This window comes from Poecile atricapillus, chromosome 34 (genome assembly GCF_030490865.1).
Source record: "Poecile atricapillus isolate bPoeAtr1 chromosome 34, bPoeAtr1.hap1, whole genome shotgun sequence".
Lineage (NCBI taxonomy): Eukaryota > Metazoa > Chordata > Aves > Passeriformes > Paridae > Poecile > Poecile atricapillus.
In genome coordinates, this window is record NC_081282.1 from 2,049,941 (window position 1) to 2,110,888 (window position 60,948).

The 60,948-nt window shown below is 51.8% G+C and overlaps 2 protein-coding genes across 2 annotated transcripts; both read left to right on the forward strand.

Moving 5' to 3' along the window:
* The first annotated feature begins 28,969 nt into the window (after positions 1-28,969).
* On the forward strand, positions 28,970-31,457 carry LOC131590705 (uncharacterized). Its single transcript, XM_058860970.1, has 2 exons — positions 28,970-29,536; positions 30,294-31,457. Exons 1-2 carry the CDS (start codon positions 29,215-29,217, stop codon positions 31,253-31,255), a joined length of 1,284 nt encoding a protein of 427 aa, XP_058716953.1. The 5' UTR covers positions 28,970-29,214; the 3' UTR covers positions 31,256-31,457.
* A 3,723-nt stretch (positions 31,458-35,180) lies between these two features.
* Positions 35,181-39,122, forward strand: LOC131590680 (olfactory receptor 14A16-like). Its single transcript, XM_058860943.1, has 3 exons — positions 35,181-35,201; positions 37,411-38,187; positions 39,087-39,122. The coding sequence occupies exons 1-3, from the start codon at positions 35,181-35,183 to the stop codon at positions 39,120-39,122; spliced, it is 834 nt and encodes a 277-aa protein (XP_058716926.1).
* The last annotated feature ends 21,826 nt before the right edge of the window (positions 39,123-60,948 follow it).

Genomic DNA, 60,948 nt, shown 5'->3' on the forward strand with positions numbered 1-60,948 from the left:
CTGAAAACATTGTTCCCAAAACAATCCACAACTTTGCAAATGTGCCCGAAGAAAATGCAAAGAGAACTGGGGTGTGCAAAACAAAGAATGTTTATTTGTAGAAGAAAAGGAACAAGAATGAACTACACAACATATTTACATTGTAAGAATATTGGTAACAACAACAACAAACTATAGAACCTATTGACCTAAGAACATATCTAACAAAACTACATGGAACGTATTTACAGAAGACTTAAGCAAACTCTAAAACGTGGATCTGAACACAACTGTAAAACGTATATACAGCAGGGTGGCATCTCTGTCCGGGATGTGCCTCGGTCCTGGAAGAAAACCAAGTAGCACGGTCAGTGCAGACAGGCATGGAGGGGTGTTCCATGTGCTCCCGGGCTGGGACACTGGCACAGTGGGACTCTGCTGCCAGAAGTGAGCCTGGCTGGGGCTGGGGGCTGTGGCCCAGGCACTGGAACAGGGCTTGTGTGGCCCAAAGCAAGGCCAGGCCAGGCCAGGGATGGCCACCAGAATCCAGTGCATGGGCTAGCGTGTCCCTGAGCAGGGAGTGCCCAGCCCAGCCCCAGCCTGGCAGCAGGGGACCCACTCTGCCTGTGGGGAGCACCTGCCTGTTCTGCTGCTGGCATCGGTCTTCATCCCAACACCATGTCCTCCTCCTCGTCTCCCATATCAATCTCCATCTCCTCAATATTGTCCTTCATGTCCACCTCCATTTCCTCCTCTGTCTCATCCACATCCACTTCCATCTCTTCCTCTCTGGTGTTCTCTCCATCCACCTCCATTTTCTCTTCACTATTAATCTGTGAATCGACCTCCATCTCCTCCTCTGTGTCTGGGACAGCCTGCAGAGGTAGCAAAATCTCTGAGTGGGGTCCCTTTCCCACACTATCCCACACAGCTCCAGCCCACCCAGGCAGCTGCGGGGTGTCCACCTCCGTGGAATAGTACCATACCTTCTTTGGAGCAAATGCAGACATCCTGCAGGGATGGAGAGCAAAATGCACACACTGGGGAGCTTTAGGGACTGCTGGGGGTATGAGGGAGCAGGTGACAACAAGGTGACAGGGGTAGGCTTGGAGCAGGGTGAAGAGCGTGCTGACACAAGGAGCCAAGGGTTGTGTTGTGGCCGTTGCTGGATGCTGGAAGTTCTAGCTGGAGCGTGCACTGTGACATCACTGCCAGGAGCCCAGGCCCAGGCTGAAGTGGACAAGGGAGATCCTAGAATGATGGAATCCCTGGCTGCTTGGGCTTGGAAGGGACCCTAAAGACCATCTTGTTCCAAGCGGAGCAATCTTCCCCCAGAACAGGTTGCTCAGAGCCCTGCTCCCAGCTGGCCTTGGATGTTGCCAAGGATGGAGCATCCCCAGCCTGTGTGCACAGCCTGGGCCAGTGCCCCAGCAGCCTGAGTGGAAAAGAGCAGCTTCATTAGATGCAACTTCAATCTCACTCCTGCAGTTGAAAACCTTCTCCTCTCGGTGCCCATCTTTCCTAGAGCTGCAGGGAGGCCTCCCCAGCACCTTCTCTTTCCAGGCTGAGCATCCCCAGCCCCACATGGACAGCACTCAGATCCGTGGGGGTCAAGGCTAAAGGGTAGCAAAGAGCATCAGGAAGGGAGAGATGGAAGCTTTGTCTCTCTGAAAACTCAGCCTCTGAGCTTGCTAACATAGTTTTCTAAAGACTTTCCCAGGACAGTAACTGTAAACATAGATATGTGTGCATTCTTTCTGTTACACGTCTTGTGATGGGCATCTCTCATGGCCAGTGCAGTGAGAAAGTGTTATCCTGACCATCCAATCCCTGGCCGTGGTCAAAAGCCTATAAATCCTGGGAGGGAAAATAAACTCGGCTCTTCTTTTCACCACACCTCGACCTGTGTCCGTGTGATCTATTCATCTTCAGCGGTAACAAAGCTTTGCCTCTAAATGTAGAAAATCAAGAAAAGTGGAGGGGAAAATGGTGGGACTCTGGCTCTGTTCTAACTGGCGAAGATTTTCTTTTTCTTCTTTTCTGTCGTGCTGCCACAAGTTTGGTTGTTTGAAAGGAGGTTCGGCAAAATATCCATTGTCTTCTCCATTGGTGAAACACTGAGCAATGTCTGGGCAAGCTGAAGATGCAGAGCAAAACCTGCAAATATCTCCTGGGGATTCTGATCCTGGGGAATGCAGCTAAAGCCAGCCAAAAGTCATTTCTGGAAAGTCAAGCCTGGTTTACATTTTCTGGAGTTTGGCTGTGCCAACTTCACCAGTGTCATGGGTTAGCTTCACCTTTAAGACCGAGTAAAAAAAAGAGGAAGTTGAAGCTACTGATGACTGATGGGAGTTTTTCTTCCTGACCAATTATCAGTCATTTTCAAGAATTGACAGCAGATCTGACCATTAAAAGTGAATTCAACTTGTAAACACCCCCTTAAGAAGTACACTCAGAGCTGTCTCGTTCTCTTTCTGGTTTCCGGCGTTTGAGAGGTAACAAGCTCTGTGTTAGTTTCCCCCCCCCTTCCCAGGCCCGGGACAAGGCCGCAGGGATGGGGGGGGAGGAGGAGAGAAAAAGCCGAGCTTAACACTTTTGTTTAGTTTTCAAGGTCTGCTGTTAGACTGAAACCTGACACTATGAACTTTTGCAGCTTTCTTAAAACTTTTAATTCTTTTACTACCTGAATAAACAAACAGATTACTCCTTTTTCTTAGAAAAGACAGAGAGAGACCATTAACATGTAAGACATCATAAAACCACCAAAAACAGTGAAGAAAAGAGTTAAGTTTAAATAAGAAAGAGAGAAAAGGAGATGCTTGTTGCTGAAAAGTCTTTCTGTTACAGCTATGGAGATGGACAGTAGTTTAAAGACTCCTTTAATTCATGACTAGAGTATGGGAGGAATAGAGTATTCAAAGTGTGGACTTTAGAGAAAAGTGGTTGTGATAACTGTGAGTTGCTGGAACTTAGGAGTGAAGTGAAGATTTTGAAGCTTTAAAAGAGCCAAAGAGATGGCTGTTTTTCCAGGAGGGCTCACAGAGAGAAATGAAGAAGATTTCTACCTTTGAATTACTTATCCTTAAAAATAGCATCCCAGGACTTAAAATGACCCCTGCACACCTCGGAAGAGTGTACAATGGGAGGAGTAGACTCTAAAAACTCCATAGATTAGCAGAAAGAGACTTCTGTTTCTCTGCAGAGACTGATGAAAAGACTCGAAAATTGAGACTGTTTTTGACCACCAAGATTCTAAATTTTTTGTCTCTATGTTGTTATGTGTACAAAGAAATGATCAAGTAGTGAAAAGTAAAAGGGTTCTCTGAAAGTTTGTTAATAAACTGTCTCTATTCCTTTTAAGTTTTAAGCCTGTTTTGCTCTTATTTTAATCCATATCTCTAGCAAGAAATAAGTAGTTTTTTGTTACTAGCTTAAAACCACGACACCGCTGAAGATGAATAGATCACACGGACACAGGTCGAGGTGTGGTGAAAAGAAGAGCCGAGTTTATTTTCCCTCCAGGATTTATAGGCTTTTGACCACGGCCAGGGATTGGATGGTCAGGATAACACTTTCTCACTGCACTGGCCATGAGAGATGCCCATCACAAGACGTGTACCAGAAAGAATGTACACATATCTATGTTTACAGTTACTGTCCTGGGAAAGTCTATAGAAAACTATGTTAGCAAGCTCAGAGGCTGAGTTTTCAGGGTGACAGGGATGGCCTGGGTGATGACCTGCCCCTTGGCCAAGTAGAACAGTGGGTGGATGCATCGCACCAAGAGAATGGGTCCATCCAGATCACCCTGAGGGTGACCAGAGAGACTTCAGTCTCTGTGGGTGTGTGCTTGGTGTCCCCAGTAACAAAATACTTACAGCCTGGGTCAGGGAAAGTCAATCTTCTGCCCAGTAGGTCCACGGCAATCACAGTCCAATGGCAGGACCTAAAAAGATGGTCTTCTGCTGCTGCTAAATGGAGTGGCTATTGAGGTGGCCATACTTTATTGAAGGTATTATCTGTCCTTTGGTGAAAGTCAGTCCAGTTAGAAATGGCTTATCTGAGCCGCCCTCCCCCTGCAAAGCCTGCTCTGTTTCTATCCACACGTAGAGGAGGTTCATGCTGCCCTTCTGGTTTTTTTTGTAAGTTCCCCTCCCCTCCAGTTCCTTTGTCCTGGCCCGCAGGGGCTGGGCACTGGACAGAAATGGGTGATGTGCCCTCGCTGCCCACAGCGATGGCACCGTGGTTCCCATGGTGTTACAGGTGGTGGTGGGACCGCCACCGCTGCTGGAGCCACCGTCCTTCCTGGCTGTCTATGATGGTCAGCCCCTAAGCTGGCAGCCTTCTGGATCACACCTCGATGATGGTGGTGAGGGTGGGTAGAGGATCCAAGGGCATTCCCATAATGATTTACTTGCATGTATCACTGGCATTTGCCTTTGCTAATTCCAACAGCAAGGCAGAATGCAGCCCTGGCTCTTCCCCCTGTTTCTCCATGTGAACCTACCACCTATCAATAAAATCTAGGAAAACCTCATTAGGTTGCTGCAGAATGATTGTATAACTAGCTTGGGGTTCTCTGGATGGTAACGTGAGGAACGCTTTCTCTGCAGCTGTTTTGATCTTTTCAAGGACCGGCCTTGGCAAAACCCGGGCCTGGTCCTTCCCCTGTGCCCATTCCGCATCGCCGCTCAAGTGGTCGGTTGTTATTTTATTCCCAGTGGCATCAAGGGCGCTGTCAGAACTTTGCAATAGCTCAGAACATACGGCCTGTAATGACCTCTTCCATGCCCCCTCCCATACAAGATATTCTGATGGGGTAAGGAGGCACGAAAATAAATCATGGAGGTCATACGGGACCAAGAGATTGGAGGAGAGGGTGGCCTTTAAAAGGCCCTTAAAATATTTGCTTCTCTTTCCAAACTCTTTCTGGGCTTTGCAAAGTTCTCTCTTGTTTTGAAATGAGAATGGCTCCCATTCTGGAAGCGCACTCCCACAACCACTGAACATAACTGGAGTGGCAAGAGGAAGGGTCTCCAGTTCTGGGTTCTGGTTCCTGGGCTCGTCACTTGTGGCTCACGGGGTGTGGGAAGCAGAAGGAGGGGCATGGGAACTGCAAGTCAGAAGAAGGTTGGCGGTGCTGCAGGGGAGAGAGGAGGGGTCAGAGGAGGGGATATTATGAAAGGAAGGGGTGGGGACCTTTTCAGGAGGAGGAGCCCAAGTGGAGAAGGAGGGGTCTGAGGGGACAGGAAGGGGAGGGACAACTGGAGGAGGAGAGATAACAGGGGGAGGAGCATCAGGGAAGAAGGGGTTGGAGGTAGGAAGAAGGAAAGGATTTTGGGGAGGAGAAGTACAAGGGAGGGGCCTGGCCATGTGGTCCCCACCATCTTGTGCTCTCCAGGAGCCATTTTGGGTACACCAGGGAGGAGAGGGTGAACGGAGTAACTGGAGACTGGGGAGAACTGGGGGGAACCTCAAAATGTACTAACTTGGGGGTTTGAACTGGGGTAGTGGGGTTTAAGGAAAGATCTCTGGCACCATGGCTAACAGTTAACATTTTATTAGCAACTGGTTATTAACAGTTAACTGAAACTTAAGTTATTTAACAAATTAACAAACTATTTAATTAACAAAGTTAATTAAAAGATGATGTTTACTGGAGCTGGGAAGGGGAGCTGCAGAGGTGTCACGTAAAGGGTGGGAGACCATCAGCAGTAGGAAACAAGATGTTGCCAGCTCCTGCTGGATGCTCCAGATGACACAGATGCTGTCACTCTGGTGTTGGTTGCCAGTGCAGCTGCTTCTTGTGTCTCTGGCCTTCATCTGTCTGCTGTAAGGCAGAGCATTTTGGTTTTCCAAAACGCTTCCACTCCCAGGCTCTGCCTTTCAGAACCACCTGCACCATCCTGTGAGTCTGCTCCAGGTTAGGAATGCTGGGGAGAAAGGGACTGGTATTATTAGCCAGACAAACATTTCCAGCCAGACGCTTTTCTGTCTCCTTGCAGAGCACCCAGCGTTGCATCCTCCCTCTGTGCAAGCAGTGAGCAGCTCTGTGCAAGAAGCAGAGCTGGGGACTGGCTGGTCCCTGGGTCTCTCGTTCTACATCTTGCAACCCTTCAGGAGCTTAATGTTTCATGCAGTGTCTTTTGCCAGTGTCTCCCTCCCAAGGCCAGATGATCTTTCTGCGCTCCTGTGGGAGCTGCTGCCTCTCTGGGGCTGCTTGTCTCCAGGCCCACCTCCCCATCCCAGTCAGAGGGACTGAAGGGAGGGTGTTAGGGGATGAACCAGGCTGTGCTTGGTGATGCCCAGCAATAGCACAAGAGGCAATGGGCAGAACCTGAACAGGAAATTCCACCTGAACCTGAGGAAGAACTCCTTCCCTTTGCGGGTGACAGGCTGCCCAGAGAGGGTGTGGAGTGTCCCTCACTGGAATTATTGCAGAGCCCTCTGGACACAGCTCTGTGCCACGTGCTCTGAGATGACCCCGCTTGAGTAGGGAAGTGGGACCAGATGACCTCCTGTGGTCCCTTCCACCCTGTCCCAGCCTGTGATTCAGTGATAGCCATCAAAAGTGTGAGTTGGCAAGTGTGTCAATGTTTCCCACCTGCACTGCATGGTGGTCTCAAAGTTCCCCACATCCTTTGGGGAGAACAGCACATGAAAGGTCTTCTTCTGGCCAGGAGTGATGGTGCCGAAGTTGGGGTTGATGGAGAACAGTGACTGGTCATGGGTGACATCTGGGAGGACTTCCAGGGAGGAAGTGGCACGCTGCGGGGAGAGACTCCGTTCCTTGGAGCGGCACCGCTTCTTGGAACGCTGCTTCTGCTTGGCATCCAGCTGCTCTTCCTCAGAAAGCTGCTCCTGGTCAGAATCTGGCTGTTCCTGCTCGGAATCCTGCAGCTGTTCCTGCTCGGAATCTTGCTGCTCCTTGGCAAGCCACTGTAGGCGCCGCAGCTCAGAAGGATGCGTCTCAAAAGGATGGTCCTGCTCCCTCCGGAAACAAAGCACCAGCTTTCTGCGCTGCCTTACAACAGGAGCAGAGCTGAGCCGACCTGCAGAGAGGAAGAGGACACCATTCAAAGACAAAATCTGTGTTCCCAGCAACGCTGCCTCCTGCAGCACATAGGTGGAAGAGAGCTGGGATGCACTCGGAGCATCTCTGGCCAAGTTCCAAGCAGGGAACAGAGCTTCTGGGAGCAGGGTCTCTGCCTGCAGCACACACTCCTGTGCCAAAGCAGGAGTTGGTTTTAGACAGTGACTTTGCAGCTGCCCTGGAGTGGGGGACTGCACACAGACAGTGGCTGCAGGGCAGCTCACTCGTTACACCATTGCTCTGCCCAGTCTCAGACTTCTCAAAGCAATGACCTGATGTCCCCTTTCCCAGTCCTGACCCAGCACGTGGCTCTCCCCAGAGCCTGGCTCAGCTCCTTTGCAGAGCAGAAGTGGCAGAGCAAGAACAAAAGGGGCGGAAAGGCAGAGGGGGAAAGGATAAAACTCTCCAGCTGCAGCTGGGAAGATGCTGATGAAAGTGGACATGTGGACAAGAAGGAAAAAGCAATTCAAGTCTTGGGGTGAAGGGGCAGGGTCTTCTCCCCAGGCCCTCAGCTACCAAATGAAATGCCCTTACTAATCAGAGTGGTTGAATATGGCATCCTCACTGCTTCACTATCTGCAGGTGCAGCTTCCTCCCAGAAGTATTCCAGGGCCACCTTCCCTGTGTTGTGCATCCTGAAACTGAAAAGCAAGAAGGAGGAATTTAAAAAAAATGTCCAATAAATAGAAAGCAAATAGTACAGTAACATTGTCTGAGGGGCTCCTGCTACCACTTTCTGCTGAGGAGCATCTTCTTCCCCAGGCAACCCTGCCATGCTCAGACTGCTGTCCTGGGTGGCCCAGAAAAGTATTTCAAAGTCTGGAAGTTTAAGGGGAAAGGGCCAACATGGTGCCCAGGACATTGAAGCTAAGGGGCTTACTTTGGACTTTCTTTAGGTCTTGCTTTGACTGCAAACTTATTCTTGAGCAGATGAGGACAGGTGACACGCAGCGAAAGCAAACCCATGGCTGTTCTCAGCAGAAAATGGCAGCATTGAGCCTCTCCTGACCAGCCTCTCCTGCTTGGCTTGGCATGCATGTGAACAAGCCTGTGCTGGTTTTGGCTAGGGTGGAGTTCTGGGAAGCAGGCACTGGGTCAGCCCTGGGCAAAGGTGTCACAGCATTGTCACAGTACAGCTGGTCTGGACTGGACACAGTGAATCTGGCCATAACACAAATCCAATTCAGCTGGCCTAGCTCATGCCTGAACGTGTTCCCAGATAAGTTACAGGGGACCCTTGGCCAGCCCCATCCAAGCTGAGAAGTGAGCACACCCCTGGCCAGGAAGTTGGGCAGGGAGAGAGATCTCAGCCAATGGCTGTCTAGCCCGGGAGATTTGCACTGGGTATTTCAGTGAGCTCTGAATAATAAACGAGGCTGTTTTGTCTCCTGAGCACCTGGAGCACCTGGAGTCCTGAGTTTTGTCTCCCCACCCACGGCCAGCACAAAGTTACACAAAGGCAGCTCCCGCTGGCAGGGCCCTGCCTGGCCTCAGCACTCACGTGGCTGTCCTTGTCTGGAAGGGCAAGGTGTCCTTGAGCTGAACCACGACTGTGTCCAGTTTGAACTGGGCGTAGGCAACCAAGGCACTGAGGTACAGCTCGGCCTCCTGGCCGCTCTTCTTCAGCACAGTGTGAGCCGGTTCCGGGACTGTCTCCACTGTCTGCAAACAGAGGAGAAAAGAATCACTGAGCAGAGCCCAGAAAGTCAGGCTGAGAAGGGAATCTCTTGGCCTCCAAGATCAGCCTCATAGAGGGACTAGAAAGGACCATTCACTTTTAGTTCCCTGGAAAGATGACAGAATTGGGACTGTTGTGCTGCAGTGGTTGTTTCTGCCCACTGATCAAAGCAGTCCTACCACAGCTGTTAATGTACTCATGGAAACTACAGCGGTATTCCAATCCCTGTACTTCAACCTTGGCGAGGGACTGACTTTTTCCCTGGTCCCCTAGAAATCCAGCAGGTCTCAAAATTAGGGTTAAGTTCCCCTGCTGGAGCTCTGTGGGTGGAGAACCCCATGACTGAAGACTTCTAGGAAGCATCTTCTTGTCTTAGGAGAAAGTGCTCTCCAGATGTCACCTGTGGAGCAACAGCCACACTGCTGGCAGCTGGGGATGGCATTTTGGGACATGAAAGATCTCACTGGGAAAGTCTCCAACTGCAGATGTTCTGATAGAAAAGAGGATGGTTTAGAGGCCTTCAAATGGTCCAGAAACTTGGAAAGAACCTTCACCCAAGCTGAGTGTGTTTGGCAATAATGACAATAAAAGCAAGAGTCTTCACACATGATCCTTCTCCAGACTCCTCCATACTGTCATACAGTGCCTGGGCTACTCCATGAGATAACCCTCCCAATACAGAGACCACAACCAAAATCTCTGGTATCCATGGAGACAAAACTTGGAGTTCACCAGCAGGTGCAGCAGAAGTGTATTTGTCTCCACTTCAAAAGAAGAGACAGAGTGCAGCAGACTTAACTCCTTGTTGGTGAAAGGGCACCACATCATATGGAGAGATTTCAAACACCATAAAATGAGATAATCATAAAACACTGTCTCCCATTCAACATGGGCTGCAGCACTTGTGTTTGTGGCACAGACTGATAGTGTGTGGCTAATGGTCTCTTGTCTAAAGGCTTCCCCTCTTGTGTGAGGGTCGTGTGCATCCACCTCTCCCCTAGAATGCACTGCTGGTGAAGCTCAGGGCTGTCCAATGTCCAGAGGAAGCAGGAGCTGCTCAGCCAGCAGCGATGGTGTTATGGTGGTTCTTTTTGGAAAAGCTGTGGTGGCTTTTTTTGCCATTTTGCTTCTTACCTTCTCTTTTTCAGGCCATTGGGCTGCTGGGTCCTTCCCGGTGATGTCCTTCCACACGACAATGCACATTTCGTCGTCCCAGTCTGGAACCTTCCATGGTGGCAACTCAAACTTGATCTTGGTCACCTTACATTTCACAAGGTGCCTCCTGAAGGTGGCTGGGACATCTGATTTCAAGGTCACTGTGATGGCCTTGGTGCAGCCAGGGTGGAGATGTCCCACCTAGGGAGAATCAGGGAGTCAAGACCAAACTGGAAGCACTGCCAAGGGCAGAACTGATAGCAAAAGGGACTGATGTGGTGAGCAGCTGTGCCAGGAACCTGCACCTCAGTGTGGATTTATGTGAAGTTGGACAGACAAAAGTATGAAGAGAAGGTACCACCTCCCATAACGTGAAGCCTTTTCTGCAAGGCTGGCAGCCTTGGCCCAGCCAAGCCAGGGACTGCATCTCCCATGTGGCACTGGAATGGGCTAGCACTGGCATGGGAGGTCTCCCTGCCAGCTCCCAGGAACGCCAGGGCAGGGCCTGAGCAATGGGGAAAGGCAGAGCAGCCCCCACTCACCCTGGGGCAGAACTGGAATGGGACGTCTGCCTCCCACTCGAAGCGCATGAACGTCATGCCGGTGTGGTTGGTGATGGTGAAGGTCCTGTGGCAGGGCTTCCCAACAGGACAGTCCCCAAACTGGATGTGGTTCAGTCTGACAGCTGTTAAGGAGGAAAGCAAGGGATCTCAGCATGCAGGGAGTTCCACCCCGCCCCCCTCACATGCACAGACTCCTGTATGTTCAATGCTTCCTTGCTCCAAGCCTTCCTCCCTCTGGCAGGGAGCTCCCCAGGCAGTTCCCCATCCCACCACTGTCAGGGAAACACCCTGGCACACCCCTGAGCCAGCGCCATGCAGCACAGCACACACTGCTCTGCATGCATGGCTGCCACACCCACGGGCCTCCATGTCCAGGGGTGACAGCCCAGGCCTGGCTAGAGAGAGGACACACATGATCAGATATTTTCTTCTTCCTTGTTCCCCCTTGGCAGCCTCTCCTCTCTTACCATCAATGATGTCTTTGTTCCAGCTGCTCTTATCATTCCTCAACTGTGGGTCTTCCTCTAGACAGTTGAGGGTGAATTCATCCTTGTGGCCTTCACCCACCAGCTCTATCAGGGTCTTGTCAGAGTAGGTGTCCCCCACTAAAACACGGATCTTCCCTTCCACACGTCGAGCCAGGGTGGGATTGAAAATGACATCAAACTCTGCCGATTGCCCACGATGCAGAAGCAGGAGAGGCTTCTTTGGGGGCTTGCTCTCTGCACAGCAATGGAAATCAGAATTAAGTGATACAGTTGTACAGAGGAAATATTTCCATATCTGAGGAGCAGAAGGTTGAAACCAGCTGCCTTCTGAGCACAGGTTCTACCCGCAGTGGTTCCAGACCCTCTTCTTATGTTCACCAGGCTGCCATCTCCAGACACATCACCACTTCAGCAGCTTAACCTCAGGTTGATGCCCAGCCCTCATTCCATCGCTTCCAGCCAGCTCCAGCCACATGGAAAGCTGAGCCAAAGAGCACTTTTGGCTTCTGCTGGCTGCCTGTGTGCTCAAGGGCTGTGTCCGTTCAGGCTGGGACCTTGCCACATGCTGCAAATACCTCAGAGGCTCCCCTGAGGCAGTGACAGTCCCCCAGAACCCAGCCCACCACGTCTAGAAGAACACAAGAACTTCCTACAACTTGCTAGGAGGAAACCCTGCAAAAAGTCCCCATGAAAAGCTCGGGGGACAGAGAGCCCAAGGAAACAAAGTGTGTCTAACATCTGGCTGCAGCTCAGAGAAGCCAAGAGCAGGGCACACGTTTTCCCTCTGGGCACGATCGAACTTCATGGTTAACAAATTTACCGTTTCCAACAGAGTCCTCTCCCACATCTTCAGTGTGGAATCTCTCCAGTGTGGAGCGCCTGCCTTTCAAGAAGAATGCTCCATGCTCATCCTCCAAGTGTAACATAAACTGAGAAAAGGGAACACAGAGCACAATGATACTGGTGTGAGTACAGGATGGCACAGGGACTGACACCACAGTGCTGCTGGTCCTGCATAGGAACCCAGCACCTCTCCCACTGCAAACAGCACTGAGCACAAAAGTTAAGTCAAACCAGCTGGGAAAAAGGGGTGTTTCGAGGCATTTGGATTGAACCAACACTGAACCAAACAGGACAGAAAGCAATAAGCAGAATATAATTAAACCACAACTAAGTTTGCTTAAAATAGTAAACTGGGGAATATAACCTAATGGAACTGGAAAATCACACATGTCCATGAGAACAAACCTGAAAGACAGGGAAAAATACTCCACCACCTTTCTTGTGTTCAACTTAAAGAAGAAAGACTGGATGGAAAATTTTCAAGAATTCCCTTCTTGGAGAACAGATGTCAGTCACTTGCTTAAAAAGAATTTGTGACACCTCTTGCCAGGTCAGCCATGGTTTTTGGGACCCTTCCCCTGTGCCACAAGCACTTATTCCCAAACCAGACCATTCCTTGAGCAGGTGCTCACCTTGACAGGTACGATGCCGTTGTTACGGACGACCAGGGGGAGCATCTCTAAATCCCCCAGCTGGAGCCTCTGGAAGCGCAGCACGGCATTTCCTCTCTTGCTGCGAGCTCTTGGGCACACGACTGTCACCTGCGGCTCGTGCCCCCTCCCACTGATGGTGAAGCTCAGGGTTTGGGGCTTGATTTTCACAGAGCTGCAGGAGAGGCACAGAAACAATTCCAGCTGGCACTAACCCATTTCTCACTGGGCAAGCCAAGCAGCAAGGGCAATCCACACAGTTTTCCCTGCCTGCTGCTCCTGTACCCCACAACACAGCCCCCCACCAGCCTCTTCCCAGTCCCCTCAGGGCCATTCACAAGAGGAATCTGCTCCAAAGAGCCAGAGCCTTCCACAGTAACAGTTAAAAGTAATTTCACTTCATTGAATCATGCAGTACAGCAGATACATAATGAGGCACCAGATGAGATATGGCAAATCCCCTGGCTGCAGTGAGATGAGACATAGGCAACAAGCAAAAAAAAGCACAGCATGAAAGCAGAACAAAAGCAAGAAGGCAAAAAGAAATCATTGTCACTATCCACCAAGATCACTTCCAAGAACAATATAAAAGCAATTGCTTATTAGCAATTAGACTTCTCTTGCTCCAATTCAGCCACTAAAGGCTTGAGGAAGGGCAGGTCCAAGCCCCTGTACACAGGTCCCAGTGCAGAGGAACAGGGCTCCTCTTTCATACCAGCTCCCATCACTCACATGAAATAGCTTCATGAATGCAGGGAATCACAGAGGAATCACTTAATTTCACAGAAACAAAGAGGAAATTGTGACTGCTGACTTGCTGCCACAGAAACTGATCCATCTAAGCTTCTGTCCTTGGAAATGCCCAGCTCAGCTGTAGCACATCTCAGTAACTTCCAGTTGGCTACCGAATATTTCCCTGTCTTCCTATTTCCTCATCCAGGCTAAACCTGTATGACAAATCAGCCTCATTTTTCTGCTCTATCTAACAGTTACTGCCTCCCAAATCATCTCATGCCAAGTACTCTGCCTAAGGCTCCTGAGAGCATTAGAGCTAACAAGAGGTCTGTGCCTTCCCAGTGGAGAGGCAGCTGTCAGTGAGGCCTCCCCCAATATTTCTCAGGGTCAATTACCGTTTGGGGATGACAAGGGAAGCCTTAAAAGTGCAGTCGTAGTTCTGCTCGTCTGGTGGGGTGAAGGTCACTGTAGCAACAGCGTGGGATGAGCCAGGAATGGACATCTGGACAGGATGCAACTTGAAAACGGTGATAGGGCCTTTTTCCTTGGGGGAAGCCAGAGAGCAGTGTTAGGAGAAAACACCTTCCAACACGACCCAGTTTTATTCATAAATACATTACTGAAAACAGCATGTCTGTAGTGGTTTAGATTTGCTAATTGGAGTTTCTCAGTCAATGCACTAAATAACGTGGTGGGGTTTAGCACTGGCTAAAATCACCAGGGCACTTACTCATTTTTTGTTGTGAAATACGGATAAGGAGAAGGGTAAAACAGGTTTAAAACTTAAAAGGAATAAAGAAACTTTACTAACAGGACTACAGGAATAAGAAACATCAAAATAAAACCTCCAGAACACTTTTTCTCCCCCTACCCAACTTTTTCTTTTCCCAGCTGACCACTGGGAGACAAAACCTGGGACGGTAAAGCAGCATCAACTATACAATAGTCTTTGATCAGTTCTTGTAAGGAGAAGAGTTTTTTCTTGTCATGTTATGGAGACTTTTCTACAAGAAGCAGTTTTCTCCTGGCTTCTCTTTTCTATGAATAGCAGCCAGCCAGGCAAAAATCTTGCATTGTGACAGCTCTTCCCATTTTCACAGCCCTCCTAGAGGTGTGTTTATGGGCTGTGAACTCAGGGGGTATTGTTTTAAGGATGAGTTGTTCAAGCAGGGAACGCTGACCTTGTGCTAAAGCATTGTGTGTTCTGAGTGCTGGCAGCTGCCCTGCCATATGTGGGAGGTGGTCACTGCATGGAAAACCCTGCAAATAACCTAGAACTGGCCTTCAAAGAGAGGAAAAGCCAGGGAGCCTGAGGAAATGCTCTGCTTTGAGCCCTGGCATGTAAGTTCATAACAGCCCCTCTCTGAGTGTGCTTCCAAGAGAGGTTCAGAAGGATTCACTTCTCCCACCAAAGACCCAGAGGTGTGAGCCAAAAGCTTGCCCAAGACATGAGAATTGAACACAACTGTTCCCTGGCTCTGCTGCTCTGCCCTGAAGTTTGACCTACACTGAGCTAGTGTGGGCCACAGGAAGCAATGCATCTGGAGAACAAAACAGCTTTCACACGGCCCTTAGAGGGCAACCATCTCCTTGGCCTCCTGTTCTTACCTGTCCAGGCAGGGGGTTGATGGAGAGGACCACGTCACACGGCAGAGCAGTTGTGTTGTAGATGTTGAAATGGGCTTCAGCCTCTTGCCCAACCAGAATCTTGTTGAAGATGAACTTGTTCTCATCTCTCACAAACAGGCCCACACCGTGCACAGAGAGCAGCTTGTGGCTGAGGTCAGTGCTGCTGCAGATCGGGTACTCGTCGAAGATTAACATGGCATCCTCAGCAAATGCTGTGGAGAGACCAGAGGGATGAGCATGCAGAAGCCTTCCTGATGAATTCATCTGGGCCTTGCTGGCCTCTGAGAAGGCTTGGTAAGCTCTTTCTGCCCAGGTAACTGCTAAACCCAGCTTTGGGTGGGAGAGCTGGCTATGAAGATGGAGCTCAGTCCACCTCAGTCTTAAAGAGCATTGCTTTCCCTCTATCCTTCCATGCATCCCTCTCAGCCCGGGAGGGATGAATCCACCAGTGGACTTAAGAGGGCTGGAAACTCTGAGGATTTCAAGGGGGGACACCAGGGCTAGCATGCCTCCCTATCCAAGCAGCAAGTTTAGGTGCTGATCAGCAGCAGGTCTGACCAGGGGAACCTGTGGACAGTACGTACCTGGCAGGCAGGACTCGGCAGTCAGGGTAAAGGGAATGCCGAGGGGATTGTCCCTGGGCTCTCTGCCCACGATGTCAATGTAGAGCTGCTCCTCACAAGTCCCCTCCTGCCCTGCGAGGCACTCCACCGTGATCTGCTGCTGGCCCCACGGAGCGATGGAGCCGGAGCACGGGGACACCGTGAACATGCCCACATTGAGCTGACCCTGCAGAAGAAGTTCCAGGAGAGGCTGAAGGGTAATAGCTGTGCCTTGAGCACCCCAGCAAAGAGGATGTCCTGCCTTGGCCTCCAGCTGGGCCCAAGCAGCCAGTCCCAGGGCAGGGAAGGATGACTCCATGGCCCAAAGGCAGCTCCAGGTTGAGCCCAACAAGCCAAGAGGAGCTGCAAGCCTGTCTCAAGTGGCAGAGAGAAAGGAGATGGAGCGTAAAGAATGAAGGTGGTAGCTGTGATCCTCAGCCTCCAGAGGTAACAGGAGAGCAGAAACAGCTGTGAGAAATGATGGGACAGAGGTAGGGGACTGGGAAGAAGAAAAAGAAGAAAAAAAAAAGTTGTCTGAGCTCTGTGGACTGGGAGTTCGGGGGGGGGATGTTTTTGCTTCTGTGGTGTTCACAGACCTATGCTGGCCAGCAGCTACCACACACAGGACCTGCTCCCCTCTGCTGACCCCACAACTGCAGGTCAGAGCCAGAGTACAGGACTGTCAGTGGGACTGAGCAGATCCTGGACTCCATCCTGCAGACCACGTCCCACCCAGTGGAGATGAGCCCCCAGCCTGGGCACAGCAGCATCTTCTCACATCCCCTGCAGCAGCATTGTTGGGGAGCAGGAGTCACCTACCTGTGTCAAGCTTGATTTCCTTCCCGCTGAGCGCTTTCTAGGTGATGGAACAGACTCCCCTTGCTTTGAACTGAGAGGAGAAAGCAGAGGTATCTGTCATGCTGAGCTCCCCTGCCTTTCTCTGAGGCCAAAGCTGGCCTTCCTCCTCACAGAGGAAAGCCTTCCTGCTCCACATGGTTCCCAGAGAGCAGCCTGCAGCACCCATTGCTGGACAGAGCAGCTCTAGCACCAGCTTCCTACTACACATGGGGACACTGAGGCGTGTTTTGCTCCCTCTCCCCAAGGCAGGGATGCAAATGGGCGCTAGCCCAGGTCTCCTGGCTGCCTGCCACATGCCAGCCGTGGGGTGGTGCCTCCTCAGGCAGGAAGGGTGGTGCAGGGCTTCTTGTACCTTTTGCTTTCCAAAGGAGATTCATCCTCGGTTGCTCGGTGGATGTGGAATTTGAAGCTGATCATGCCTGTGTTCTCCAGCACGACAGTCTGGCTCTTCTTGCTGCCCTTCATCATGGCACCGAAACTGATGGGTGAGGCAGGCTCAATACTGAACTTGCTGTAGGCAGCTCTTGCTGACACCCTCACTGGGATGCTGGCGACAGTCTGGCCTCCTTCCCCTGAGATGGCATCTATCACCTGTGTCCACAGGAAGGGGTGGTAAACAAAGCAAAGAGGGCCAGCCAGTCCTCTACCCCAGTCCCCAGCCTCCACCCCAGGCCTCCATCAGTTCACCCATCCCTGTTAAAGCACCTCCTCCAGAGTCAGATTCTCAGCTCCCTTAGGAAGCCTCCCAAATGGTTTTGAAGACTTTGTTTGTGTACGTAGGAGAGAGGATTCTCCAGTTAAAGCCCTCCTTCCATTAGACACCTCTCCTGTTTATGCTCCCAAAACACCGTGTGGTAACACAGCCTGGCCCAGGCAGCTCACCTGGCAGTACAGGATGGGGCTGTTCTTGAGGAGGATTTCCCTTGTGGGGTGGAAGAATATCTCAATATTCACACCAGGCTGGGAGGCGATCAGCTTGCCCGACTGAGGCTTGACAGTGAAGTGGGACGCCAAGTCTCGCATCCTGGGACCTGCACCCTTCAGCATCAATCTGTGCAGAAAGGGAAGGAATGGAGATCTCTGCAGTTACAAGTAGAGGTGCTGCCAGCACAGCCAGGACTTTGCATAGGACCAGAAAAAGAAGAAAAGGGAGGGTGCAGCTCTGCTCAGGGAATCCTGGATCCTGACAGTGAGCACAGACGGTCACGAGGTTATTGCAAGAAACCTTGACACTGAAATTTTTCATTCACTCTTTTACAGAGTCTCAGAAGGAGAAAGGAGGTGACCATCAAAGAAAGGCAATGAATCTCAGCATTTCAGTGCCTGAAATTCTTGGGGCTCTCCTTTGGGTTCCCTGCTGAACTGGGGAGAACTGCTGGTTTGTGGCTGGATTCTCTGGTAAAATAGCTGAGATTAGAGAGCCCAGGTTTTGTGTTTATCGTGAGGTAGCCTGCATGGAAACAGGTTCTAACCTTTGACAGAGGGAGAGTGCAGGCCTGGGAACCCAGGGAAATGCTCACCACCAGGCAGCTGGACTCACCTGTACTCGATGTTGTACATCCCTTTGTTTGTTAGAGTCAGGATGTTCTTCACATTATCCTGGACATTGATGGTTCCAAAATCCAAGGTTCCATCTGCAGACAATGTGCAGAGCGAGATTAGACGTGGTATTTGTGAGCTGCTGCAGAATACACCAGGTCCCAAGCTACATGGAGGTCCCAGCACAAAACCCTTTTCAGCAAGTTGCTGTTCTTGGAAGGGTTTTCCAGCTACTTGTCTGCCCTTTCTCTTCTTACTCAAGGTATCTGCAGGCTCAGTAGCTAAGGAGCTCGGCTTCCATTTCCTCACTTCCAAGCACAAATCCAATCACTTTACATGCTGTGCTGAGCCTGTGGGAATTGCCAACTGCCTGTTCACGTCACTGTTGTTTCAAAGCCCCCAAATCCAACCTGCACGTGAAGCTGCACACTTCAAAGTTCAGAGGGGAGAGACTTAAGGCTGCCAGTGGCCTGGCAATGCTTTATTCCATGCGGCTTGCAGGGTATGTGCTTTATGTATCCATGCCATCCTTGCATCCCATCCCATCCCAAGTGCTTTGGTCACCCACCACCCAAGGTAAGGCAGTGCACCTGGATTGCTTTGTTTGGGAGACATCCACTGACCTTCAGGCAGGACCATGCTCAGGAGAACATCATACACCTCTGCAGACAGTTTGATGTTTTCAACCTGAACAATCCCCAGGATGTTTTCTGTATCTGAAACCTGAGGCAGCAAGAAACAAACACTGTTCAGATTATTCTTTTGCTAGACAGCCTCTAAGTCCTTGTCTCTGCTGGCTGCTTCCCCTATGGCCTCCCTGGCTTCACAAGTGTTGGTGGATACCCAAGCTTTCCTAACCCGTTCATCTCGTGGGCTGTCCCAGTGGGATTCTGCTGCAGTATAAACCCCATCAGCCCAACTCTGCATTCCTACAGGAGGGAATGCTGCTGCTAAAGCATCCTTGAGAGGCACAGGGATGTAAGAACAACCACAGGAAGTGTGAGGTGTCTCAGAGCAGGTGGCATTGACAACCCTTTCCAATCACCTAGCACCCTCTCTGAAATGCAGCCCCTAAACCATGGGGAACAAAATGCCAGGGGCAGAGTTTGTTGCACAATGCCAGAGGTTTGGACAAGCTCCAGGAGAAATGTAGAGATCACGCTGCAGTCTGTATAACCAAACAACAACCTTCAACCATTCACAGGGCCAAGGTGGTTGTGCTACAGGCTCAGGGTGCAGTGTCTGGTTATCTGGGGGGATGTGGATGCACTGCACATTCTGGCAAACGCTGTGTAGAGGCAGAAGTTGGGGTCACAGCACCCTTGTGTCTGTCAGGAGCAGCTCTTCCTGACTCTGTCCCTAAGAGCACGTGGCTGCTCACTGTGCCAGGCAGGGCACAGTCCCTCTCACCTCGAGTCGAAGGCTCTTCTCAATGGTGCCAATCTGCTGGGCCTTGAAATTCACTGTCACTTCAATCTCTGAGCGGGGATCAATGGTGCCGTTATCTTGTGACAGTGAGAAGTCCTCAACAAGGTCATCCAGCCCACTGAGCTGCCAGGCCATGGGCAGTAGGGTGTTGTTTTTCAGGACCAAGGTCCTGCTGTCAGTCCTGCAGAGACAGGAGGCACTTGGCATCAGCTGCTGGCTGGTCACACCAGCCTCGCCACTGAATGCAACTTGGAGCAGCTCCATCCCAGCCCTGGAAAGCAGAGCCAAACGTTCTGTCTTTGTCACAAGTCTTGGAGTGCGTGTGGGATGACTGACCTGTGCAGAAGCAGCTTGCCAAAAGACAGCTCCAGGGGGCTGACCTCCAGCTTCATGTGCACCCCATGGCAGCACAGGCTGAAGACCACTGGCTCTGGATTCTTGTTAATGCAGCAGATGAGTTTGTCTTCCAGGAAGCCAGGGGAAGTGGGGTATGCCCAAATGGTCAGCTCCTGGACCCGGCCCCATGGAAAGAAACAGAAAGAGCACTGTGTGTGAGCAGGAGCAGCAGCTCCTGGGCACTTCTACGGTGCCTGCTCTACCTGCCCTTCTCCTACCTGCTTCTTCTTTGGTTTCAGGGTCATGCTGGGAGGGTCCAGAAGGAAGGTCTCTGCTTTCTCATCATCCTCAAAGGAGAACTGGACCTCTACGTCCATGGGGGAGTTGTTGAGGATGGTTATATTCTCCGAATTGCTAGGACAGTTCTGGGCCTTGTACCTGTCCACAAAAGGGGAAAAGGCTGCAGAGGAGACTGTTGCCTTTGCCACGCATCGAGGAAAGCACCGTGTGCAGCCGAGGAAGCGGTGCTGGAAGAGCCTGCTCTAACAAACAAGTGAGGGAAGTGGATCCCAGCCAGGGGCGTGGGCGTGTGCTCATCCTTGCCTGACTTTGATGCCTTCCCCTGTACTTGGTGCCTCCACCCCAGAAGCCTGGTGATGCTCAGGCCACTTCAAGTGGTTTTAATACAATGTAAATTCAAAGGTGCTTAGAAAAATAACAGTACACCAGGCACATGGGTGCTTTCCCCTTCTTTCTTGGGGTGCCTTCCCTGCAGGGTGTAAAGAAAAGCTTTTGGAAAAAGAGTTTAGCTGATCTCTTTCCAAAAAGTCATGAAACTGCTTTGGATTTCATGGGTTAGCTCAAAGTCTAAGAAAGACATATAAAGCATAATTTCCCAAGAGGAATGCAAAAAGATAACAAATGACCCTTCTCTCAGGTGTGGAAATGACTTTGGAGTGGAAGGGTTAAAGAGGCAAACAAAAATCCCAGACCATCCCATAAAGCTGGCTAAAGATTGTCTGTTTTTTGAAACTATGTTGTCAAAATAGCTTTAGCCCTCCAGAGCTCCCATGGAGACAAGAACTTAATGTTAAATACTGTTTTTTAAAAAGTGACAGTAAAAGTAGAAATGCACAATAGCTTCAATGACAACGTTTTCAGGCAGACTTTATCCAGCAGTGATGATGCAATGTCATTACAGGCAAATGTAGTTCCTGCTGTACATAGCCCCTGACACCCACTGGCAGGTCAACCATAAAATCTTATTAATAATTACAGATCAATGACAGGTTTACAAAACCATCTACAGAATAATTGCTCAATCAGGCTAACTGCAGAGCTCAAAGCACTTCAAAAACCACCATACATTTCTTAAGGGGTGAAGCTGAGATGTGGAGGCAGACAAAAGTTGCCCCAAGTGCCCTTTGGACTGGCAGCAGCCTGGGGCTCTGGCCAAGGCAGCCAGCAGGCAGGCAGAGCGGCTCCCCCAAGGCTCATTTGCCTCTTGTATGCTCAGGTTCACACATCTGTGCTCCTTCAAACCCAGGTGTGTGCCAGGACTCTGCCAGGGACTGCCCTGGATTGTGCCACCAGCACAGCACGTCTCCAAGCGTGTCCAGAAAAGTACAACAGCCAGCAGGGAGCACATACCACTCTCTTGATTTCCCACACAGCAGCGGTCCAAAGTGGAATTGCTTGGTGCTCTCAACATATTCCTTGAAGATGATTTCACCTTCCTTCATGGTCTTCCTCCACTGTGGAAACACCAGCCTGGGCAGAGAAAGCAGGGAAGGAGGAGCTATGAGATGCTCCAGGTAGGAAATGCAGTCAGAAAGCCATAGCCCATCCTGGTGGCTCAGGGACCATCTGCCTTCCCAGCTCCCAGCACAGAAAGAGATGCTGGGTGACGTCAGGCAGCACCATGTGGCCAGGCCAGAATGCCCAAGGAGCAGCCCTGGCTGTGAGCTCGGGGGCAGCAGTGTGGGAGGCTGCCAGGGGCCAGCCTTACCGTGGGTTCTGGCTGATGCTGGGGTACAGGCCGGTGCCACTGCAGGGCAGCTCGTACTGCCGCTTTGTCCCCACCAGCTCAAACCTCAGCGTCTGCTCAAACTTCCCTGGCTTTTTGGTGGAGAAGTGGACCTTCAGTTCCACCTCACCGAGGGCAGGCACTGTCCACCGGTACCGTTTCAGCCTGGCAATTAAAGAGGAGGCTTCAGACATTGCTGAGGAGCAAATGAAACAAGGAGGGTGCACTGGCCATCCCATGGAGGCACTGGCACAGGGTCCGTGTGCAGCTGGGGACGATGGACCTTGCTTGGCAAGAGGACCAAGAAGCAGAGGCATCACCTCCTCCTGTGCAGCTCACCTGAGGAATTCTGTGGGGATGGAGGCACCTTCCAGTGTACTTTTGGATCTTGTGCTGGAGGATTCCCAGGGGGAAATTTTTCCTGGGAAAAAAGAGGGACTTTCTGTTCTCTCTGTAGATATTTGGTTCCCCTTTGGAGACTTGTCTCTGCTCACTGCTTTACCTGTCTTTGGCTGGCCCTCAGCAGAACTGCCCTTCTCATCTGGGGTCCTGGCCTAAAGGGAGAGAGAAAAGGGAGAGAGGGGTGAGCCCTGAGACATTCCCATCCTGGAAAGAAAAATGGGCCTTCATCAACCAGTGGAAGAGAGAATAAATCAGTGCACCTGCCCAGGAACTTGGTTTTCCTTACTGGTGTTTGTTTTGTCTAGGACACCCCTTCTAACTCAGGATCTTCTCCTCAAAGGAAATTAATGTTTTTAAGTGATTTTTCCCCTCTTACAGAACTGCTCTGTCTCCAGCAAAGCTGTCTCTTTTGCCCCATCCCTGACAGAAAGGAGACCTGCAGATGTGGGGCCCCATCACATCTTCACTACCTCTCCACAATGATCCTTTTCCATCCAACCTGTCCCCCATGCCCCCATCTAGCCTGGTCCCTGCCCTGGCACCTTCAGTGCCAGCACCACTGCAGTACCCACCAGATTGTCTTCATGTGTAACAATGGTGAAGGGCTTCACATGCTCTGCAGAGCCCAGCTGCTCCTCTGGGCAGTCAACTCTGGAGAGGACAGCAGCAGGGGGAAGGGGAGGCCCTTGGGGATGCAGTCCCAGATGCCTCAGCATCTGAAAGAGAAGAGAAAATCCTGTTTATACTTCTGTCACCTTCATCCTCACAACTCCTTCTTTGAAGGCACTGAGCTTTTGGAAATGGGCTTTTTGATTTCCATCAAGTACAAGTATTTTGTTATGCCCAGTGGGGTGAGCAGGCTCCAGAGCAGAGGCAAGAGCTACAAGCAGGACTGGGAGAGAAACCCCTCCCAAGTGACTCATCTGAAGCAAACAATGACCATGAGCTGCTCACTGCCTGCAGCCACACTAGCCACACTAGCCAGGACTGCACTCTGCCAGCAAAGCCCTGAGAACCAGTGGAGTTTTCTGCCAGAGCACATTCCCAGCCCAAGTCATGCCCAGCCTGCCAGCTGGGCTTGGCACCATGGACCCACATACCAGGCCCTGGCTGGGACAGAGCCTCCACTGTAAGCAGCCCCTGCCCATCTCAAGGACAATGCAAAGGTCCCAGGCATCAACCAGGGCAGATCATGTTTACCTCAGGTTTGCTGTCTCCTCCCTTCCTCCCAACAACACAAACTCTTTAAATCCTCCCACAGCACATCAGCAGAGCTGGCTTTGCCCTGGGCATTGCCTCCATCTCCCTGACACAAGCCTGGCAATATTGGAGTGCTGTGAAGCTTGGGCAGCATGTACACGGGGACCAGACCTGCCTTCTCACCTTCTCCTCCTCAAGGTACTGCTCATCCAAATCCAGGCAGTAAAACTCGATGGGGAATTCGCATGGGTTCTTCACCACCACTGTGGCCTCCACCCCATCGCTGTCCACCAGCACCCATCCCATCTTTAGTGCTGGGGGACTGAACTCCAGCCGTGGCTCCAGACCTTGCCCCAAGAGGTGCAGCCTTAAGTGATTGCTGCTCCCATGAATGTTAAGCTTCAGCTCATACTTGTAAGACCTCTGAAAAGAGAAAAGTGCAGAAAACTTGTCCATGAAGCACCAGGTGACAGGACCCCAAATTCGACCTGTTGCCGCCTGTTCGTTTGATGTTTGTTTGATGTTGTTAAGTTCAAGTTGGTTCGCCCCAGTTGCTCCCCTGTTTTCCCTGAATGGTTTGTCCCCGGTTCTCAATCATTGTAAGCCCCTCCCCTTTTTCCAGAGTGTTCCCCATCCATCACCTTTATCCTACCCCCAAGCCCTATCAGTCAATGTAAACCCCACCTTTTGTTCTAGTCCTTTCCCTGCTCATCACCCTTTCCTCGATGCCCCATTGCTTGTACAATTGCCGCCCCTCCCCTGTGTCCTTACCATTGGTCCTTAATATTGTATCCCACTCCCCCAACTTCTCCCTCGCGATCTTCCCATTGGTTGATGTTCTGACCGCCCACTGTCCTTATAACCTGACGCACAGAGGTGCTCGAGGAGTCTCGGCTCAGACCTCTTCCCTGCAGTCCCAGCCCTGTCCCTTGTCATCGCTCCCTTGCCCTTATAATAAACTTGTTCCTGGGAATTTGGAAGAAACTGAGTCCTCTCAGATCCTTTCGCCACGACCGCTGACACCCTGAGAGCTACAGAGCCCGGTGTATGTACAGCTCTGGAGGTTCCACGCTGGGAAACATAGTCCCCACGTGGTTCCCCACTCCTGGCACTGCCATCGGCCAACAGCTAGCCAGAACACCAGTGGCCTGAGAGCGAGCGGTGTCAGCTGGCGCCCAAACGTGGGGCCTCTCCGCCGTGAGGAGACCCCCGGAGTGGTCGTGCAAACCTTTCCTGTGGATTTACAAAAGACTGTGGGCGGCAGCTACCCCAGTGCAGAGCAGACCCACTTTTGTCGGGTGGCGCTCCTGGGGATCAAGGCGGCAGTCTTCGACGCGCCGAAGATCGCCTTGGTGGTCGTGGACATCTCCTGCAGCTCCTGTCAGGACTGGGTGAGTATTCCCCAGTGGGGGAAAGGGGGGAGTGTGTGGTGGACCCCCTGTGTGGTTGTGGCTCCCTCGGGGGGGGAGAGTGTGTTGTAACCCAGTCCTGACCCTTATTTTTAGTTCTTTAAGTTTGCATTTGCTGCTAGGGGGTGGTAGGATTGTTGAGCCGGGGGCAGAATGGGGGCGCATATGTCGGCTCAGCAAATGAGAGTTTATTTCCAAGTTGCGGGCATCCTTGAGGGGGGGAACAAAAAGTTTTCAAAAGGGAGGGTTAGACGATTAGTGAGATAGTTGTTCTTGCACTTCCCACATGTAACCCTTGACCAGGTGAATTCGGTGGAGTTTTGGAATTCTGTTGGAATTAAATTAACCAAGCTAGTGAATGAGGGGGACAAATCGGCCTCTAAATTAGTTACCCTTTTTATTCTAATTCGGACCGCATTAATAGCAGAAAAGAAAGTGCAAGAGCAGCCGCCCCAATCGTCCCCAGTTTCCCCAGTTTCTCCTCCCCTGTGTTCCTCTCCCCCTGATCCTGAGTTGCGAGAGACCTGCAGAGCGACCTGCAGAGCAAGCTGCCCTGCACAGGGCTCCCCTAAGGGTACTAGGATCCCTGGCTCCCCACGTCTCCTGCAGAACCCTTGCCCTGACAGCCCTGGCCATTCTGTCAGAGCACCTACCCATTCCCCTGCTTCCCCAGTTGTGAAACCCCTGTTAAATACTTCCCAGGTTCAAAATTCCCCATTGTATGATGTTGTAAATCCCCAGCTTTTACCCCCAGACCCCTGTGCCTCAGTTTCCCCTTCTTCCCATTACTCCCCTATGTTCCCCTATCCTACCTGTGATCCACAAAATGGCTCCCGAAGGGCACAAGATGGCGGGGACCACATGGCTGGGACCTTCTCTTGTGCTCCTTCTTCCCATAATCCCTTCCGTCCTTCCAAGTTCAACCCCTTCCTCCCTAACTCCTCCCCTTCCCCCTACCATAGTTCCTCCCACTACCCCTCGAGAAGTTCCTCCTCCTCAGGGGTGGGTCCTGACAACACCACTCCCCCAAGCCACTCCCTTTCCGGTTACCGCTCCGCCCCTTTACCCCCCTACTCAGTTGGTCCTCCAGTCCCGCCCCTTCCGGCTCCTGGTTCCCACGCTCCCCCTTCCGGTTCCCACGCTCCAACATCCGGTTCCCACGCTTTGGGAATCGGGGGAGCTGGGCCTGAGAACCAGAACCCGGAACTGGTAAATATCCCCCTTGCTGCACCAGTGACTTTTCGTGGGAGGGGAGGGCGATCCTGAGAATGGGAAGCCTTCTCATTCCAAACAAAGAGGGAGCTGTGCAAGGCACAGAAGGAGTTTGGGAGGAGTAGCGAGTATTTTAAAGGGTTATTAAAGGCTACCTTCTCAGCAAACGAAATGGTTCCCCATGATCTAAAGGAGTTGTTTTCCTGTCTCCTTTCCTCAGCCGATTTCAGGCTGTGGAAACAGGGATGGAAGAGATCATTGGAAACCATCCTTCCAGAGCTTTTGCACAGTAATGAAACTGCGGATGACGCAGATGGAGTCCCTCTAACTTTGGAACACTTGTGCGGTGAAGGGGATTGGGATAAACCGGAAGAGCAGGCCAAGGTGTTGCCCCGGACTGTGATAAAAAAAATCATGGAAACTGCTGAGAAGGTATTTTATACCTTGCCTGAGGAGGGACCCCAAGTTAATTTTGATGAGTATTTACCAGCTCCCAGATGAGCCCTTCAATAAATTTGTTGATAGATTACAGAAGCAGGTAGAAAGACAAGTTGAAAAGGCGGAGCTCCAGGAACAGCTGGTGTTAGAAGTGGCAAAGGCGAACACCAACGAGCTTTGCCGTCAAATCATCTTCAGCCTGCCGCTCTATCCTACCCTGACGCTGGACACCCTGATTGAAGCATGCACCAAGAAAGCTCCAATGACAGGGATGTCCAGGGCCATACCACCGCCGACATCGAGGAGGATACCAACCGCAGCCGTGACGCAGTCAATGCCAGTAACACCAGCGCGTCCACCACTGCATTGTTATCGCTGCGGACAACCAGGGCACATGGCTAGGGATTGCCCAGCAGCACACCCTAGCCAAGGGAGCAACTTGGGGGCGAGGGCAAAAGAAGGTTCAATAAAAAAAAACTAGGGGAGCGGCGCGAACCTGCCCCGCGCGATGCTACAAATGGGGCAGGTCTCGCGGAGGAGGGGGGCTCACATTCCCAGGCTTGGACAATCTACCGGACACGACATTTGATAACCGTGAGAGACATCCTTTTTCGGTCCCAGCACTGGACAGTAGTTGCTGTGGACCCACTGGAGGGAAACCGGATGGACAACAGACACGTGTGTAAGTACATCGCCATCGGGGACACAAAGCATACACCCCCAGAAATCGAGATCTCCCCGATCACCTTCCCGGGTGGTCCAGAGGATCTCATTCTTTTGGTGCGTTGCAATCACCCACCATACTTCCTTCCCAAAGGCCACATCATCGCCCAGTACATCCCTATCCCTGAAGGAATCCCAGTAGATGACCATGCACCAGGCATCTACTGGGCAGAGGTGGTGGGAGAAAACAAACCTATAGTTGACTGCAGTGTCAAGCAAGGTGCCGAGTTAATCAACATGAAAGGTCTGCTTGACACGGGGGCAGATGTGACGATCATCCCCGAAAGGAGATGGCCGTCACATTGGGAGTTGCAACCCGTGGCTGGCAAAATACAGGGTATAGGGGGTACCCAATTGGCACAAATCTCAAAGAGCGTAGTGCAAATTATGGGGCCGGATGGGCAATTGGCAAATTTACGCCCATTCGTTGTGGATTTCCAGGTTCCCTTGTGGGGGAGGGACCTTATGTCACAATGGGGGGTAAAAATAGAAATCCCAAAAACCCCTCGGGATTTTTGATAGCGGCCACTGTAGAGCGCCCTTTCCAAAAGTTAGATTGGACCACTGATGAAGCTATTTGGATTGATCAGTGGCCGCTTCGAAAAGACAAATTAAAGGCGCTCAACGAACTCGTGGAGGAGCAACTAGCGAAAGGAAATATAGTTGAGACCACGAGCCCTTGGAATTCCCCGGTCTTTGTCATCCGAAAGCCGGGGAAAGACAAGTGGCGACTCCTCCATGACCTTCGGGCTATTAATAAAGTCATTGTTGACATGGGGCCCCTCCAACCAGGGATGCCTACCCCGACTATGCTCCCCCGAAATTGGAATTTGGCCGTTATTGATATTAAAGATTGCTTTTTCCAGATTCCCCTACACCCTGAAGATGCCCCGCGGTTTGCCTTCTCGGTTCCAACCCTTAACCGAGAAGCCCCAATGAGGAGATTCCACTGGCGGGTATTGCCCCAGGGCATGAAGAACTCACCCACTATCTGCCAGTGGTATGTCGCCTCATTGCTGTCCCCTTTGCGCGCCGAAATGGGGGAGGTCATCATCCATCATTACATGGATGATGTCCTGGTATGCGCCCCCCATGACTATCTATTTACGCAATCGCTTGACCGAGTGGTTAACATTCTAACATCTGCAGGTTTTCAGCTCCAGGAGGACAAGGTTCAGAGGATGCCGCCCTGGAAGTATCTGGGTCTGCGGAATGCTGAGCGGACCATTGTGCCGCAGAAATTGGCTATTAACAGCAATCCGAAAACCTTGGCAGACCTCCATTCACTGTGTGGGACCTTGAACTGGGTCAGGCCTTGGCTGGGCCTCACTACTGAAGACCTAGCCCCCCTCTTTGTGCTTTTGAAGGGGGAGAAGGAGCTTAGTTCTCCCAGGACCCTGACCCCAGAAGCGAAGAAAGCCCTGGAGAAGGTAGAAGATGCCCTGGCGGAGAGACAGGCGCATCGGTATGAACCGACCCTACCATTCGAGTTTATAGTGTTAGGAAAGATGCCACATCTACATGGGATGATTTTCCAATGGGACCAAGGCTCTAAGGATCCCCTCTTGATAATAGAGTGGGTGTTCTTGAGTCATCAGAGGTCCAAAAGTGTCACCCGGCCACAGGAACTGATGGCTCAGCTCATCGGGAGAGCTCGGGCTAGGCTTAGGGAGATGGCCGGGTGTGATTTTGCATGCATTCGATTACCAGTCAGCTTGTCTCGAGACAAAGTGTCCCCAGATAAGCTGACCAAAGAAATGTTCAATCAATTGCTTCGGGAAAATGAGATCCTCCAAATTGCATTTGACAGCTATGAAGGACAAGTCTCCGTCCATGCCCCTGCCCACAAATTTTTCAATTCCAAATTCAATGCAATTCCAAAAGCAGTGCGGAGCAGGAAGCCCCTCAAAGCCTTGACTGTGTTCACTGACGCATCCGGGGCATCTCACAGGTCTGTAGTGCCTTGGTGAGATCCCGAGACTCAGCAATGGGAAACAGATGTTAAGTATGTGGAGGGATCTCCACAGGTTGCTGAGTTAGATGCAGTTGTCAGGGCCTTTGAGAGGTTTTCTGAACCTTTCAATCTAATAACAGATTCGGCTTATGTAGCAGGGGTGGTCGCAAGGGCTGAGCATGCAGCCCTGAAGGAGGTCTCAAACCCAAAGCTGTTTGAGTTGCTTTCTGCATTGATTTACACTGTTTCCCACAGAAAGCAACCTTTTTTTGTAATGCATGTGAGGTCACACACGGACCTCCCTGGCCCGGTGGCCGAAGGGAATCGGATAGCCGATTCCCTCGCCACCCCTGTTTCAATGGCTCAACTCCCCGATCTGTTCCAACAAGCCAAGCTGAGTCACCAAATGTTCCATCAAAATGTGCCTGGTCTGGTCCGCCAATTCCACCTGCGGCGGGATCAGGCCAGAGCCATTGTGGCCACATGCCCACACTGCCAGACCACCGCCATGCCCTCCCTGGGATCGGGAGTCAACCCTCGAGGCCTGGGGAGCTGTGAAGTGTGGCAAATGGATGTGACGCACATCCCCGAGTTTGGTAGGCTTCGGTTTGTACATGTCTCCATCGATACTTTCTCAGGCGCGGTCTTTGCTTCTGCCCACACAGGGGAGAAAGCCGAGCATGTCTGCAAACATCTCATGTAGGCTTTCTCTGTGCTGGGGGTCCCCAAAGAACTCAAAACAGACAACGGCCCAGCATATGCCTCCAGGAAACTGGAGGAATTCCTGCAAGAGTGGGGAGTAGAACACAAAAGAGGCATCCCACACTCCCCCACCGGCCAAGCGGTTGTTGAGCGAGCCCACCAATCGCTCAAACGTGTCTTAGCTCATCAGAAAGGGACGATGAGAGGCTGCACGCCTCATGAGAGATTATGTAAAGCGTTGTTTACCATCAACTTTTTGAATTGCAGTGACCAGGATCCCAACCCTCCAGTGGCCCGGCACTTCCAGTCCACCAGCAACTACAGGCTACAACATTGCCCTCCAGTGCTGGTCCGAGACCCAGAGACCCAAAAGGTCCTGGGTCCGTTCGATCTGGTGACCTGGGGGCGAGGCTACGCTTGCGTTTCCTCGCCCCAGGGACTAAGGTGGATCCCACAAAAGTGGGTGAAGCCTTATGTCCCAAAACATCCTACCAGGCCACCAGACGAAAAAGAAAAAGAGCGTCGTGTCCATGCAAGCCACCCCGATGACCCCTGAAAGCGATGAGGAGGAGGAAGATCTCGAATTCCCTTTTCCTTTTAATGAACTGCTCCCCTATTATGTTAAATAAAAGCGTTCATTTTTCGTTTCAGAGAGCCATCCGAAAATGACGGCAGCGAGTCTTACCCTGAACATCGCACTCCTGGTTCTACTGGTGGCCCAGGCAGCCGCGTGGATTGTGCCCCAACCCAAACAAAATGTTTGGGTAATGTTGGTGAAGTCTCTGCAGAGGGATGAGTTATGTTTGTCCACCGGAGCAGCGGGAAATCCAATGACCACCTGCCTGGTGGGGATCCCATTAAAGCCAGAGGAGTACCCAGAATCCCTGATGGAATTAGTGAAAGAGGCCAACAAAGGTAGGCCAGCTCAGCGAGTGGTCCGCTCCCTTCCATCTTATAAGGTAAAGAAACCCGTCCAGAATCCCCTCCTCCTTTGGAGGGACTGGCAGGCTTACCTAGAGCGGGCCGTCGCTGAGCCTCAAGAATTTGATTTATTAAACTCTTCTCTGGCACCCTTTTGCGTTCAGTTCCGTTACTACCCAGATAATCCTTCCCTATATCCAAAAATGATCCAGGATAACAAAAAATTCCAGGCAGCTGCGTGGTGCAAGAACATCGCACACGTGAAAATGCCTTCCACACTAGATTCTCGCCCTCTTAAGCTGCCGAAAGGAATGTTCCTGATATGTGGAGACCGGGCATGGGCTGGCATCCCCTCTCGCCTTCTCGGAGGGCCATGTACCTTAGGCCAGTTGTCCCTGTTTTCCCCCAATGCAACCCAAATTGAAAATTGGACACCAAAAAATAATTCGGCTATCAAGAAGCGCAGTCTGGAAAACCTAGACCCGGACTGTGATTCCGAAATCTTTCATTGGAGCAAGCCAAAACGGGTGGCAGTGTCCGTGTTTTTACCATGGTTGGCCGCTGCTCAAGCCCTGGGTGAATTAGGCCAGTTCGAGTGTTGGGTAGTTAAACAGGCCAATTTAACGTCAACTGCGCTAGGCGACCTCCTCGAAGACGAGGAAATAACCAGGCGGGCCACTCTACAAAACTGAGCAGCCATCGATTTCCTACTGCTCCTCCATAACCATGATTGCAGAGACTTCGAGGGGCTCTGCTGCTTGAACCTTACCAGCCGGAGCCCCGACATTCGAAAGACCATCTCCGAGATGAAGGGCATGATCCACCAGATTCATCAGGAAACCGGCGACTGGGTCACCAACTTGTTCTCAGGATTGGGTGTGTCCGGATGGCTCTCCTCCATTATTTGAACTGTGTTATGGGTTGTTTTTGTCATTTTTATAGTTTTGGCTGCTTTCACAGTGTTAAAAAGATGTTTAGTTCAGTCCATCTTACATCTTGTATCCCCCCCACCTCAAGTCAATTATGTTACTTCACATCCTCCTCCTCCACCCTCTCCCTCCGCAAAATGGTTCACTGTACCCTCTACTCCCCCAGACCTTGCATCCCCCTCTTCTTGAAAAAGAAAGGGGGAGATGTTGCCGCCTGTTCGTTTGATGTTTGTTTGATGTTGTTAAGTTCAAGTTGGTTCGCCCCAGTTGCTCCCCTGTTTTCCCTGAATGGTTTGTCCCCGGTTCTCAATCATTGTAAGCCCCTCCCCTTTTTCCAGAGTGTTCCCCATCCATCACCTTTATCCTACCCCCAAGCCCTATCAGTCAATGTAAACCCCACCTTTTGTTCTAGTCCTTTCCCTGCTCATCACCCTTTCCTCGATGCCCCATTGCTTGTACAATTGCCGCCCCTCCCCTGCGTCCTTACCATTGGTCCTTAATATTGTATTCCACTCCCCCAACTTCTCCCTCACGATCTTCCCATTGGTTGATGTTCTGACCGCCCACTGTCCTTATAACCTGACGCACAGAGGTGCTCGAGGAGTCTCGGCTCAGACCTCTTCCCTGCAGTCCCAGCCCTGTCCCTTGTCATCGCTCCCTTGCCCTTATAATAAACTTGTTCCTGGGAATTTGGAAGAAACTGAGTCCTCTCAGATCCTTTCGCCACGACCGCTGACACCCTGAGAGCTACAGAGCCCGGTGTATGTACAGCTCTGGAGGTTCCACGCTGGGAAACATAGTCCCCACGTGGTTCCCCACTCCTGGCACTGCCATCGGCCAACAGCTAGCCAGAACACCAGTGGCCTGAGAGCGGGCGGTGTCAGGAGGGTACAAAGCATCAGCTAATCAGAGATATCCTGGGCAGGGTAAAAGGCAGGGTTCACAAAATCATCATCCAATGAGGGAGGTAGGGGGGGAAAATTGGGTCACATGGACTAACATCAAAGTCACATGGACTAACTAATCCCCTAAACATCGAAGTTTAGGGGATTTCTGAAGTGGAATTCCAAGCATGCGGTGGGTCTAAGGTAGAATTTACAGGTGACTCAGGGTAGATTGACAATGTGCTGTGGGAGGGTCTCATTTGGACCAAACCTTCAACTTGGGCAATAACAGAACAGACCATGAACAAGAAACACACTGCAACAACCACCCTTTGTCCTGTTGTGGCAGGCCCCACTAAAACCTTTGTCCACCGTTGCATTTCCAATGAGCCGGGTTTCCATGGCAATTGCCAGGACAGGTGACCCAGGTGTGGTGTCCCAGGGAGGGTTGCCATGGAAACAGGTGGCAGCACTGACCCTTTCTGTCTGGCTGAGCTGACCTTTGGCCCTGGCAGTGGCGTTTGCTGCTGGTTCCACGACGCCTGAGCAGCCAGCGCGGCACAGGGCAGGTGGCCGTGGCACAAGCCCCCAGCAAGGGATCCCCTCTGGCTCTGGGCAGTGACAGCAGCCCTGAGCAAAGGGCTGGCACAGTGGGGTCAGTGCAGTGTCCATGGCAACAGCCCCTTGCAATGGCCCAGTGCAGGTTGGGATGATAATCCACCCTCACAGCTGGCCCAGGGCAGCTCTGCAGTGCCCTTCCCCACAGCCTGGCTGCACAGAAGCACTTCCAGGGCTCTCTGCATTTCCCTTCCCTCACTCTTGGCTCACTCACACACCTCCCAACCACCCACTTGGTGCTTTCAGCTGCAAGGAGTTCAAAGCTTGTCTGTCCTTCAGAAGCTGCTCTAATTCTGCCTTCAGCCAACTCTGGGTTTGTGTTTATTGCAGAACTCCCTGTGTGTCTGAAACATTCCTTGCCTGGTTCTGCCTTGGGGAAGGGGAACCTCCTTGGTGGCACCTTGGGCTGGCACACACTTGAGGAGGGTGTCTGTTTGCCATGGGGAAACTCAGCAGTTTTAGGTTGCTAAAATAAAAGAAGAAAACCCCTCTTTGCCTGAGTGCTGCCAGTTCTCTGAGCAAAGCAGGTCCCAGGTGAGCGAGGAGAGACAGGATGGGGCTGGGGAAGGTGGAGCAAGGTTGTCCACACTGGGTCAGACCTCAAGGCACAGCTTCTCTGACCTGGCCAGACCTCCTTAGGAGAGACCCTGGATCAATATCCATCACTGAATGCTGCAATCACCTCTGCTCTAAAGAGAACAGGAATAAAAGACACCCTTTAAAATAGGAATACATATTTCTTAGAAGCTCTTTGAAGTATTTCTCCATAACTATTGCAGGGAATTTTCCTAAGAAGTGCACCAGACCAGAGGGAAATCAAGGCACAGCCATGGTTTTTTAGGACTTGCCTGATCCTAATGAGCCCCGTGGTGCATTTGGAGATGAGCTCTGGAACCTCAGGGCCTGAGAGGAGATTATTGCACAAACCTTTCCAGGAGCCAAAGTCAGAGGAAACACCCAAAGTTTCTCCAAGCATTAATGGGTACCACTGAGGTCCATCCCCAATTCAGGCTCCTCATGAACTCCTTGAAGGAGAGAACTGGAGGCCAGGATTGCACAGAAACCTCTCAGAGACTCAGTGTGGAAAGGAAAATCCAAAGTAGCTGAAAAAGCCCTGAGTATCTCAAAGTATTGATGAGCCCCACTGAGTGTCAATGCAAAGCTCCCCAGGGACTCATTAAAGCAGATAATTGGGGCCATGATGGCACAAACTTCTCAGAGACTCAGTGTGGGAAGGAAAAAGGAAAGTACCTTAAGAACCTGAAGTACCTTGAAGCATTAATGAGCCCCACTGAGTGTTGTTACTGACAAAGCCTCTCAAGGGACTAATTACAGCAGATCATTGGAGGCCAGGATTGCACAAACTCTCAAAGACTCCAAGACAAAAGCCAAAGTCCTTTGAAAAAGCTGCAGTTGCTGGGAGCATGAAGGAGCCCCCCAGGGCCATTCCTGAGCAAGGCTCCCCAGGGACTCCTTCCAGCAGATCCCTGAGGCCACTGGCATGTGGGCTAGGGGGGATGCTGAGGGCAGGCCAAGGGGGTGACAGTGGCCAGCCTTGCTGGGGCTGTGCCAGGAGGCCCCAGGGCCTCAGGACAAGGTGTCTCCTCACAGCTCTTGGTGGCACAGAGGCTGCTGTGGCCCAGGGCACCAAGACTTGGCTTCTCTTTGTCCCCACCTGTCATCAGTGCCTGCAGTTCTCTGCTCTGCCTGGGGCCTGGGGACACTTTCTCAGTCATGTCCCTCAGTGGGACCCATTAAAAGTAAAAGAAACTTTGGATTTCCATTCTGACTTGGAGTTCTTGAGAAGTTTCTTCCCCTCCCTCTCAGGGACTGATGTTCAGGGCCTCAGCACAAAGCCCCAAGAGGCTCATTAAAGTCCTGCTGCTGTGTCTGTGCTGCTGAGCTGGGCCTGGCTCCTGGCACAGAGGGCAATCCTGGAAACCAAGAAGAGCTTCAAAAGCACATTTCTCTTGCTGAGCAGCTCTTCTGCCAGCCCAGCAGGGCTGGGGCACTGCCTGCAGCCACCCCGGGCACAGCCCAGAGGCACAGAGAGCTTCAATCAGTCAGGGCTGGGAAGGTGCTGAGAAGTGCCTGGGGCAGAATCACTGCCAGCCCTTGACACAGGAAGCCTCTGGCTGCAGGACAATGCAGCTGCAGCTCCTGCAGGCATCTCCTCAAGCTGGAACATGCCAGTGCCTCCAGACTCTGTGAGTACATTCTCTGCCTGTCCCTTGTGTAGAGCAGCCAGGGGTGCCCAGGGCTGTCCTGCAGAGCAGGGTCCTGCAGCCCAGGGCGCTGTGCTGGGGCAGGGACTCTGCTGCCTGCCAGGGACAGCTCTCAGCCGGCCCGGGGAGCTGCTCCCAGCGCTGGGGAGAAGCTGTGGGGGGAAGGAGCCACCCTGAGCAGGGCAGGGGCTGCTGCTGAGAGGGGCTGTGTGGGGCAGGGCTGCTCCCAGCTCCAGACCTGCCTGGACACAGCTCCGGAGGACACTTCCCAAAGGAAGGTGAGACTGGGATTGCTGTAAAGATCAGGAGATTTCCTGAGACTGTTTTCAATTTCTTTCTTTAAGCAGGGTGGGAAAGTTGTAATGATGAAAAAAGGATTTTTACTTTTTATATATTTTTAATATATTTTTAGATCTGTCAACTATTATTATATAGTTATAAAACCATGATCCTTAAGTAACTCTATTAAACTACTATTATATACTTCTATAACTATTATCTTGATTTAGCTCTAGTACATTTCCTAACCTTTCTCTTAGATTTTAGAACAATAAACTGACCCTCTAAATAGATTTCTGAAATACTATATAGTCTTATCATCAGAAAGAGGAGCTACTAGAAGAACATTTTGGTTTTTAACCAGAATGTGAGCGGTCATAACAAAAAGTGGGGCAAAGAAACCCTTGGACCTACTCCAGTGGGTTGAGTGAGGGGTGTGTAATTGGGGCAATGGATCTCCTATTGAATGTTTCTGTTAAATATCCTAATTAATCAACCTTCATAAATTGTTGAAATAAGGGCCCGGGTGTGCCACATCCCCACTGGGACACCTGGAAGCTTCCAATGAAACTGGTTTTTACTCTACTGTTCTAACACTGTTGCAAAAGGTTTTTGTTTTTGTTTTTTTTCTCTTTTGATTATAGACAACAGGGTGATGAGAGAAGCAGAAGAGGAATTGTAATCCCAGAGTCACAGAACATTCTGAGTTGAAAGGGACACACCAGGATTATCAAAGTAATGTTGGAACATTTACAGAGATGCCAGAATTGTAACTTTGGGTGCTCAGTCTCTCTGCTGGGAGCCTCCTAAATGGCCTGAATGCACTGCTCTGCTATTGTCATTGTTACCTGGGGCTCTCAGGGAGCCTCTGGCATCTGCAGCAGCTGAGTCAGGCCCTGCCCTTGGGATTGCTGCCAGGCAGGTGTGTCCATGGGAATGGGGTGTCCCAGCTTCCCTGTGACCTGTGGGGCTGTGGGCAATGCAGTCCATGGGAAAGGGGAATGAGCTGAGTCCCCTCCCTGAGATCCCATCACGGGCACACCTGGGGATCTCCTTGCTGTGTCCTTCCAAGCTCTGAGCTGCCCTCCTGGCTGCAAATCTGTGCCAGAGCCTCTTGGAGTTCCCTGAATGTCCCACAGGGAAGGGCAGAGATGTCACAGCTGAGGAAATGCTGTTGGCTTTGCCAAGGGACCCGTGAGTGTCCTTGGCAGAGGAGGGTGCTGAGACCTTGCCCAGAGACCTTTAGAGAGGGTGAGACATTCAGGGATCCCTCTGCCCCGGGCAGGGTCTGGTTTATGCCAGGGTGACACGGGAGTGTGATTGTGCTCTGATTCCAGCCGAAGGTGCAAACCCAGAGCAGTTGGGAACAAGCCCATCCAGCCCCTCACCTTCCCTAAGCCACAGGGAATCCTTTGCCTCTCACATCTCTCAGTGGTAAACTCTGAGTGCAGCAGAAATGCTGGGGATTTCTGACCTCAGAGAACCAGAAATGATGTGTGGGCAGGAAAACAATTCCTAAAACCATCTCCTGCAGTACTTTAGAATTGTGTGTGCAGATGCTACCAAGCCCTTCTGCATTAGGAGTGATTCCCCTGACATATCCTGAATTTCCAGCCTTGTCCCTCTGCCACATGGCCACAAACCCAGGGCAGCAGGGCAGGGATGGCTCCTGGAGAGCCCCCAGGCACAGGCCTGGCTGCTCCTGGCACACCCAGCACAGCTGGAGCTCAGGCAGGGACCTGGGTGAAGGTTTCCCCAGAGCAGGAACAAAGGTGAGTCCCAGCCTCTCCTGACTTGTCACTGTCCTTTTTCTTCATGAACAGGTCCCCATGTGCAGCCACAGCAAATGTCCAACAGCAGCTCCATCAGCCACTTCCTGCTGCTGGCATTGGCAGACACGCGGCAGCTGCAGCTCCTGCACTTCTGCCTCTTCCTGGGCATCTCCCTGGCTGCCCTCCTGGGCAACATCCTCATCATCAGTGCCATAGCCTGCAGCCACCACCTGCACAGCCCCATGTTCTTCTTCCTGCTCAACCTGGCCCTCAGCGACCTGGGCTCCATCTGCACCACTGTGCCCAAAGCCATGCACAATTCCCTCTGGGACACCAGAGACATCTCCTATTCAGGATGTGCTGCACAGATCTTTATCTTTCTGTTCTTTATCTCAGCAGAGTTTTATCTCCTGACCATCATGTGCTATGATCGCTACGTGTCCATCTGCAAACCCCTGCACTACGAGACCCTCCTGGGCAGCAGAGCTTGTGCCCCCATGGCAGCAGCTGCCTGGGCCAGTGCCTTTCTCAGTGCTCTCATGCACACAGCCAATACAATTTCCCTCCCCCTGTGCCATGGCAATGCCCTAGACCAGTTCTTCTGTGAAATTCCACAGATCTTAAAGCTCTCCTGCTCAAATTCCTATACTAGAGAACTTGGGCTCATTGCTGTTAGTGCGTGTTTGCTACTTGGCTGTTTTGTGTTCATTGTTTTCTCCTATGTGCAGATCTTCAGGGCCGTGCTGAGGATCCCCTCTGAGCAGGGACGGCACAAAGCCTTTTCCACCTGCCTCCCTCACCTGGCCGTGGTCTCCCTCTTCCTCAGCACTGCCTCATTTGCACACCTGAAGCCCCCCTCCATCTCCTCCCCATCCCTGGATCTGGCAGTGTCAGTTCTGTACTCAGTGGTGGCTCCAGCCCTGAACCCCCTCATCTACAGCCTGAGGAACCAGGAGCTCAAGGCTGCAGTGTGGACACTGATGACCGGAAAACTTCAAAAACATTAAACTGCTGGCCAGTTTCTGCAAATCACTTGTAATAAAAGTAATCTTTGATACTTCTTGTTCGTTTCCTTTTGGAGGTTTTCTTTCTTTTCCCTTTTCAATCTTGTCCACAAAGAAATGTCATTGTGCCATTTCTCATTTTGTTTCTCTCCACCTTCCCTGTGACCACAGACTGTGTCATTGAGGGGCTGCGCTCTTGGTGGCTTTAAAGGAACTAAAGGGTCTCCCAGCAAAGTTTTCTCCAGAGATCTCCCTTTTGTTCCCTTCTCTGGAGCTGCAGCAGCAATGTCTGTATGCAGAGCTTGGGGCAAGTCAGTGGTGGCACTGAAGCTCTGCTCCTGCTGGCCACACCATTCCTGATCCAGGCCAGGGGCCATTGACCTCCTTGGCCACCTGGGCACACTGCTGGCTCATGTCCAGCCTGCTGTCTGTCAGTGCCCCAGGTCCCTTTCTGCCTGGCTGCTGTCCCTCCACTCTGTCCCCAGCCTGGAGCACTGCAGGGGTTGTTGTGGCCAAAGTGCAGGACCTGGCACTTGGACTTGTTAAACCTCACCTTGTTTGGTTTGGGCCCTGGATCCAGCCTGTCCAGGTCCCTGTGCAGAGCTCTCCTACCCTGCAGCACATCAACACTCCCAGCCAACTTGGTGTCACCACGGTTCCATGGGGCCCTAGAGTGTCACAATGGTCTCAGTGATTCCATGAGGCCTCCCAGAGTCACAATGTCCCTTTGGTTCCATGGTACCCCTTGGTGTCACAAAATCCCTTGGATCCTTGGGCCCCACAGTGTCACAATGGTGCCTTGGTCCCCCAAGGCCCCGCAGTGTCACAGTGGATCCTTGGTTCCATGAGGTCTCACAGTGCAGCAATGCTCTCCTTGGTTCCACACTGTCACCACTGGGCCTCTTGGTCCCAAGGGCACCATGGTGTCAAACATGTTTCCTTCATTCCATGAGTCCCTGAGGTGTAACACTGGCCCCTTGGTTCCATGGAGCCCTGCAGTGTCCCAATGGCCCCACCATGACACGAGGTCCTGCTCTGTTGCAATGCTCTGCATGGTTCCACAAGGCCCTGCAGTGTCACAGGGGCCTCTTGATTCCATGAGCCCAAGAAAGAGGTGGCCTCTGGAATAGTAAAATTGATCAACAACCTCCAAGTGGCTGAGGATCCCTCATCATCACAACAGGAATGAACAGAATTGGGCACAGATTTCTGGCTGTCCCAGCTTTGGGATGGGCCCTGGGCTTGGAGCAGGAGCAGCTCTTGAGGGCCCCAAGGCCGGGGCTGTGGTGCTGGCCTGGGCAGATGGGATGGCAAGAGGGGCTGCAGAGCTCTCAGCACGTCAGGGAGAGGAGAGCAGGGCACCCAGGGAGCCTCCTTTTCCCTTGGCCAAGCACCTTCCCCCATGGCTGGGGCTGAGGCCTCTCTGAGCTGCAGCTGCTGCTGTGCCCTGCAGAGGGGCTGAGGCCGTGGGGCAGTGCCCAGAGCAGCCTGCCCTGAGCAGAGCTGTGGGGCCAGAGCCGGCTGGGCTGTGCTGGGGAGAGGCCCTGGCTGCTGCCGAGAGCTCAGGGCAGCTGGGACAGCTGGGAGGGAGCTGGGCTGGGCTCAGAGAGCCTGCCAGAGAAGCCAGCAGTGTCCATCTCAGCCTGGGTGAGCGTGCAGGACTCGCTGGTTCCATGTGGCCTCACAGTGTCACAATGGCGCCTTGGTTCCTTGAGGCTGTGAAGTGAATTAATGGTCTCTCCATGGTTCCATGAGTCCCAGCAATGTCACAGTGGTCTCCATGATTCCATGGTGCCCCACAGTGTCACAATGGTCCCTTGGTTCCATGGGGCCCTGTGCTGGTGCATTCCCCCCTCCCCTTCTCAGGCCGCCCTGCCAGCTGAGAAATGCTCCTTGGGCCTGGGCCTTGGCCAACAGCCCCTGGGCTCAGCTCCTCTGCAGCTCATCAGAAACACTGTCTGCTCCCAGGCACTGCTGCTGCCAACCAGCTCCTGCTTGCTTCAGGAGCAGCCCTGGGAACTGTTTCTGTTCCCTCTGTGGCACAACATCCCTGTTCTCAGCCTTGCAAAGAAAGCTGTTGATGCCAAGTGCGGCCAGGATGAAACATTGCCGTGCCTGAAGCCCCTCTCTTGGGGCCCTACAAACAGCGCTCCAAAAGGAGCCCCTTGCAGCTCTCCTGGCCCAGCCACCTCCCTCTGAGCGGGGCCTCTGCGAGCCGGGAACTCTCCCGTTTGCTGCACTCGGGGCATTCCTGAACAACGACGGAGCCTGGGCCGATCCCCGCACTCCTCCAGGCTCAGCCCCTCACCCGCTGGGGAGATGCCAAAGCATCCACAGGGAGCATTTCCCTGCCCTGCAGGGGAATTTCTCACAGCTGCCTTGCACTGCCTCTTTGTGTCTGTGTGCACACACCAGCGCTGTGCCCTGGCAAATGTGGCAGAAATGGTGCTCTCAGAGGGGCTGGAGTGCCCTGGAGATCTGAGTCAGTCAGGCCTGTGAGTGAGGGTAAGTCAGCAGGTATAAACTAAGTTAAATGCTGCTAAGAATGGTTCTCTTGTTATGTTGTCACATTTAATAGAAGTTATAAGTTATGTTTAATAACGTTAAGTGTTTTTCCACTGCTAAATCATGAAGTCATAGGTTATAAGTTAGTATAAATACTGTAAAGTGCTGATCTTTTGTTAAACTGTGAAGTTGAAGGTATCAATTAAGGTTAAGGTATAGGTTAAGTCCTGTTAAATTTGAGCTCTGTTAAGCTTTTAGGCCGTATTCCTTTCATCCTTGCCCTCACTGTCCTCTTGTCACACACACACACACACACACACACACACACACACACACACACACACACACACAGGGACAGTTCTGGGTTCATTTCTGGTTGGATTGCCTGAATTTTGTTTGGTTTTGTTGTTGCTTTGTTTCCTTGCTGTGCCTGAAGTGTCCAGTCAGGACCAGAGTGACTCTTGCCAAGGAACTTTGTGTTGCTGTCACTTAATATTAAATCTGGTTTTTGCTGCTCCCTTGCTGGGGATTTTTCAAGCGCTCTCAAGCCCTCGTTGGTGACAGGGTGAAGGAGCCCTGGCCCAGGCTCTGGCCCTGGGGGACACAGGGATGCTGCCGGGGGGTCCCTGTCCCCCTGTCCCACCCCCACGGCCCCAGCCCCGTCCCTGTGTCAGGCTCTGGGGTGGATCTGATGGAACATCCTCTGGGGGAGGCTGCGGCACCAGGGGTGGGGGAACGCGGGGGGACAGGGGACCCCGCTGTGCAGGAGCAGTGTTGGACTTCTCTGGGGGGAACTGTGAGGGGGGCTGGGGTGGAGTGACCTCCCCAGTGACCTCACATTGTCCCCTGTGATGTCACTGTCGTGGTTTTAAACCAGTAACTAACAAAAAAATTACTTATTTATTGCTGTGAGATATGGATTAGAACAAGAGCAAAACAGGCATAAAACTTAAAAGGAATAAAGAAAGTTTATTGACAAACTACAGTAATAAGAACACCAGAATAAACTTCCAGAAAAACCTTTTTATCCCTTATCTACCCACTATTCTCTTGTTCACATGACAACAGAGACAAAAACTTTGGAACTTTGGTGGTTAAAACAGTCCCAATTTCTGCTACAGTCTTTTCACCAGTCTCTGTAGAGAAACAGAAGTTTCTTCCTGTTAATTTATGGAGTTTCTCACAAGAAAACTATTTTTGTTATAGTTTTCCATTGCTCTGATGTTAGCTTCCCAGAACTGCTGTTAACTGTTCACTCCTCCCATTCCACATCACTCTGAGGTGTGCTATGGGCCATGAATCTAGGGATGGCATTTTAAGGATGAGTTATTCAAAAGCAAAAGTCGTCTTCATCTGTTTCTGTGAGCTTCACCAGAAAACAGTTTTTCTCATTGCCCCCCAAGGCTTCAAATTTTTGCTTCACTGTTTCCAGCACTTCACTATATCACAATCACTCTACTTTTTACTCAAAATTTTCACTTTGAACACTCTATTCCTCCCTATATACGGTCATGAATTAAAGGAGTTCTTTCAAGACTTTATTGTCCATCTCCATAGTTTTAACAGAAAAATATTTCAGCTTAATTAAAGCATCTTCTTAATTCTCTACCTTTCCTGAAGCTTCTTTTCTTTCTTGTCAAGTGGTAGTTTATAAAGTCTCTTTTCATGTTGATCACTCTCTTTTTCCTTTTCTGGATAAAAAAAAAATTAATCTGCAAGTCTCATCTGGGTAATGAAAAGTTTAAAATCTTGCCCAGGCTTTGTAGATGGTTCTGTGACCTCTGCTGGTGCAGGAGCTGGAGCCGTCTGCGATAGAAAATTCCTCATGGCTGCTCTGGAGAGTGTAGTCGCCGCCCCAGCCCACTGCAGGTCCAGAGCCTCTCTCCTTCTTCACTCGGCAGTCTCTAGTAAATTTAGTTACAGCAAAACCTGCAGCCGAGCCAGAGCTCGGCCCGGCCTGGCCCGGCCAGAGCCTGGGGAAAACTTTCCGCAGGCCCCATCTCCCGGCCGGGAGCCGCTGGGCCCAGCCCAGCCCCTGCCCGGCCGCATGGCCTGGGCAGGGAACGGGAGGCCTGGAGCTCCGCCACCCTTCACAGCCAGGAAACAAAGAGAACCCAAGTCCCCTGTCCTTACATCTTAAGGTAGGGTACATGAGTTGATCTCCCTTTTCAATGGTTACAATTGCTGTCAATTCCCAGTAATGACCAATAATTGGTCAGGAGAAGAGACTCCTTTCAGTCCCCAGCAACTTTAACTTCCTTAGCTCTCACAACTACCTTAAAGGTAATGTCACCTCACGACAGTCACACAGACACCTGTGATGTCACAGAGCCTCCTGTGATGTCACACAGACACCAGGGATGTCACAGAGCCCCCTGTGATGTCACAGCCCACCCTGGGCAGCCCTTGTGATGTCACAGAGCCAACTCTGGTATGTCATCCTGTGATGTCATACAGCTGTGCTGTGATGTCACAGAAGACTGTGATGTCACAAAGACACCAGATATTGTCACAGTCTACTGTGATGTCACAACCTGCTCTATGATGTTACACAGTGACACTCTGATGTCACAAACCACTCTCTGATGTCACAGAGCCACCCTCTATGATGGCAGAGTGTGCTCTATGGTCTCACACCCTCCTCTGTGATGTCACAGCCAGCTCTGTGATGTCACAACCCCATCAGTGATGTCACTCAGCCCTCTTTGTGATGTCAGAGAACACACTTTGATCTCACAGCCAGGTCTGTGATGTCATACAGCCATGCCACGATGTCACAGCCTGCTCTGTGATGTCATATATCTAATGTCTAATGTCACAGTCCTCTCTGTGATGTCCCAGCCTGCTCTGTGATGTCACAGAATCCCCTCTATGATGCTGTAGCTGCTCAGTGACCTCACACAACAAACTCTGGGATGTCCCAGCCCCATCTGTGACCTCACACAACCCACTCTGAGCTGTCACACAGCCCCTTTCTGACATCCCAGCTGCTCTGGGGCTCCAGGACACAGCCCCAGAGGTGCCACTGTGACACAGCCCCCTCTGGGACATCGCACAGCCCCTGCCAGTGCTGAGCCCCTGGGAGCTCTGTCTGGGCCTGCTCGTGTCCCTGAGCTGCCCTGGCAGGGCCCCAGCCCTGCTGGGCTGTGCTCAGGAGCTGCTCCTGGCCAGAGCTGTCTCTCTGCAGCGCTGCCCTTGCCAGGAGCTGCCTCTGGGCCAGGAGCCCAGCCCAGCTCAGCAGCACAGACACAGCACCAGCACTTTCATCACCCTCTCGGGCCTTTGGGGCTCTTTGCATCACACTCAGTCCCTCAGAGTGTGCTCCAGAAACTTCTCAAGAGCTCCAAGTCAGATGGAAACACTGAAGTTTCTTGTAGTTGAAATGAGAGACACGAGTGAGAAAGCGTCCCCAGGTTCCAGGCAGAGCAGAACACTGGAGGCCCTGATGGCAGCTGGGGACAAGCAAGGGAAAGGTGTCTGTGGTGCTGAACAAAGCTGGATGTGTTTCAGGAATGCCAAGGGCCAAGGGCTGAGCCCCAGCCCCTGGCAAGGCAGATGCTGTCCCTCCCTCATTGCTCAGGGCTCTTCCCGGGCCACTGGCATGTGGGGATGTGCAATGCCAAGGGCAGCACCATGGGGCGGCCCCTGCCAGGCTGCTGAGCAGGGACAAGGAGGCAATGAGGCCCCAGGGCTGCCAGGGTCACTTGTCCCCTGCTGGCCTCAGGCCCAGGGCCAGCAGCCATGGCCAAAGGGCTGCACAAGTTGCCTCTGGCAGGGCCTTTCAGCTGCTGCCCATCCCTGTGCCCTCTCCAGCCCAGGCTGTCCTACGGTGTCCATGCCCTGTGCCTCTGTCCCTGCAGGCTGTTGTCATCCCCTGCCTGCTCCACCTCGCTGGGCCCTTCCTTTGCTGACATCCCAGATCCCACAAAAATATCCACAAATGTCCACAAAATTAAAGAAAAATCCCACAAAATTCCCTAAATCTCCTCAATATCCCAGAAAATACAAGAACCATCTCACAAAATGATTACCAATTTCCACAAAAACCAAGAAAAATCCCTCAAAATTCTTCAAGTCTTTTCCAAATCCCACAAAATTCTCGAATATCACCACAAAATTCCAGAAAAATCCCACAAATTTCCCTAGATCTTCTCAAAACCCAACTAAATTCCTGCAACATCTCACAAAATCTCCAACATTTCCCACAAAATCTAAGAATAATTCCTCAAAACTCTTCAAGTCTCCTCCGAATCCCACAAAATCCCACAAAAATCCCACAAAATAAAAGAAAAATCCATCAAAATCTCCTCAATATCACACAAAATTTTAGAGAAGCCCAACAAAATTCCAGAAAAATCCCACAAAATTCCCTAAATTTTCTCAAAACTCTACCAAATTCCAGCAACATCCACAAAGTGTCCACCAATGTCCACAAAATTTCACAAAAATTCCACAAAATTCCAGTAAAATCTGATGAAATTGTTTGCGTTCAGGAACACACATCATCACAGAATGATTATATGAAGGTGCTTTATTGAAGAGCTCTGGGGGTCAGGGGTACACAGACCCAAATCTGACCCATCTTGGGTTTGAGCTGAACATGTTTTATACTCTATCATTATACAACTTACATATTAATTATTAAGCTTACGTTGTTCTATTGTATGCATTGTTTTTACCCAAACATGAATTTCTCCTGTTCCCCCCTCAAACACCGTAACATTGTTGCTCATGTTCTTTAAACAATAATTATATCTAATCACATCTAACAATTCTATCATTTATCATACATTGATTACACAGGTGAAGTTTTACCTGATCTTTAGCAAGCTCAAGGCCTAACATTTCCCACGGCCTACTCTTCCCGAGCTTGCCAAGCCGAAATTCTTTCCGAGTTCCTGAATTTCCTAAGATTTTAAAACCTTTTACTATCATTCCCCCTTTTGAAAGCATTTTCACTTCACTATAAGTGCAAATGTTTTCACTTGATACAGTCCTTTGTTTCTGAGTTTACACTCGATGTTCTTCGAATCCTTGATTGATGTAAACGCTGTCCTGGATGCTGTCAGGAACTGGAGAACCAGAAGATGGTGGGGGTGGATCTCGTCTCAGTGCCTTTATTATTTTCTGGTTCCAGGACGTTTTCTTCTGTATTTCTCCCTTGAAGATGCTGTAAACTAACCAAATTGCTAAGAATATAATCAGTAAGATTACCACACTCTCAATGATAGATTTAATCCATGAACTCACATTCCACCCTAACCCTTTGAAGATTTTGCCTAACCAACTTGTAGTCAAATCCTTTTTCTCTTCCTGTGCTTTGTGCTCTATTTGTTGCAACTGATTGATGTCATATTCTACATCTGCAGTTACATTTGGGATGTGGACACAGCAATGATCAATCCATCCCTTTAAAAACCCACACACTCCATGCTCTTTCAGGAGTAGTAAATTGTAATTGTATGTTTAGTTCTTTAAATCTTTCCCAGGTCACTCTTGCTAATTTATCTGCCTGACCTGTAGGTTTGTACAACATTTCTTTATTCTGATAGTTTACTATAGGTCCGAGGAAAGACTCCAGGGCCCACCCAAATTTCACTCTACTGGAGGGTTCTTTCCAAGTGTCATCCTGATTCTGTTCCTATCCTAATCTTCCCTAGCTATGCCTCTGTCTTGCCACTGAGTTGATTTTAAGCAGATTTCACATTTTGACATTACTGATTTTGCCATTGTTAGCATCCGTACCCAGATTAATTTTTGTTTCCTCCATTTTACCAATGCCTCTGCACCCCAGTGACATTTGCTATGTTTAATTTATAGAATTTCTCTCATTATCAAGGGGTTTAACACTATTTGTCTTTGTGCAGTTACATACCACTCTTCTGAATTCTTTTGTGCATTTAGCAAATGTCCCAATTTCTCATCTTCTATGGAATATTTTGGTTTTGGAGGCAAATTAAATTGAGATACATTAACTTTTAGAGATATCAATGCCATTGTTCTTTGCACTTTTCGAGCAATCTGTTGAGCTGTCCAGTCTGCTTTCCGATTTTCTTCACAAATTTTGGAGTTTCCTGATTGGTGTCCTTTGCAGTGCATAATTGCTACTTGTTCAGGTTTTTGTATTACTTTTCTCAATTGCAGGACTGCATCTTGATGTTTAATGTGTGTACCTTGAGAAGACAGCAGTCTTCTTTCTTTCCACAGTACTCTGTGGACATGCACTACTCCAAAGCACACTTTGAGCCAGTCCAGATGTTTACCCTTTTCCCTTTACTCAATTCTAGTGCTCTGCTTAAGGCAACCAGTTCTGGCCTCTGGCCAGATGGATTTGCTGATAATGCTTTTGCCTCCACCATTGTACTGACTGTTGTTACCGCATATCCAGCGTATCTGGTCCTGTTCTCCACCAAGCTGCTTCCATCTGTCAATAGCTCTCACTCTGCTTGCTCCAGTGGGATGTCTTTCAGGTCTTCTCTTGCCAAATAGGTGTCCTCTATTCCTTCTACACAGTCATGCTCTAATGGACCTTCTTCAGTTGTGGTATCTAGGAACAAAGCTGGATTCAAGAGGTCAGTTGTCTCTAGTGTGACATCATCCTGCCCAGTCAGGATTACCTGGAATTTCATCATCCTGCTTGGAGATAGCCAATGGCCCCTCTTTTGTTCTAAAACAGTGCTCACCATGTGTGGCACATAGACATCTATGTGTCTCCCCATCGTGAGTTTCCTGGCTTCTTGTGTCAGCATCACGCTGGCTGCAACTGCCCGCAGGCATGAAGGCCATCCAGCACTCACCTTGTCAAGCTGTTTGGAAAAGCAGCCTACCGGCCTTTCCCAGCTTCCCAAACCTTGGGAGTGCTACTCCCAGTGCTAGGTGGAGTCTTTCATGCACAAACAGCTGGAAATCTTTGGACAAATCTGGCAATCCTAACGCCGGAGCAGTTGTCAATGCCTCCTTCAGTTTGAGGAAGGCCTCCTTCTGTGCTCTGCCCCAGGTAAACGGCTGCGTCTTCTGGGCCTCATCCAGGGCTTTTGCAATTAGTCCATAGTCCATGATCCACAGGCAGCACCACCCTGTCATCCCAAGGAAGACTCGCAGCTCATGCAGGTTCTGGGGTTCTGCAATAGCACAAAGAGCTTGAATACAATTAGTACCCAGCTTACATTGCCCTTGTGAGATTTCACATCCCAGGCAAATCACAGTCTGCCAGGCAATTTGTGCCTTTTCTTTAGACTCCTCATATCCTCCCATTCCCAGCTGATTTAAAATTTCAATTGTTACCTTTATGCAGGTTGTTTTCTCTTCTGTAGCTATCAGTATATCATCAACATACTGTAACAACAGGTATTGTTTTCTCAGTACTTTCCCATTCTTGGTCCAAATCTCCAGCTCCTTCCCCAGCTGGCTTCCAAATAGGGTTGGACTGTTCTTGTATCCTTGTGGGAGTCATGTTCAGGTGAGCTGAGTTTTCCTTCCATTTTCTGGATTTTCCCACTCGAAGGCAAACAGTTTCCTACTTTCTTTGGCAAGGGTATGCAGAAAAAGGCAACTTTTAAATCAAGTATAATAAACCATTTGTATTTCTCTTTTCTAGATGCTAACAATGTGCAAGGATTAGCTACCACTGGGTAAATATCTTCAGTTATTCCATTTATTACTCTCAAATCCTGCACTAGTCTTTATTGGTCAACACAGAAATTTGGGCTCCAGTGTTAACTACAAAAGTAAAAAGTGGATGTATAGGACCCACTATTATTGAGAAACCACTCAGACTATTCAGCCTAATCTTCACAGAAGTATGGAGAACGTCATTTATTTCTATCTTTCGCACACTTTTATAGGGTTTTACAGGTTCCCCGGGCTAAGCAAGTTACTCTTGGTTAATCCACACAGATTTACATTTTTTCTCTTATACACAAGGATATTGTTTGGCTTCATTCTCTCTGCTTCAGGAAAGTTTCAAGGACATGAGCCTTTAATATCACGACTTATACCAAAGGCAGGTTTGTGCAGACAGGCCTTTACTAAACTATCATGCCCACCTTCTGTTCAAATATTCTCTACACACTATTGCTGTAATCAGTATGTCTCCAGTTTTGTTCTTTCTAGTGAGCATTTGAAATAAAAGCAACCTCTGCCTCTCTGCTCACCCATAAGAGGCAGAGTTCCCAGTTTCCCTGATTCTGAGGCTCTTTGGGCTCCACTCCCAGAAGCTGAGAAGGAGACGGCTTTGGCTCACAGCCCAGAGCCTGTGGAGCTGTGCTGGGTTATCCAATGGGGCATTCCATACAATGAACTTGGGACAGTGCCAATTAGAAACAACTTTACTCAACTTTGAAGTGAGAAGCCATCTAGGACCTTTCTGGGGACCCCCTTCTTTATCTCTAGTGACCACCAATACTGGCAGTGAGAGATTTCTTTTCTCTCGTCTGGGTTTTCCTTAAGAGAACCAATGGATCTAACACCTTGGCTTTCTCTGATTTTTCTGCTGTGATTTTTACAAGTCCATCATTTCTACTGGAATGAATTAGCTGTTTTGGAGGGTAAATTTCATTCATGAGAGGGGTTTCCCCCTCTTCTGTTTCTTTCAACAATTCAGCATTTTTGACTTTTCATCATGGAGGGCTGCTTGCAACAGATTGATCTTACTCTTTTCTTCATTGAATTGTTTTTGCAAAATTTCAGCTAGTTTTTGGAGGGAGTCTATTCTAGTTCTTTCCTCACTTCTTGGCTTAAAGCCAGTTTCTAGAGCTGCTGTAAAACAAGCTCCCAAAACCGAGCAGGCTATAGTTTTATTTTTGCCCAGTTTAAATTTTGTTTCATCTTGTAAAGGACATACTCTATCAATAACATTTTCCAAATTAACCCAGTAACTAAGGGCCCGCTCTTCCCCTCTTGGAGAAGGTCTGACATTGTGTTTTGCTAACAGAGCATAAAATGCAGCTTTAACTTTTGCACTGCCCTTTTCAGTCATTTTTACAAAGGGAAAAACACTACAGGGAGGTATAAACTTCAATTATACACACACACACACACACACACACACTGCTGTTTGCTTCCCTGTATGGGTAAAAAGACCAAATCTGCTTGGGAGGCACTCTTTCAGTTTAAAATTCTGATTGTCTCTTTGCTACACCAAGCAGTCAAAATTCATACCCGCAACAACAACAAAAACATTCCCACCCTTTTGCACTAAGAGATCTTTTGTGAAATTCTGCAGACAGAGCTCTCAAGTGAGTGTGGGGTGCTTTTCACCTCGGTGTGTGCAGTTTGTGGGAAATTCGAGTTGCCCCCCTTGCTTTCTAGACACCGCTCACTCTTTTGGGAGTGTTGGGCTGGGTGCGGCTGGAGCAAAACGTCTTTCCCCTAATACAGACTGCACAACAAACCTGCAGCCCCTTCTGTCTGTCAGAAATCCTGTCCGTGACTCCAGTTTAAATGGCACATTTCGCTAACATGAGTGGGAATCACGAGAAGTTTGTTTGATCTCAGAGTGCAAAAAGGACACAAGGGATTTCAGTTTAAATCACAACAACAATAATGTACCTTTGTTTTAGCGATAACAAGGGTTATATGATGGAGGAGAGGAAGAGAGAGAGAGAGAGAGAGAGAGATAAAGAAAACAAAATAAAGAAAGAGAGAAGTTTAGGTTATAGCAACCAACAGACGAGATGGGGTCGCTGGGGTCTTTTTCCATGGGGAGATCTCGCCAAAATTAATTTAGCCTTATGTAATTCTTCCCCAAAGTTACCTTGTTTCTACTGTGCTAATAAGCACCCCAGAGATGCTATGAGAGCATTGCTGCCCAAAACCCCTTTAAGCTTCTCCATGTCACAACTACAATACACCACAAATGCCGAACCTGCAGCGCTTTCGCAGTCGTCTGACGGACGGCGCCTAGGCAATACCAACAGGAATTCCTTTAGCCCAACCAAGCGCAGCTTTTGCTGCCTCTTATTGGCAGGCACCCAAACCAAAGTAAAAGCACCTTACCTCTTCTCCTGGGGACACTGTGAGCAGCGCAGACGGTCGCGGCCGATGGGCTCCCCGAGAATCCCTCGGTGCCGGCTGGAGCAGGATCGGGTCGCGAGCTCGCTCAGCAGCACTCACAAGGTCCCATCTGGGTCACCAAAATGTTAGAGTTCAGGAACACACATCATCACAGAATGATTATATGAAGGTGCTTTATGGAAGAGCTCTGGGTGTCAGGGGTACACAGACCCAAATCTGACCCATCTTGGGTTTGAGCTGAACATGTTTTATACTCTATCATTATACAACTTACATATTAATTATTAAGCTTACGTTGTTCTATTGTATGCATTGTTTTTACCCAAGCATGAATTTCTTGTGTTCCCCCCTCAAACACCGTAACATTGTTGCTCATGTTCTTTAAACAATAATTATATCTAATCACATCTAACAATTCTATCATTTATCATACATTGATTACACAGGTGAAGTTTGACCTGATCTTTAGCAAGCTCAAGGCCTAACATTTCCCACGGCCTACTCTTCCCGAGCTTGCCAAGCCGAAATTCTTTCCGAGTTCCTGAATTTCCTAAGATTTAAAAACGTTTTACGATCACCTCCAGATAAAAGAGTCCTGCCTGAACAGTCACAGAGCTACATCTATTTTTAATTTTAACTTATTTTAAATTTTTCCAGAGACTGCTGGCTGTGTTCAAGGTTTTCTCCCTATTTTCTCCCTAGTGCACATTGTCCAGAAACGGTGCTTTTACATCATTTTGCATTGATTAAAGTTACCTGCAATGACCAGTCAATCCAAACCCTGGGAAAACTTGAACTTCGGGCTGTACCCAGGCAAAATATTTACCTCCCACATCTGAAGCCATGAGCTGCCAAATACTGTCCCCACTGTCATACCCTGTCCCCTGGAGGTCTGCTGATGCCATTTCAAAGGGGTTGCCAATGAAAACAAGTTTGAATATTTTTGTAGTTTCCACATTGGCATAAAAATCCTTGACTAGAAAAATCACAAGTCAAGATTTCCAGGATTCTTCCATACCAAAGCTGTCATTCTCACCCTGGATTTTAGAGTGTCTGAACAGTCAGTCATGGTTTTAGTTTTAGACACTACAGACAAAGTCCCTGCTGTTTGACGATACCATTCCATCAGCATATAGTCCTGATGATTCCTTTAGGCAGGAGCAGCAAAGGCAAGAATGAGCCAAACAAGCTGTTCCTGTGTTCTCATGTCCTGCACAGCAGTAACTGGGAATTCAAGAATGGATTCAGGAGACAATGGGTGCACAGGGAGCCACAAAGACTTTGGGATGCTGAAATGGACCAGCCTGGTGCCTGTGCCCGGGCTGCACCGGGCTGAGCTCCAACTGGACCATCTAACAATGGTTGAATGGACACACCATGGGCCACTGGAGACTCCTACTCCTAGTTCTGGGAGCTACACTATTCACCTTTGATTCACCAGATGATTTTTTCATCTTTGCTTGAAATCCAGGAGAGGAAAAGGTCAACATGGAAAAGTGTTCTTCCAATTCTAGTGACGGCTGTGCCTGCACACCACCTGTGCCCATGGCAGGGTGGTTGGAGACTGGATGATGTTGATGATACTTTGCAACACCAAGTGCTCAGGGATTCTGGGATTGCCCAAGTGAAGAGCAAAACTGATCCATGTAAGTCCCTGCTTTTTTTCAGCGCATGCTGCTTCTTCCTTTGTTCCAAGCAAGTCCAGGATTTTGTTTCATGTGTCTTTAAGGTGCCTGGAAAGAAGAGAGGGAGGGCAGCTGCAGAACAGGGCTCGTGCTCCATAAGATTCTCTCTCTCTCTCTCTCTCTCTTTCTCACAATGGTACCAATGCCACTGCCTTGGGACCCCTGAGTGTGGAAGGCGAGCTCGCCCTCAAGCACGGCCATCCAAGTCAGTCACGGGCATATGCAGCAGCTGAAGCTGGCAAGCGTTGCTGTGAGGCTGCAAGTGAAGAGAAAGCCATTGTGGCCAACTCTGCTGAAGCCTTTTGCCAAAGCAAAGGCAATTGTGCCCACAGCCTCCCCCTGTTTGGCACCCGGCTGCTGCGGACGCCTCAGTGCGCAGGTGCCGACGTTGGGGCTGCTGCTGTTCCCGTGCACACTCTGCTGCTGTTTCTGTGGGCTCCAGAGCCGCTTGGGCAGCAGCGACTGGGCAGCCCTGCTGGAGGAGACATCGCCACCCTCCCCATGGTGGCAGCAGCTCTGTGGGCCCCGAGCTCTGTGTCAGGGGGGCCTCGGTCACAGCAGCGTGGCCTGGGCAGCCGTGAGGGCCCGGGCTGGCCGCCAGCCCTGCCTCTGCCCACTGCCCCTTCCTGGAGGCACCAAGTGGCCGTGGACTGGCAGCACCCCCCTGCCCTCCATGTCCCCAGCCAGCCCAGCCTGGCCACCTCGGGCTGTCCCCACCCTCCCACTGGGGTGCTGTCCAGCCTCCAGGCCTTCTGCTGCAGGCCTGGGGGACATTTTGGGGAAGCACCGGAGCAGCCGGGTGTCAGGAACCAGGCAGCTGCCCGAGGGCTGCTTATGGCCTCTGACACCCAATTCCTCAGGGCTTCCCACCAGCCTGGCTCCTCCAGGGCCTTCTGCTCCCTTGGAACCTCCTGCCACCCACTCCCTCACACATGCCCCTCGTGCCTTCCCACTGCCTTGTCCCGTCTGGGCCTCCGCAGCCCCTCATCCCTTCATGGCCTCCCAGCACCCCGTGCCCTCAGGGGCTCCCCCAGCCTGGCCCGGCAGCAGCGCCGCAGCCCCACAGCAGCTCCAGCAGCTCCTCAGCCATCACGGCAGCAACACACGGGCAGCAGGACACACATGGCGCTTCCTGCCTGGCACAGGGCTTGTGGCTTCAGCACAGCCACCAAAGGCCAAGGGGCTTCTGCCCATTTCACCTGCACCACTGCACGCCCCGGCAGGTTGCTGAACACAAGCACCCTTTTCTCTCTCTTCCCCTATGCCCTGCACACCCTGAGAAGCAAAAGAAAGGCCTTGGGATTCTTGTGTATTACAACATATCCTATATTATTTACAGACTAAAAAGAAGAGAAAAAAGGAAAAGAACAATTCTTATATAACATAAAAATCCCATGTCGCCCAGGTAGCCCCAGTAGACAGAGCCTCTCAGGTCAGCTCTGACCACATCTCCAGCAGTGCAGCCAGCCCAGGCCCGAGAGACGAGGCCGTGTCCTCCATGCCCTGAGGATTTGAGCTTGCATCCTCTGCAGGATGGAATATCGGGCACTCTGGATGGCCCGGAGGACATACAACGTTTCAAGTGCCAGGTCTGACACGGCACTACTTCTGTCCTCCGTCAGGTGTTCGAGGGCTGGAAGAGAGATGAACAGAGCCACGGTCAGACCCCAGAGCTGTGGGGGCCCAGCGAGAGCCCCCTGCCAGGGCCATGCCAGCCGGCTCTTGCCTTGGCCAGGAGGGAGCAGGGACAAAGGGGATCAGCCCGAAGCTGCTGGCCACAAATGCCCCACGTGGCCCACAAATCTCGCTGTGCTCTGCCCACGCCGTCCCTCATGGGCACAGGGAGCAGAGCCCTCCAAAGCCAGGCCAGGCCTTGCAGCTGCCCCCGACAGTCACCGCTGTCAGCCCGCTGCCCTGCCTCACCTCTGCACAAGTCCTGGAGCTCTGCCTGCTGCCCCCTCAGCTGCTCCCCGGCCATCCCTGAGAACACAGAGCCTGTCAGGGTCCCAGCAGCACAGCTCCCTGCCAGCGGCGCTGCCAGCCCTGTGGCCACACGGCCTCCTGCCCCGGCAGGGCTCAGCCCAGGCCCTTGCCGCATCCTGACTCAGCCCAAGGGCACGGCTGCCAGAGGCCGGCAGCAGCAGCCCCGAGGGCAGCCGGGGCTCCAGGGCGCCGGGGCCGGGTGCCGCTGCCGGGGCAGCAGCCGGGGCTGGGGCCGAGCTGCGGCGGGGCGGGGAGGGAGCCGGGGCTCGTGACTCACCGATGACCCTGATGGCCACCGCTCGCAGGGTCTCCTGTGGGTCCTGCAGGTACTGCAGGGCCCGGCGCAGGTGCTCGGCCAAGGGGATCCTGTTGTCTGCCAGCTGGAGAGAGCGGCAGGAGGGAAGGGTTGGCGCGGGCTCTGCCCCTCGGCCGGGCGCTGCTGCCCGCGGCCAGCCCCGGCCTCCCGTGCCCGGCCAGCCCTGAGGCCCGGCCAGCAGCCGCTCCAGGGCGCCGGGCTCTGGAGGGGGCAGAGGGCCGGCTGCTGCCCGGGGAGCCGCGGTGCCGGCCCGGCCCGCAGCCCCGCTGGGTCGGGGCTCCATCGGCACCCGGCTCGGGGCCACAGGGGGCTGGAGAAGAAGCCGTGCGGCCCCCGGGTGCAGCAGTGGGCAGGGGCACAGCTGCCAGCCCCACACACTGAGCACCGGGGCCAGGGGGCTTCTCTAGCCTGAGGCTGGCACTTCCAGGCCGTCCTTACCAGGAGCTTGGCAAACTTCCACAGTTTCTCCTTCCTCACAGCTTTTCCCAGGTCTGGCCTCTTCAGGAATTCAGCCGCGCAAAGGAGCGTTGTCCGAGAGGCCTGGGGAGCAGCAGAGAGCCGCAAATGGCCCCACAAGCCAGGGCACAGGAGTGTCCCAGTGCCAAGGCCTGGAGGAGGCTACAGCCTGCAAGCCTGCGTCAGGGCAGGAGGCAGCTGAGCCCCCTGCCAAGGTGCAGCAGCAGCCCAGGAGTCCTCACCTCTGCCACATGCCGATTCTCATCTTGGCAGTGGAAAAAGAGTGGGAGCAGGCTCTGGTACACTTTTTTCTTCAGGGGCTTTCTTCCTTCTTCTTCTGCCAAAGACGTTATTCTTTGAAGGAGAGACATGGAGAGCAGCTGCACCTGGCTATCAGGCTGTATGAAAGAAAGGAAGGAAAAATGACCTCATCATTGGCTTCTTCTGGCTCACATTGGCACAGCCCTTCAAATGCAGAGGGCACAAAGTGTCCAGGCAGTGGCCAGTGGCCGTGGCTGGGGCACAGAGCCTTACATTGTCCAGGAGTTTCAGGAGCGGCTCAGCCAGCTGCAGGGCCCTGCGCCAGGATATTGGGGTGTCTATATCCAAGAAAATGTAGCCGAGGAGAACAATGCTCATCCTGACCACGTCATTATCAATGTCCCACAGGAGGTGCACTAGTCTTCCTGTCAGGCTCTGAATTCTTTCGGCCTGTGCAGAACACAAGGGTGTGAAAGGCCGGGCAGCTGGGGCAGGGCCCAGAGGCCAAAGGCCTGTCCCAAAGCACTCGGGCAGCTGAAGCAGGAGGCAGGAGAGCTGGGAGGAGCTGCCTCAGCGCCCAAGGCAAAGGCCAGCCAAGGCCAAGTGCCAGCATTGCCCAGCCTCATGCTGCCCACACGGCTTCAGCTGCTGCCCCCTTCTCACCATGGAGGGATGGTCCCTTAGCAGGAGGAGAGCCCTGAGAACCTGGTGATGCATCTTCCTGCTATTGAACCACAGGTACTTGTACAAGATCTCCATTAGGCTGTCACCGCATTCACTCAAGTCCAGGCAATCTAGGAGCTGAAAGGCACAGGGCAGTGAGAGGGGAGCCGGCCGGCAGGAGCCTGGAAGTGCGCAGGGCTGGGCCCAGGCAGCAGCACAGGGCGCGGGTGCCGTGCCAGGCAGCTGTGGCTATGCAAGGGGACAGGGCTGGCAGGGAGCTGAGCGAGGTAGTGCTGGCCATCAAGCTCACCTCCACAAGGAATGCCATGGCAGGGACATCCCAGTGTGGCATCGGTTTGCTGAGCAGCTCAAGCAGGTAGCTTGAGATGCCTTTACACAAGTGGACAGCTGCACGGCGCATTTCCCTGGAAGGCAGAAAACGGCACAAAGAGCCTCAGCAAGGGGGAGAAAAACCTCTGCCAGGACTGACTGACACAGTTGTCATATTGCCCCAGCACCCTGTGAGGGGATGTGGGCCCTTGAGATGTGGCTGCTCTTGGACACCCTCCTCTCACAGCCTTTTCCAGTCTCCTTGCCCATCCCTCGGTGACGAGGCCCTCAGGCCCATGGCCACGGGGACTGTGGGGGGCATCCCGGGCCGGGGGCACAAATGTCAGAGGCAGTGGGGAGAAGGGGGGCTCACCTGGCCAGCAGACCCACGGCATAGCGGTGGGTGTCAGCACAGAGCAGCGTGTCCCAGCCACGCTTGCGTTCCATTGCCACCACCACATGCTCAAAGTGGAGACTGCAGAGCAGGGCCTTCAGGGTCCGCACTGCAAACCTGTGTGCACAGCAAAGCCCAGGTGACGCTGGGAGCACTGGCTCCGAGGCTGGAGAAGTGGCAGGGACAGGAGGACTGGCATGGAGCACCTGTTGGGGCTGGTGGAGAGGCCGTGTTGCTCCTGGCATTCCTTCCAGAAGGTACGGACGTCCTCTGTCATATACAAAGTACTGAAGTGCATTTGGAAGAGCAAATGCACAAAGAGGCGGGGGAAATAGACTGTCAGGATCTGTGGACAACAGGGCCCCTGGAGGATCTTCCACATCACCAGAGTTGCCTGCAGAGGACAAAGCAGCCCGAGACAGCGCTCAGTGCCGGGGCGTCCGTGTGGCAGGGCCTGAGCGTGGCAGGGAGAGGCCGGGGGGGACGCAGGGGGAGCAGCGGGCCTGGTGGCCCTGAAGCTGCCCCTAGGCCAGGTTTGTGCCCAGTGCCTGAAGCAGGGAGATGCAGTGGGGGAAGGAGGCAAGAGAGCTGCTGGAGAGGCGGCCGGCCTTGCGGTGAGCAAAGGCCAGCTGCAGAAACTCACAGCCAGGGAAAAGACAGCCGTCTTGTCCCCATCAGAGGTGCCCAGGTTTTTCTGCGGCCAGCTCCCCACCACATTGATGAGGAGCGGTGTCACTTCCTCAGAAATCCAGGGCGAGAGCAAGATGGTCGTCCACATGGCCATAGCAGCTCTGCGGGGTCAGACACAGCACCGTGGGCTGGGCAGCAGCGGGGAGCTGAGCTGGCCGCCAGCTCTGCCTGTGCCCACTGCCCCTCAGCGGCAGCAGCAGCCAGGCAGCCCAGCCCTGTGGGGACAGGCCCCTGAGGGGCAGGCTGGCAGCACGGCAGCAGGCTCGGGGGCCGACTTTGTAGCAGGGCTGGCAAAGGGAGCAGCCAGAGGGCCCTGGAACTCTGTGTTGCTCACTGCCCTGGGCCGGGCTGTCCAGGGTGATGGGCTGGGGAGCCCTGAGGCCTCGGGGCAGGTGGGCCCCATACCTGTCACACGTTGGGGCCACCCGCAGGAGAGTGATGGCCACATCATCGGGCTCTGCCTCGGCCACTTGCATCAGGGCCCAGTCCATCCTGTGCTCAGCAGACTCATTGGCCATGAGCCACTGGTGGATGTACCTCACCACGGCGGGCACCTGGAGAAGGCACAGGGAGCCTTGGAATGCTAGCAGAGGGAGTCAGCAATGTGCCCAGCTTCTTCCCCAGACAAGTGCTTCTCTTCCACCACGCTGCCATGGCCTCAAAATTGTCAAGTGAGCAGCAGGCGTGGCTTGGGAAAGCCAAGCAATTGCTGGAGGATCAAAGGCTGGCCACAGGCTGCTTACTTGCTCTGGACTGGAAAGAGCCGTCTCTACAAGCGAATCCAGCTGGGCAGCGCTGCTCTGTTCTTCCAAGACCTCTGAGGATGCTTTGACCTCAGTGTCCATGGGTCTGGGCTCTTCCTTGCCAATTCTCGTGACAAATTGGTAAAGAAGCTGTAGGAGAAGGGCAGGAAGGCAGGGAAGTTGCATGGAGTGCTCCAAGTGCGGTGCTGGGCTGAGCAGTGCCAGCAGGCCCAGCCCAGGTGGGGATGGCTGCAGGTACCTGCGCTGCTCTGCGGAAGCGGCCACGGGCGGTGTCCTGCTCTTGTGTCCCGTCCATGGCTGCATCTGGCAAAGAGCAGCCAGAGCTGAGGGGCTGCGGGAGAGGCCGGAGAACACAGCCCAGCCCTGCTTTCCCCAGGCAGGGACAGTCCCGGGATGCCCCAGGGGATGCAGCACGGTCACTGCGGGGAGAGGCAGCCCTGGCCTCTCTTCCATCCTTTCTGTGGCCTTTTCCAGGGGACGGGATGGGACAGGATGGGATGGGGCCAAGCCAGCCACACTCAGAACCCTGTTGGCCAGCTCTGCCACTCACCCTCCTCCAGTGGCTGGAACGGCTGCACCTCTTCAGTCTCCACGGCTGGGGCAGTTTGAGGGATTTCTTCCTCCTCCTCCTCCTCTTCAACCCAGGCCAACTTGGGCACTCTCGGGGGTCGCCGCTCCATGGCAGTGCCTGGATTTCTGGCTACCTGCAGGAGAGATGCCTGGGAGAAGCTCCCAGCTGGGAGAAGCTGCAGTCGTGCCTGGAAGGCACCTGCAAGACTCAAGTCCTGCCAAGGCTATAGGACAGCAAGTCCTGCAGTCGGCTCTTGAGGGCTCCTACCACAAAGACAGGAGTCTCCTGATCGTGGTCTGGCCTCAGGGGCAGTGAGTGCAGGGATTGGAGATGCCTGGGACAAGCTCCAAGTCCCCAAGTGCTGCGGTGTGGTCCTGAGGTCAGCTGCAGGAATAAGCGCTCAGAAAGGCTCCGGGTCAGACACAAAGGAGTGCGCTGTGCGGGGGCTCCTCACAGCACCGCTCTGGCGCGTCCTGTCCCGTCGCGTGCACCGAGCACTGTGGCGTGGCCCTGTCACCGCCAGCTCCTATGTCAGCACGTGTCACAAAGGGCCCTTTGACATCTGCTCCCGTTGCCACCATCCCACGGTGACCGTGCTGCAGCGTGTCACAAAGGGCCCTTGCACACACTGCCCTCCGCCCTGGGGCCGCCCCCATCCCCCCCCATGTGGCCCAGCTTGGAAGGAATCCCTTGCCCAAAGTGTCTAAGACAGCCTGATGGGATCTTTAGGAACAGCTTGTTAGAAATGAAATGGAGCCAAATTTATCAGTAAGAATTTTATTGAAAACTTTGTCAAATTTACTCATGGAAATGTCTCGGTGTTGAGAGACAGGTGTCTGCCAGGGAGGGCAGGAGCCTCCCTTGGAATGAAAAATGTAGACCCCTTCCCTCTGAATTATGATAATCCTGAAATCAAGGGGCTCTCAGGCAGAGATTTGGGATTAGGAATAACAGTTCTTTACTAATATTTATAACCAGGCAAACAAACAACAATAACTACAGCGTTAGCAAGGAAACAGAACCAGGGACCCCGTGACAGCTTTCTGGGCTGAGACGGGAAAGGATGGAGGAGAGGCTTTGTTTCACAAACCCCCTCGGGTTGGCAGTCAGTGCCAGTGCTCCTGCAGGGCTCTGAGGAACACTCAGCTGGAACAGCAGGGATGAGCTGAGAGCCCGGGCCAGTGGCTGAGGTGGATCAGCAGCTCCACGGTGGTGGCTGGCACTGCCACACGTCCCGGCAGGACAGGGGGTGCGAGGCCACCAATGAAGAGGGAAGGAGGAAAAGAAGCAGCAGCTCCATCTGGGTGATGGCGAAATTCCCTTCTCCCCACCACAACAGCTCTGCACCCAAAGTGTTCTTCTCCGAAGCTGAAGAAGCCACCAAACTGTCCCCACCCTCCCCTTTTCCTGCCCCCTTCCCCCCCTGGGCCCAGCCAAACTCTTTGTCTTTCCTCAAGCACCCACCAAGTACCCGCAGTTAAGTTTTCCCTGCCAGTCATGAGTAAAAATTCCACAGGCAAGCCAGAACTAAATAAAAAATAAAGGACACCTAACCCCCAACACCTGTAAGTTGTATCTTGAGAGTCAGCCAGGATCTTTGTTTGCCAGAAACACCTCTGAAGTTTAATCAAGGCATTAGTCATCAAAATTATTTTGTAAATTTAAAGATCAAAGTAGCCAAAATACTCAATGTAACTAATTGCTGGGTATGTTCTCAGCTCAGGTTGGGAGGAATGGGGTTCCCTCGGAGGGCTCACCCTGTGGGGTGGCCAGAACTCTGTCAATGGGCTCTGATTCGTAACAAATCCAGTGCAGGGACACTCATAGAAAACTGTGCTGTGGAACACAGGAATGCAATTATCAGTTTTACAGGATTGACTGAGATTTCCCTTCAGGAGAAACCAAGCCCTGTTCTAGTTGGAGGCCACAATGTGAAAGGATTTCTGTGCTTTACCATCACAAGCTTACTCATTCTTTTTCCTCACCCTCATTCACATTAGGAACAATAATTCTGTTGTCCATGGAGCTGGCACCTTTTGAAT

Coding starts and splice junctions, on each gene's coding strand:
- LOC131590680 (XM_058860943.1), top strand. CDS start 35,181: ATGCCAGTGCCTCCAGACTCT. Junction 35,202..37,410: donor TGCCAGTGCCTCCAGACTCT/GTGAGTACATTC, acceptor CGGCAGCTGCAG/CTCCTGCACTTCTGCCTCTT. Junction 38,188..39,086: donor TGTACTCAGTGGTGGCTCCA/GCCCTGAACCCC, acceptor TGGTCCCCCAAG/GCCCCGCAGTGTCACAGTGG.
- LOC131590705 (XM_058860970.1), top strand. CDS start 29,215: ATGCATGTGAGGTCACACACGGACCTCCCTGGCCCGGTGGCCGAAGGG. Junction 29,537..30,293: donor GACGCACATCCCCGAGTTTG/GTAGGCTTCGGT, acceptor TTTTCGTTTCAG/AGAGCCATCCGAAAATGACG.